The sequence below is a fragment of the Cyprinus carpio genome, unplaced genomic scaffold (assembly GCF_018340385.1).
Source record: "Cyprinus carpio isolate SPL01 unplaced genomic scaffold, ASM1834038v1 S000006628, whole genome shotgun sequence".
Lineage (NCBI taxonomy): Eukaryota > Metazoa > Chordata > Actinopteri > Cypriniformes > Cyprinidae > Cyprinus > Cyprinus carpio.
The window spans coordinates 385367-457455 of record NW_024879260.1 but is presented as its reverse complement, the minus strand read 5'-3'; the positions used below and the strand labels follow the sequence as shown (position 1 = coordinate 457455).

Sequence of the window (72089 nt, the reverse complement as noted above, 5' to 3'; positions counted from 1 at the left end):
GTCTCCCAGGTCATTCAGTCTGTGTGAGTGAGTGGTTAAGGTAAACCCTATGTTATTGGGGACAAAATGTCCCCACAAAAATGGCAATATCTGAAATCCTTTAATTTGTCTATGAGAAAAAAGAAAAAGAAAAAGAAAAAATATTTTTCATAGGGTAGGTTTAGGAATAGGGTTAGTGTAGGGGGATAGAATATACAGTTTGTACAAAACCCATTACCCCTGTGGAATGTCACCATAATGATAGGAATACATGTGTGTGTGTGTGTGTGTGTGTGTGTGTGTGGTGTGTGTGTGTGTGTGTGTGTGTGTGTGTGTGTGTGTGTGTACTTGTTTATGCTGCATTGTGGGGACCAAATGTCCCCACAAGGATAGTAAAACCTGAAACTTTTGACATTGTGAGGACCGGCCTGCGGCTTACATTACATTATGCCATGTGATGCTGTATATAGAGGCATTATGGTATAGACAGCACATTCCTATAACTCTACTTTCATCTGAATAGTTCAGCTACAGGACAGTTTCAGTCATATGGCGAAGTAAGGACATTTCCTGTATTGCCAGTAAACTCTGTTCTTGCACAAAACCTTATGGCCATGACATACCTTCATCACACCATTTGATAACACACTGGATAAATGCTTTTAGAAACATTAAGGATTTTATGTGAGATATGCATTTAGGTAATGTAAGTCTATTTTCTAACATGACAGTTATTGCCTGTACTGTAATTATTTCAGCAAAAAAGGTGATTTGAAACATGAATCTTGCATTGTTTGCTCTTGAATGAACTGATTGTTAAAAGCACTAAATTGAAATCTTACTGTTGTGTTTTGGTGATTAAACCAAATGTTCGCAATGCGTATCACAATGATCTTGTGTTCTGAAACAATGATTATGTGGAATGACTAGTGGTGTTAGTGTGATCAGTTTAAAATTTTGTACTAAGCGTTTTGAAAATGTACACCTTACTTATGAAAATAGTACCAAACCATCAAAAAAAACTGTAGTACACTCTGCTTAATATCTGCTAACACTTTTAACACTTTAATGGTCCTCCAAAAGGCATTCTGCTGCTATAAATAACTTTGCAAATGCATGTCATTCTAACAGTCTATTAACATTCTAACTAGAGTTAATTGACATGTAATTGCAAATTAATGAGAGTAAGTTGACAGGTAATTGCAAAGTTATTAATAGTTAGTAGTTAGTTGTCTAAAGCGGACTTTCAAAATAAAGTGTAACCACAATCTGACCTAATGTTGCCATAAATAGTTCAAATTATTTTATATTGTTTATTGACTTGGCACACAGTCAAGAGTATCTTCATGATTTCATTTTCTATTTTGTGTTTTCAAAATGGATCAAAATCGCTAGTTGCAGTCCATTGAGTGCTGATGTGAAATTAATTCTGATATGAAAATATCTGAATATCATTGGATTTACCAGTAAATGCTAATGAACTTTTAGGTCTGATAATAGTCAAGTCATTTCTGTGTAATGTTTTAACAGGTAGGGACAGGCTAGCTCTCATTATCTTTTCAATATCAAAGCTTTCCTGTGTTAATGCAGGTTTGCATAAAGCTGTCAGATCCTCAACTTTGACAGCTCAATTAGGTTTAGAAAATGAATGCAGGTGACGTTAATTATCAAGAGTTAACACACGTACACGCCTCCCTTCACAGGCTCATTATAATATAACACAATGGCCATTTTTCGCTCTAAGTTGAAGACAGTGAAAACACTGATAACTATGACATGAGATAATAAATGCATGTTTCATGCTTAAAAGCAATAAAACTGAATTTAATCTCGCCCTTGTCAAAAAAAAAAAAAAATTAGACATGTTTGGATGTGATGGTCTCAGAGACCAGTAAACATCCAGCATCGGCCCTCATACACACTTCTTGTTAATGAGTGCCACTCTTCGGGTAATGAGCTGGCTCTATCTCAGACAGCATAAATAGCGAGCTGGTGTGGGAAACTCGATTTGAGCGACAGGGTCACGCACCTTGCCTTTAGCTGAATTAAAAGAGGATCGCCAGTGACGATGCGCGATATTGCAATGCCCTTTTGCATATGTGAAGTGATATTAAAAGGGATCAGCTTCATCTAGTGAGACACAACAATCAATGTGAAGGGAACAGCATGGTTTTAATATCACAAATTACTCCCAGGGAGTGACCTCCTCACTTTGAGCTTGATTACAGAGCCTTAATTAGGAGGGATTCCCAAGTCTCTCCATCCCTCTGTCTCCTTTTTCTCTTTTTTTTTTTCGCTTACGTAGAGTTGCGGGGTTTAGTCACAAATTCAATATTTACCTTGCACTACTGTGCTTGTACTGAGTCAGGTGGGGGAATGAGTGAGAAAGGGGGTGGGGAGAGATGATAAATTAATAAAACCTGCTCTTCAGGATTCAGGTGCAAACCAATTTACAAGCTGGCATTTAAAGGACTTTAATTAATATTTTGTCACAGATGAAATTCAGTGTGTTTAAAAGCCTTCCTAATGAATATACACATAGTACTGACATGTTATTTTTACAGCAAACGAGGATGAAAGTCCATTTCCTGACCCGCATCAAAAGCTGAGGTGCTCAATAAGTGTAACAATTTTGCGATTTAATTATCCTAAATAATGGGACAGTGGATGCAGTCAGGATAGGTCACCCCAAAATTTTAATTTCTGTATGAATATACATAAAGGCTCCAAATGGAATGGGATGAAATAAATTGGATTGAATAGGATGGAATGGAATTGTTTTTGTTTGTTTGTTTGTTTGTTTTTTGGCCCAAATTCTGTTTTAATGATTTTATATATTTTTAAAAAAATAAGAAGAATTTAAAAAGAATGTCTAATAAATTGAAAGAGATATCTTTAACACTTCAATATTTTTTTAATTGTACCTTATGAAATGCTTTTTTCTTTTTCACAAATTGTCTTCTTTATTATTTATTTATTTATTTATTGGGAATCTGTTTTAGTATTTAATACACATTAATTTTTGGGAAAAAGTGCTGCACAACCGTTGAAATTACAACATGGATGAAAAATTGTGTGACATTGTTTGGTATTCTTAAAAAAAGATTTCTTATTAAACTGTATTAGTAGTAGTAGCAGTACTTTACTATATTCTGTAAAATAATTTATTATTTTCATTATGTATTACTGTCATAATTTAAGTTAAAGCAAACTTTCATTTTGGCGGGTTGCGAAGACCTTTGAGTTTCTGTGTAGGCTATCTGACGACAATTCTATCAAATGAAATGGTGAAGTGCTCATGATGTGAACTCTCAGAGCAGCTCTGGAGATGAAGTTCATGAGGTCCTCATATAGTGAGACAGCAAACAATGTGCACGATCAAGCGTAAACCTTGAAAAGACGGAGAAACCTGGGAATGGACAGAAATAGGCTGTTTGAGGACCTCAGAATCCTAAGAGTCTAGTACTGAGAGAGAAGATCAGAAAATCAGAAACATAATGTGGTGTCAATCCACGAGACGCTTAAGAACAAATAATAAGACCTTATACTAAAGCCAGAGAAGAGACGCCATTACAGGAGCAATACTTTTCTCTCTTTCAGTCAGGATAACTATGAATCACTTAGCCAGAACTTGCTTTCACAGCTCAGTCTGGTCAGTTTTGTAGACCTCAGAGTCTCCCCAACCCCTCAGCAGGTAAAAGGAAGTCCAACACAAACATATGACCTGCTAGAGGAACTGCTCTTTTGGCTTTTTTCACCTGCTGCAGCTCTCCAGGGTGAAAGGTCAACTGTCACAGGGGCCAGAGAGGTTCCCCTTGGGGCATGCAGCCTGGAGAACTTCTCTTGAAGCTGAGACACCTCTGCCTGGTTTTCACAGCGCTGCCCCAAACTGCCCTGGGGCATGAATGATATTCGGTATTTATGGGACTGCTGGGCTATCGCTGGACGTACAAACCGCAATCCCTGTCTCTGTCCCAAAGGAGAGTGCCTCATCATCCTCCTCTGAAAGAAAGCTGCTTGGGCCTGCCCTAAAATCCAGAGATTTATCAACATCCTGAAACTTTAGGATGTATCCACCCTAAATATTGATAGGTGATGGGGGAAAAAAGACCTTTCCTATATTGGGATCATTATTTAATAATAGCTGAAGCAACAGAGTGTGATATCTGCCACAGCTACTGTATAAGTCATGGAAAAACTGATGTGGTGGTTTATCTCATCCCACACATACAAGTATATTTTTTACAGTGAGGAACTTTATAAAAACAGATCTCCTGTTCTCCAAATATTCACCAGACTGCTCTGTCCATTCATTGCACCAAGTCGTAAAGGAGTAGCTTACCTAAAAATAAAACAATTCTGTCACCATTTAGGCATACTGACACCTAAAACCTTCTTATTGTTTCAAACATGTCCATCTTTCTTCTGTTAGAATGACTGAGGACTAGAGTTTTCAAGTGTTCAACCGTTAAAGAACATAAACATGATACCTATGTCTTGTGTGCTAATTTTTGCAGCCTTACAATAGTTTTGTGTGATACACAGGCCAAAAAGTTTTTATTTTATTTTATTTTATTATGTATGCACTAATATTCCATTACCATTTGGAACTTCTGCAACCAAATCACTAGTCAGTGAGAAGAACAAACCAGTCAAATTTCTGAATGAATCATTCTTTTGTGAAGCAGAAGCAGTTTAACTAATATATATATATATATATATATATATATATATATATATATATATATATATATATATAATATATATATATATAACTCAGAAAAAGAAATAAATGAATAAAATAAAAAATTAAATAATTAAATTAAATTAATGATTTGTCCAAGAATCAATAGTTACTTCTGAACGTGCCAGAAAATCAAGGATGGATGTCAAGATTTTCAGTAAACTTTTATTTTGGGCTATTCATTTAAAAGTATAATTTAAAAGGAAAATATAATACACACATTATACGGATTAATCTTTTGATACTTTTGTAACCATTTGTTTTAATGTCATGGAAATGAGCAACCAGAGCATTCTTCAAAATTTCTCCTTTTGCTATCCAAGGAAGGAAGGAAGTCAGTTGTAGCCATTTAAGAAAGTGTATTTTTATTTGTTTATATGTTTAAATAATATTTGTTTGTATTTTGTTTTGTTCAACTTGTTAATTAAGTAAGAAAATTGTAAACATCATAAGGGCGTGGTAAATTGGATGTCAGTACGGCGGAAGAAAGGGAGTGAGTCAGACATTGTTTTTGACCACTATATGGTTTTGTTTCTAGAATCCCTTTTTTGGAACGAGTTTCGTTTTGGTATTATTTGCATCTTAATTTTAATATATTTTTGTTGGTCAATTATCTACCTAGATAAACCAGAAGAAGGAATAAACGTTTCGTGGAATGAAGTGCATTCAAGACAAAGCCCACTACCATGCTTCCACGTCAAAGACATACAGGTTTGGATCAACAAGAGAGTTAATAAATGACATAATTTTCATTTTTGGGTGAACTTTTCCTTTAAGACCTTGCTTGAAGATGCTCAAAGATGGAACTACGTTAACTTCTGTTTTTACAACCCTCGCATGATTAATGGAGCGATTCTCCATCTACTTACTCAAAACTAAAACTGTTTGCTCAGTCCGCGCTTGGAAAAAAGGGAAACATATTAGCAAAAATAAATGTTGGTGAGTGCTAGAAGAGGCCGATTATGTATGTCTGGGGCAAATTGGTGGTAATGAGTCAAGAGACTGAGCTGGTTCACATATATTAAAAACAGCGATCATTAAGGCATTTGGGCTTAGATTAATCCTGTTAATGACATGCCGGTGCCACTGGGAATAAGTGAGCCGGCCCCAGATGTCGAGCTGTGGCTCAACTCAACACACAGCAAATCTCTGCCTCTCCCTCTTGCATACTCCGCACTCTCTCCATCTTTTCGCTCTCATGCAGCAGGGATGCTCCTGCACAGTACCACCACTTCAAATGCAAACGAGGGGACACCATCACAGCAGACTACTAATGAGAGCAATGCGAGAAAGAGAGAGAGAGAGGTGGCTGAGATGAATAAATTAAAAAAAAAGAAAAAGAAGAAGTGATCTGAACTGCAGATAAGAAGCTGCAGCGGGAACCCTGATGTCCCCAATTAGGAAAGATGTCACCCCCTGTCCACAGAGCTGTAATAAAACCCTCACTCTGTATTCTCCATCACACGGCTCCAACACTGTTAACATTTTAATGTCCTGGGCGTGCATGGTAACACTAATTACTTGGCCATTTGGCTGACTCCAGAATCCTCCAAATGGAAATCTGATCTCAGGCTTAAGACCGTTACATTAAAAAAAATAATAAGTCATATTTACTGATCTAGCCAGTATTCATACTTGTGATTCAACCGGTTCACTCTTCTTATTGACTGATAGGATCTCCAGCATAAAAGGAAATGACTGTGTGAATTTTAACAAGGACATGATCCCTGGATTGTTTCCCTTCTCTTCCCCCCATCCTGCCCATATAACCCCGCTGTTTGAGAGAGGCCATGGCACATTTCGATTTCATCACAGGTGTTTTAAATCTATGCAAATCCTCCCATTCCAATCTTAACAGGCAAATCCAATCATTTAAAGCAATCTCCAGAAGCCATTTCTGCCAACATTAAAATTTATGGTCACTTGGAGAAATTTTTGAACCGTATTGAAAAGGCATATCTGTGTCTGATAAAATCCCATCATCTGTAGCCATTCCTTCTGACTCCTGCTCGGGGATAAAACACCTTGTTCCGAGGACGCCCCTCAGTTGTGGCAGATTCAGATTTACACAGAAATGAATAAGCTTTGGTTTCACCCCCGCCGAATTAACGACACACATCTTTCGGATTCGGCGACCAGTGTATTGTTTTAGGGCCAGGTGAACCCCAAAAAGAAAGGGTAAACTCATTTTTTGTGCCTCTGAGTGCTGTGTACTGTTTGGTGGCGATAACACAAGAGGAAACCTTCGATAAAGGCAAGAAATTAGATTCTATCCCCACATGTGGAACCGGCAGCACCAGAAGCATGAGACAGAAAAGAAGAGGAGCGAATGTAATGGTTGTATTACCGTGCTCAGTCATGTATTATTAATGTTAACGTGATCAAGGCAGGTGGACGAGCCCAAAAGACATCGCTGCCTAATGAACACAGCCCTCTCTCTCTCAGTGGAACAGGCCCTGGCAGCTGTTACTGTTTCAGAGCAAGTTGTTAGCCTCTGACGAACACACATTTAATTTACAAATAATCTACAGCCACCCACAAATGACACTGTTCATATTAAAGGGCTGGACGTGTCCGCTCATAGGATAAGGTTGTATTTGCAAGGGGAAAAGGTCTAAACAGAGGCAAACTAAAGGCTGCTAAAGTCTTCTAAATTATTAGAACTTTTCTGGACCACAAGTTAGATTTGTTTAAGAGAATTGGTTTTCAATCTGGGGTCCCCAAGGAGGCTGTAAGAGGGTGCTATGGGGAAAAAACTATAAATCATTTTAAAATTACAATTATTTTGAATTAACAATAATTTCCAGATAACAGTTTTTAGACAACATATTGTACTCATAATATCACACTTACTAAACATTTTATTAAAATGTATACTTTTCAGGAAAGGGGGGGTTCTTCGCAGGAGCATCATCAAATGGCATCAAAAACCCGTTTTAGAGAATGCATCACCTAAACACTGTCCGTCATCTTCTAGAAGAGCGATAAATGTGAGCTCCAAGTTCGCTTTTATCCTGTTAAGAGTCGGAGGACGCTGGAACTTTGGAACGCTCAATTATTAATGTGTGGGCCGTACACTATTTATAAAGTATAAAAGGTAGCCATGAAAAACTGTGCAGCACAGCATCCTTTGTCAAGGCCTTGAACAAATGTTGAATAGAAGCCTGTGCACAATACCTGCAGTAACTTGCAGAGGCTTACATCATTAGTTGAGTACAGAGCAAACACACACACACACACACAGGAAGAAAGAGGAGAGTGTGTTCAAAATCAATCCCAGCCAGACTATATGCACTCAATATATGGCACAAATGATCCCTTAAAACCGTGCTGGACTTGCGGAGATTGGCCCTGTCGGTTCAGTTTTGCTTTTCTGCATGGTTGAAAGACAAAGGTCTGGCAGGGCTGTGTGTTTTTAGGTCACATACTGCCCCCTGGTGGAAGAAACGATGTTGGCGGTTATAAATCAGTGCCGTTGTCTCTCTGCTGGACTCAGTCAGGGTTGACCAGCGGTAATAAAAATAAATCTTTGCTTTTAAAAACAGGTGATATGTGTAAATGTTTTGTTTTATTGATAGAAGGGTTTGTGTTGAAGATGTGTTTTTTTGATAGAGGAGTTCTTGTTTTGTAGATATTTTATGCAACATGTGAATACACATCAGAATAAAATAATAAATAAATAGGTTACATTTAAGGTCATTTTTTTCAGAAAATGTGTAATTTGTGTCCCCATGACATATTTCTGATATAATTAACTGAACTTAATCACATTATTTTACAGGTTTAATTGTTTAGCATTAACAAAAAGAAATAAAAACATGAACTGTATTTTTAAATTTGCTGCAATGTCTTGATTTCTGATATTGTTCATCAGTGTTTTTACTGAAACAAAGCACAATAATTAAGGTAATGTACAATTATAGTATGTCATCAGGCATATGAGGTATTAACTTTATATTTTTTATATTTTAAGAATCTAACTTGACTCAACATATTATAGCAGGTTTAAGATTATGCTTTTTGATTATTGCAATAAATTGGTACTTTGCAAACATGTAATGCAAAAATAATATTGTGAGTGCCATGTGTTTTAGGCCTGGTGTAGGAAATAGACTCCTTGAATTACTTAGTTTAGAACAAATAAATAATAAATATTAAATGTCATTGTTACCTGGGATGAACCAAAGAGAACTGCAGTCAGTGCAGTTTGTCTTATTTTATTTACTTAAATCATTAATGGTAGTATTAAGTGCTGCTTAAACAATATGTCTGAATGTAAGTATTGTCCCTTTGTTATACAGAAAAAAGCTAAATGCAACACCAGTATTATCTGACCATGCATTAAAAAAGTATGAATGCAATTGAATGTAAAACTAAACAAGCTATGTGAACCAGGTGTGATTTTAGCAAAGACAGAACTGACATCTGGCCAGAATAATCAGTTAAAATACCACTCCTCAAAATACAAGTCACATTATGATTGAGTACAGTTTGGAGGTGAGGTAGTGATGGTGTGGAAATATTTTGCAGGTCTATACATAACAGGAGTCAACCAACGTATAATAAAGGATAAACTTTCATTTGAACATTAATTTTCTAAAAATATGGCAAGTTTGTAAATGAGCCACCATTGCGGACTTCATATCTTACAGAGGGATCAAATCTTTTCTGATTAGCTGAAATATGACTCATAATCCTCTAGCTACCAGTTTCTATCAAACATAGTCTATTGCATCAGGTATAAAACAAATCTATCCACGGTTGGTGTAATTACTGATCTCACTGAATTCAGGTCAAACTACAACAGTTGAACCGCTGAGATGTTTCTTGATTGCATTCATCGTCTGATCATACATTGTTAAAAACCAAAACCAATCCTCGGAATGATTCGCAGCCAAGTCTCAAACAGAGACAGAAGAATCAAACAGACCCCCTCATTCGCACAAACACAGGAGGAGAATCTTATTATCTGCTCTACAGACTTTCTGCCAACAAACGAAATGTCAGTTGATCCCTGTCATTACCTCCCAATAAATCAAATATGAAATGTTGCCATGTGTCTGTGATGTACTGATGGTGGATTTAAACAGGATTTAATTAAATTGTATGTTGTCCATCTGAGATTTTTACAAAGTGTCCATGTTTAGTTTTTTGCATGTTTTGTAGCAGCATGTATAGTCTCTCATGCATCAGGTTTCTGGATAATGCAATATTTCCAATAAACTGGGCTGTAAATAAAACAGACCAGTTTCTTCTACTCAGCTCAGCGTATTATTCGAAAGCCTCTTTGGTGCTTATGTATTGCAAAAGCTTAGAGTCACAATATCACACATCCTGTTTCTGTTGGACTAAGCAGATACAATAGATATCAGCAAGGCGGTGGAATATAAACACAAAAATTGACAGGCCTGCAAGGAAAAAATAATCTGACAGATACAAAAGCATTTTGATGTGCTAACCAAAAAGTTAACTTTCGCCAGCTGCAAGACCACTGTGAGTGTGTCCATGTTTGTTACACATGTCTGTGTGTGGTTGGTATGATGGCAGTGGTGAGGTCACTAGTTACTTATCATCGGTTTGTTGTACAGGCATTTTGATCATATAGATATGCTGTCCTGGGATGTCTGTGTCAGACCAACGGTAACAAAGCCCGTGCCACCATCCTGGCTGGAGAAAAATACTGAATATTTCATTACCTGCTCCAGAAGAGAGAGAGGGAAAAAAAAGGAAAAAAAAACACTCTAGGACCTGCCATTTCATTATAGATCTATAATACAGTCATGGCTAAATAAGCTGGATGATCAATGGCACTTTCTATAGGGCTCTCCAAAATATAAGCTGAAACTTTTTAAAAAGCATGTTCTTTTAAACAAATGGTTAGTGGGTAGGTGTTTAACAAGCAGAAATCATTAACCTTAGTAGGTCAAACTAAACAACTTTTCTGTCCCACTTTATATTCAGTGTCCTTCACTACTATGTACTTAAGAAAAAAGAAAAAAAAGTATAATATACAATGTTGTGAGGTGGGAAACAGGTAAGGTTAGGGACAGGTTAAGGGTGGGTTAAGGTGTAAGGGATGGATCAACAGTGTAATTATAAATGTAATTATAGATTTAATTATATGCAGATATTTTTAAAAAAATTATAAAAATAGTTAAATTATAAAAAAAAAGTATAATGTAAAAACATATGTACACAATAAGTATATTGTATGAATTATTAATTTAAATGTAAGTACATAGTAGTTAAGGCTACCTAATATAAAATGGGACCCAATTTTCTATGGGTTTGAAATTTTTGCAACCCTGAGTATAACAGTTTTTAAAATTAATTTGAAAAAAAAAAGCTTAAAACAGCTTACTGTACAGCTTCCACAATATCTTGGGTAACAGGGTTGAAGGTTGATGATTCCAGTATTGCAATCTGTGTAAAAATTGTTTAATTCAAGGCAATTTTTGCAAAAAAGGCAGAAAAGGACCAATTCTATAGACATTATGACATAGTATTGATTTTAATTGTTGGATAGATTTGACATTTGAAGGTGAAGACAAAGATGGGACAGGCCAAACTCTTCATTCTAGACTTACATTTGATGGATTTAAAACCAAAATTTTGATGCACTAAACTTCACTTTGAATTTAGTCGCTCTAGCAAGGTTTTCTCCACAGTTCTGCAATTCTGAGTGGCCCAGTTCCTTTGTCGAGGAAAGCCACAGCAGAGCATCTGTTTGAAGAAATCCACCTGATCAGCCAGGAGCTCCTAGTTGGTAATTGCCGTTCTTATCGTAACCGGAAAACGTAAAAGGTTTTCAAAACCCTGAAGGCCCGAAAGCGAGATGTTTAGCTCGGTGTGACTTCTGTGTGCAAACAGCAATCATGTCTCACGCCCTGCTCAGGGCTCTAGTTGTCACGTTGAGAGGGGCTGTCGCTGACAAAACCACGCAGGGGAGCGGCATCTGTGAAATCCCTCTCTACTCCTCCACCGTTCACTCCCTAATCAATATCAGGAGCAACAACACGCGGGAAGGCGAGGCCGAGAGAGGAAAACGAAAGCAAAGCAAACAACACATTTTCAGTGGGGGAAGAAAATTAGCGTGCAACGAGATTCTTCCATGCACCTGTCATCATCCGCTTCGGCTCTTAATGAGAGTGCTTCTATTCCTGATCACATCATATTTGTTTTATACAAGTCCCTTTGAACAGCTAGGAGATATTGAGCCTTCTTTGATCACGTCATCTTTCTGAATGCCAAATAAGAAATGAGTCTCTCTCTCTTTGTCCCATTCTCTGTCTCTGTCTTTCTTGCTTTGCTCTCTCCTCCCTCGCTGCGACTACTTTGTTTGTTTACTACACAAGACCCATTGCCAGAATTAGCTAGAGAGGAGAAAGAGTAAAATAATGATAGAAATAAAGATGAAAAAGAAAAATGAACAGAGAATGAGGGAGGGATAGAGCTCAGGAGCATTGCAGGAGCAGAAGCAAGGGGCGTGAAATTTTCTTCATTAATGTTTATGCACTTAACAAAGAGAGAGGGGTCTTGAAAAGAGGTATAACATTGCCACGAGACATCCCACTTATCAGGGATTTTTTTGAAGGCAGTCATATTCTAATGATGACCCTTGGCATGCTGTGGCACTTGGGACTGCCCCCTGTGTGATTAAGGCTGTTGAAAATTAATCCTTTTCTCATTTCAAACAGAATATCACCCAGCCCCTGATCACAGCATCAGGGCCCTCTTTCGTAGGGCCCGTTGAGAGAAAAGGCATTATAACAACCCCAGATCTTTTCAGCGGGTGCGTCCACGTGTCCCACTGGTCCTCTGCTCCCATCGCCGCTTCTGAAATGCTGTGACACTGTGACCGAGGGACGGGAGAGGTCTGAATGTTCTCTGGCTGTTTAAAGATTGAACCCATTGGTGTGTTATGGGCTTCTTTGATGTTTGCTAAGCACAATGCCTGGGTGCAGGAGAGTAAGGACAGTGAGAAAAAGTGGGAAAGAAAAGCAGAAAGCAAGACCGCAGTAAAAAGTACACACACAAATGGGGGAGCGAAATAGAGGTGAACGGAGGAATGGCTTTACCAAAAGGCAATCATCTTTCTCAAAGTCACAGTCCAAGGGAAAAGGCTAGAAAGAGGAGAGGAGGAGGGAATTGGAAAAAGCAGTGCAGCCACCCTGACAAAGGAAGATAAAAGCATAGAGGTTGAATCAGGGGCCATGACTGACTATGAAGAAGAGATTACTCTGCCAGAGACCACAAGTTCTGCTGCTGCTTCTTCCACCACAGAAAAACTTTCAACGCTCACTCTTGAAAAATAAATCCTTTTTCACTCTGATGTTGTGGAAAGACATGGGATAATTGTGTCCAAAGTCTCAGAATAGAGAGACCATTTAAAAAAAAAAAAAAATGTTGGCTTAAAGCATACCTCACCTTGAGTGACAGTATTCTTTGGATGTGAAGACCTTCATCGCTAGACCTGCGAGAACTGCTATAAATTCACCTTTTTTTCTGTGTTAATTGTGTTTCACCTTTGCCTTCACCTTGGGAAGCTAGTTTAAAACCAAGAAAAACTGCCCAATGGACCTGCCCCAGTCTTAGTCCCAGGGGCTGTACAATCCTATGTGCTGGCTTAACTGGTAAGATCCCTTTCTCACGTTGCATTTGGGAGGCATGTGGAAGCAAAGGGAATTTAGAGGATCCAGAAACATTTTAAATACAATTAAAATCTTTGATGGTTTAATCTGTTCACATCAAATGCAACAATGCCGCTGTTTGAATTTTTTTTTTTTTTTTTTTTTTTGATGACGCAACATAAAAACCGATGACTGTCAGCAAACAGCTCAATGCTGGTGAAATGCATTAATTAGAGCAAGCATCTGGGTTCATGTTTCCTGCCAGTGGTGTTTCAAAGTGTTTTTTAATTTCATGATGTGATAAATTGTCAGTTAAATTAATTGAATTGGCCATAACGAGTTGTACAGGCACTGTAGGTGTTCTGATGTCCAGTGAGACCTTGCTTAATGTTACACTATTTCATTTACATATTGTTTTTAATCAAATATTGCCATATAGGAAAACATGTTTGTTCAAAACATTAAAAAGGACACTAGTCTATAAAACTGCCTAACAAGCATTTTTGGATGGAACCTTTATGCATGTTCAACAATCGCATGATGATTAGTATTATCTGGGAATCTTTCTGACAGGACTCCATGGGGATTGATCTCCAACAAGAAAAACTCTCCTAAACCAACCCTCAATGCTGTGTGCCCTGTTCTGTAGTTTTCCAGATGGATGGGGTTTAAATTTACTGTCTACAAATTAGTACCAAAATCAAGAAGAGACAAGATATGTCAGTAAATATGCTGTGTTGGCCTATTAATCAAACTGTGCACACATTTTCCTAAACTCTAAGAAATGCACATACAAAACAATTCCCCCCCAAAAAAGTGTCAATTAAATGGCATGTAAAATGAATTACCAAAGTAGATTTTTCTAAGTCTAATAATATTATAAATGTTGGTAAATTTCCAGTTCACAAAGCTATGTACATATTTAAAGTTAAAAGAGCTATGTATATTTTAATGGTGTTCAAATCAAGAAAATTACTATATGTATATTAGATTACATAGAAACATAAACAATATACTATACTTGACTGGGCTACGAGTTGTCATATCAGACATACTGAAATATAAAAAGTTTTAGTTTTACTTCAAAATATTAGTCTTAAAATAAAGTCTCTACATTTTTATTACTTTGAAAGAAAAGAGTAATTAGTTTTGTTCCTTATTTGGATACTGACAGCATTCCCAAAGTGCTATGAACTCTAAAGCAAGAAAGTCAAAGAGCTATCTCTGCAGAGAGCTATCTCTTATTTAAACACTAATCTTCACTTCTTTAGTTTAGAGTAATCACACGACAGACTGTCTTGGTTTGAGATGTGGTGCTCCTGAGGTTTACCACTTGTTTTCTTTTTTTTCCCTTCTTTCACACATACCCATGCAGATTGTTTTCACTGATCTTAAAGTGGTGTAAATTGAATTCTAGTGCTTCATCTTATCAGTGGCCACACGTGTAAAGTGGTGCATGTACCCCATCTTGAGACATTACTTCTCTACTGTTTTTCCTGTAATATTTACTTAATATGCATCTTAGAAAAGGCAAGCACAATAATCACTGTCAAATCTACCCAAGTACCCATCCATCCTTAACTGAAATAAGGTCAAAGCAGTAGCACACATAAAATCATAAATATATTACTTTGCCAAAATATATCAAACTCTATTTCAATTCAGTAATAAAACCATGACCATCACAATAAAAGTACAAAGTCTTCATATCAATTGCATTTTTTTTTAAAATAAATCTAAACAAAAAGCATCTATACTGCTGATTTTCAACCACGTTATAATTTACTTTGACTATAAGCATGACATTAAAGTATTTCAACAATCCAATGACAAAGCTAGTAAGAATGGTAATATGTAACCTTTAGCAACAAATCTGTCAGCATGACCTGCCATGATATCTTCTAGTGATAGCATTTCTTTTTCATATTAAATTGTGTGTATGGTAGGATGTGAAGGTGCAATGTAACTGAAAGTTTGAATTGTGGGTGGGTTACCTTTTTCACATTAAGGTCATCTGCAGCATCAACAGCAAAAAGGCATCTTCAGAAAGGTCTGTGAAATGTTAGTCTTTCGTCTTGTCAAAGGTCTTGATCAGACAAGCCACTGGAAAGGACAGATGGTGGCTGCACTAGAGGGGGCGGTTTGGGTGCTGAGCTATGACAAGTCCTCTGAGCTGGAAGAATAGTGGGCCGCTGCACTTAGGTGAGTTAGGGATCAAATGACAGCAAAGATGTGAAACCAAAGGGAACGTGGCGTGGTTAGGCACCTTTACCCATTTAGAGACAGGTGAGTGGGAAAACAGCCTTTCAGTGTGGATGGAATGGAGGGTACAAGCAGGTCAGGAGGCAATCATCATTCTAACACCTTCCAGCTCAGCGTGTGGTACCTTTCATCAGACAGCCGCTCACTCTCCGAGCTGCAATGATGTCGCAGTGCACAGATGGAACAGAAGTCATGGATTCAACCACCAATGACAACAGACATGAACTCAGGGAAAATGTGTGAAGTAGGGCTGGGAAAATTAACTTGCTAATTACAGTGATTAGGATTAAGGACTGATTAAGAGGTTTAAAAAATTTACCTCATGTGGTTTACTTCATGTTTATACTTAAACTATTTAGATTTTACTAATAAGATTTATTTTGGGGATTTTCATTTATTTTCATCAATTCACAGCTAAAGTGTACATTCTAAAAAAAAATAAAAACACTGTCAAAGAACTGGCTAGATATTCACAAGATCCATCAATAACTACTGTTATAGCTAAAAAATAACAAACAAACAAAAAAAAAACATACAGTTCTTTAAACTTTTGGAATCACAGAATTAATTGTGGTTGATTTAGTACCACTGTTCTGTTAATAAAAAAAAAATGAAAATAAGCAACTTTGCAACTTTGTCCTAATTACAGTACAAATATTTGTTATAGGCAGTGTTGGGGAAAGTTACTTTTAAAAGTAATGCATTGCAATATTGCGTTACTCCCTAAAAAAAAGTAACTAATTACGTTTTTTAGTTACTTTTGGATTACTTTCGCATTACCTTTTTAAATATGAGCAGGGCTTGATTGTTTTTAATATAAGAATTTCTATTTATATCAAATGTAAAAGCCCTTTCACACCAAAAAGTGTAATGAATAAACCTCAGGCTGAAGGAAAAGTAAATTCACATCTGTACAGTAGAACACAGGAGAAGCAGATTCAACACTCTTCAGCAATAAAAAAACAAAAAAAACAATGAAGCACAATTGTTAGTTTATCTAAAGTCATTTATTGATTGAACTGAATCATCGAAGGTCAGCAGCAAAGACACTGGTTAATAAAATGGGATTATATACATTTGTGTTATTTAACATATTTAATTATTGCAGGTTTGCGTCATATTCTGAGTTTGCATTTCATTGTTTTAATTCATTTTGATGAATACTAAATCAGTTTTTTGCAAGTGGGATTAATTAATGCACATTCACATTTAGTCTAGAACTACATCATGTTCACACAGTGCACACCAAGCCTCTGTACTTCCGATTTCTCCCAATATGGGAACATTAAATTAAACATAAATTAAAAAGTAATGCGTTACTTTACTAGTTACTTGAAAAAAGTATTCTGATTACGTATCTCGCGTAGGTTTAAATTCTTGAAATAAGGTCTGTGTTTGACATAAGCTCAAGATAATCTGATGATGTGTAACATCAGTTGTGATTTTTTTTAAAAGCTTTTACTTTTCTTGCAGATGCTAACAAACAGTGTTGGGGGTAATGTAATCACATAACTTTTTTAGTAATGTGTAGTAACTAGTAAAGTAACAAATTAGGTTATTTTTTAATTTATAAGGAAATATCTGAGTTACTTTTTCAAATAAGAAATGCCCGTTACTTTGTTTCCCATATCTTGACTGACAGTACTCGTGTTGCCGTGTTTAGAAAAATGAAGAGTAAGTACAGAGGCATTGTGCGCTGTGTGAACATGATGCTTACTGTAGTTCTAGACTAAATATAAACATGTATTTACTCATCTAACCTGCACAAAAACAGATTCAGTATTCCGCAAAATGAATAAAAAGTCAAATGCAAACTCAGAATATTATACAAACCTGCAATAATTAAATATGTTTAATAAGACAAATATAATTTATGTATTTATTCCCATTTTATTAGCCTGTGTCTTTGCTAATGACCTTCTATGATCTAATTTAACCATAACCAAAAATTACACATTTGTGTTTAATTTTTGTTATAGCTGAATAATGTTGAACTTTTTTCTCCTGCTTCATATTCTTCATGCAATTTGTTGAAGCTGCGCCCTCTACTGTACAGACATGAATTTGCACTTCCTGAGATATATTAATTTCACTTTTATTGTGAAAGGGCTTTTACGTTTGTAAAAGAATAACTTTTTTATATTAAAAACAAACAAGCAAGCTCTGCCCACATTTAAAAAGTAACTCATAAATAATGTAACACATTACTTTCCATAAAAAGTAACTAACTTAATTAGTTACATTTTTAGGGAATAACACAATATGTAATGCATTACTTTTAAAAGTAACTTTCCATAAAAATTATATAAGTTGTTTAGTTACATTTTTAGGGAATAACACAATGTGTTATGCATTAATCACACTGAACACCAAGTGTGCCTCACACATCCTAAAAAGTGAAGCCAAATAATTTCTATCGCGACCTAGTGGCAGACTGCAGTAAAGAACATAAACCCCACCCTCTCCATGTAAACGAATGAGACATGAGCCAAACTTAAAAAATAAAAAAATAAAAACAATATACACTTCAATTCAAAATTTTACCAAAGATGGTTTCCGTTATTTTACTTAGTTCTTAGTTCTGTTAATTTTGCCTTTAGTTCAGGGGCAAAGTGATGGTGCCACTTAAGTCATATAACCATGGTGTAGTTTGTTTGTAGCCTACATATAGCTTTTCAATTCTGGCAACTGTATTTAGACTTTTAAATACATAAAAGTGTATTTTAATTTGTGAAGACTAACATGATGAACAAATTCATTGCATGCCATTATTGTACCCCTCTATAAGGTAATGTCCAAAATTATTTTCATTTGCTAGCCTGAACTCAGCAATTATTAAAAATATATAAATGAGCAATATCACATGAGTAGACGTGGGATGTGGCTGTATATCTGCACAGCTGTGATTTGGCCGTAGGTAGGAGGCCTCAGGCTGAGTGCCGTAGTTAATCACAGTGTGCCAATATACAGCCATATCTCACGTCTACAAGTGTGATATTGCATTTATACAATGGTTAGATGTTACGAGTGTGTAAATACTGTTTTCTGTATGAACTACTTCCTTCCGCCACAGATTCAAATCTAAAGTTGACAGTTTAATATCTGACCACAAGCCTTCATTACTAATTCGAAGATGTCACTTTAGAACTAGTAACGAAGGGAAGTTGAGTTGCTTTCATTAAAAGCTTATTGTATTACTGTATTAAAAGCGATGCATTATGTGTAGTTAGAGTATGAGAGAGAGATTGTCTGAGTGATCGTGATTACCTGCATCTGATATAGCATTCAATCTTAAGATCAATCTCATATTCACAATTAATATGAATGTCCGATAGGCTCATAGTATTTAAAAGTAAATTGATGCATCCCGTATCAAATCAATACGGGACACAATTTGTCCTGTATTTTGCAAAGGCCAACACATAGTTGAATCAACAAATAATTATTTTGCACTGCTTATAATACTAATAGCAATTATAATTAAATCAATTTCATAAGAAGTATTAGAGAAGCTCATTTTCGCGTGGTTGCATTTTGGCGTCTTTGTTTCCATAACGACAGAGTCTCCAGGGTCTAAGTCATCTAATTTTTTTCTTCAAGACTGGTAATAATTTTTTTAATTCAGCTATAAAAAGGTAGATTGGTCTTATTTGCATTGGAAAAGTAGGACTGATTTCCCCTTGGCAACTGCTAGTTGGTCAAACTACTTCTTAAGACACAGTCTTAACATGGTGGCTAAGTTTATGCAACTGGCCCCAGAATGCGCGCCGTTAAAGCCCTTTCACACAACCACAGCATGCAGTAAACCTGCGCGGTTTAAAAAGATCTAGAGCTCAAATCTGCCCTGTGAACACAGGGCTCTCCAGATGTAGGGCTGAATGGGAAAGTTATCAATGGATCTGTCCAGTAACTAATGATGAATGCGCAGTTTGCAGAGAAGCATTTCAGTTGCTCACAGTGGACTGTCTGTTAACATTAACTAGTTCACCCCAAAAAAAAAAAAAAAAAAATTCATTGTTTACACACCCACAAGTTGTTCCAAACATGTAATGAGTTTTCTTTCTTCTGTTGAACATAAAAGAAGATACTTTGAAGAATAGGTAACCAAACAGTTTCTGGTCCCCTCTACTATGGAAGTTACTAAGGACCAGCAGCTGTTTAGTTACACACATTCTTTAAAGTATCTTGTTTTGTGTTCAACAGAAGAAAGAACTTTATGCAGGTTTAGAGCAACCTGGGTAAACTATGACAGAATTTTCATTTCTGGGTGAACAACACCTTTAAAGTGACAGACATAATTATTATATTTTTATACATTATTAGACAGATGAATTAACAGATTATAATTAATATTAGACCTTATTTATTAATGTATCATTTATATTAATAATAAATATATACATAATAAATAATCATATGTCATATACAGTTTGGCATTTTAAAAAGTTTTTAAAAATTCTAAATTATTTAGATAAAAATGGGACAAATAATTACATAATAATGTAGTCATATCTTAAGCAAATGAATAAATATATATATATATATATAAATTCTGTGCAAGCTTTTGGCGTGCTGATGGGAGCGATCTGCAGCATCTTTGCTTTGATCATCGTACTGAATATGATCTAGATGCAGTATTTTATAAAAATGTGATTTTCTCAGCTTTTTGCTCAAAATGTAGCTTTTTTATAAAATGTACCTATATCCAAGTGTTGATAAAAAAATAATGCTTTAATTTTTTTTAAGTAAAGGTAGAGGGTCTGTTCTTTATTTTCGATTTATTGCATGTTCAGATATTCATACAACAAAATATTCTGGGGACCATGAAATTTTTGTGAAAATCATCAAAAATGCGGGCAGTGGCTGGCAATAAAAATAAAAAAAAAAACGCTGGTGGGGAAAGAGTTAATAATCATTTTTTAATATAATTTTTTTTTTCAATATTTCAATAATGTAATAATAATAGTGAAGCAGTTCAAATTCAACTAAAATCAAACTGCACTAGATTCATAAAAACTGGGACATACAATAGAATATGACCTGGAATGGAACAGAAAATGACCAATTAGTAAGGAATCCCTACAGAGAAGCCCCCGTGTTTAACAGAGCTAATGAAAAACAGAAGTCAGACTAATGTCACTGCTGACCCCAGCTGAGCCTCTGACAGGGCCTGTGCTAGGGCGAGAGGGTGGACGGACCTCGACAGTGCTAAGCAGTCTCTATTGCATGAACATTAACCCTACGCTGTCCTCCCCTCCAGCACACATCTGGCACAGAACTGGACTGGTACCAACTCTCAGTGGGCAATGCCCTTCTTTACCAAGGCATGCTGAGACAGATTGGGTATGAGTGTGTCAGTGCCAAGTTGCTATATTTACAGAGGTAGAGAGCTGAATGCCATCTACACTCAACGTCATTTTTTATTATACACAAGGAAATTTACAATCAGCACACCCTCTCTAGCAATAAAATACATTTCAATTGCAGATTAATTTTAAACAAACAACATAAAATAAGCAGCTTGATGAAAAACATTAGTGGTCATGGCTAAGGGTCATCACTCAGGGTTTTTAAACGTATTAAATTAATTATTTTAATAGGTTAATACATCATGCTGTTCCAAAACTGGAACACAAAAGTTTTATCATGTACACACTGCTTATTCCCATAAAATGAAAGTAAACATACATAATCATATCTTTGTCCCTAGTAAAAAAGTAATATATTTAAAATAAATGTATTTCATACTAAGTATAGTTTAAATCTGTTCACATATTTACTGACATATTCCTCGAAAAGCACAGATAATAAAATTCGGATTAAACTTTATTTGAAGTAGTGCTTGTGCACAATGCACATTTCCTAATATTAGGCCTAAAATGTGTTTTAATGTCACTATTGATGAGGATTGTATGGTTTTTGAATAATATCAGTATTTAAATGCAAGATATTTACAGTAAAGTACCTAAAGTATAACCTTGGAATAGTTTCACTTCTGCACAATCAAACATACTATGGTATATCTTTGGTTGAACTTCAGCACTACTTCTACACAATTAAGGTCACAAAATGAGTTGTTCCAGTGTGGTAGACTTTAAGTATACCAGTTTAGTATAGCAAAAGTACACTAAAAAGCAGTTGTGAAACGTGTATGAGATATGATACCAAAGGTAGAGGGGATTTTAAACAAATAACGATTTAATTTGAATTCCTCTCATAAAATTATCATATGGCTTTAGTTTGTATCATATTTAACTTTAGTTCATCTACAAATGCTATTGAAATTGTTTAATTATTGTATGATGTTTAGATCATTTAAAGTTTATTCAGCTGACAAGAAAATTAACAAATCCTTTAAAGCATACTACTACATACTACAAAAGACAATGTGTACAAAAGAGTAATGAATCACTCAAAAGTAGGTAAAAATTCCCATTAATTTTTAGATATCTTTCAGTCTTTGCCATAATGCCTTGCTATAGCTTGAGTGTGTCTTGCTTCGGATTTCCCTGACACACTGGCATTCTGACTGATTAGCTTTTTTCATTTTATTTTTTATTTTTTTACAAACAAGAAATGGTGTGGGTATTATTGTTTACATTCAGAATGGACAGACAAATTTGCATTTGTGAGATGATCGGGATCAGTGGTTTGTCACATTTTATAGAATTGCATTGCTTAAAAAATTATGTGAATTGAATACAAAGCACTACACAAAACCATGCAGCACCAGAAGTTGCTTTAATGATAAGTTGTGTTTAAAGGGATATTTCACCCAAAAATTAAAATTCTGTCATTAATCGCTCACCCTTTTATCGCTCCAAACCTGTAAGTACTTTGTTCATCTTTGGAACACAAATGAAGATATTTTTGATAAAATCAGAGCCCATTTTTACCACACTTTCTGACGTCCCTGACTACAGATCAATCTTCAATACCTCACATACACCCATTTATCAAAACAGTCTAATTATTTAATTGAAATATTCAGAAATATGCTAAATAATATTTATGGCTTAATATAATGTGTTCATAACTCTCAGTACATTTGACGCCTTCCACCCAACCAGACAACACTGCTCCTATAACCATTTTTTAATACAAAAGTGAGTAGTCATTGTCCAAGTCTGGCATTAATTTTCATCGTGTATCAGATAAAAGGGAACATTCTTGTCAAATTTTTCTAATTTTGTGTGTTCACAGAAGAAAGTCAAACCAAAATGGTTTTGGAACATTTGAGGGGGAGTAATTATGATGAACGAATGCTCATTTTTTTGAAAACTATGCCTTGATTATATGAATTATATATTTGTAGAGCATCATATGGATTGTTCATATTGTGTTTTAAGGAAACAACAAATGTGGTATAACCTTTATTTTAAGATACGTCTCATCACTTGTTACACCTGCTTTCCTATTAATAATAACAATAAATTATGCATAATTAAATTAACCCTAAACCAAACCCTAATCCTAACCCTAGACCCTACAGTAAGTACTTGTATTTTAATTAAATATTACTCCAGTACTGAAATGTATATATTCTTCACTGTAACAAGGACACATTGAATAAAGTGTAATCCAACAAATCTTTATGAAATTAGGCATAAAAGTGTAGGCTTGAAAAATAGTTGAAATGAATAAATGGGCATCCATCAGTCAGCAAACATGCATCATGGCGTTCCAGGTTGATATGCTTTTGACACTGAAGAGCTGAAGCCATGATAGTATTAATGAGGTCCTCACAGGATCACAGATCAACACGCACAGCAAGAGGACTGAGCTACCCTCTAACAGGGCCTTGTGGCAAGGTTTTGTTAAACCTGACATTTTTTAACATGGGCTATGGGGAACTTTTATCCTCTCCATGTCATAGGCACTATCACATCTGAACCTTGGGGCATAGATTGTGATTGTTATTCCTGATGAAGAGATTTAAATAAACAGTGTAGAAATGCACACTATACCGTGTCTGTATGGGAAACAAATTCTAATATAAAAATTTGCTCCTAGAACTCTGGAAACTGAAAATCTTTCTAACAGATAAAGATCCAGTTTATAGATGTGAGACAGACAACACATCTCTGGAAAACTTTACATTTCTGATTCTGCACTTATGAGATGACAAAATAGAAGACTAAATAAATATTGTATAAAATTAATTTATTGTATAATGTGAGCAATCAAATTAATTACGGGTTTCTGGACTGTTAGAAGTCAGTGGTAACCATGAATTTTTTAGTACTACCACCTTCTACCAAAGCATTTGCCCATGAAAATAGGGTTGTCCTGGAGGTCTTGGATGAATATTTTATGGGTGAGCAGAGAAGATGACAAAAGACAGAAATTGAATGATCAGGGGGACATCAGCATTGAGCTTGCTGGCACAAAGCAGAGAGGCCCCTCACCTCCAATCTTTTTCAGTGACATCATCTTTGTCTTATTGGCTGTAATTACCTTTAGTTTGTCACAGGCCCAGTCTTCACATTATCAGGACAGGGAACAGAAGGGAGAGCAGACCATAGGCCGGTCAGACAAGGAGGTGCTCAGGATGTCACCTTACACAGGGTTTGCTTCTAATGTTGAAGTCTAAACCCATGCTGTTCATGATTGGGAGAGGAAACATCTGGAAACATGGCTGTAATGACAAAGGACTCTTCACCTTGCTTTTTTTTAATAAAAACAATATAGCTAACATCATTATCGTACTGCTGAAGGGTGATATATATATATATATAGATATATTATATATAAAAACTCCAAAATATTATTAAGCTGTCTTAGTGTATTATATGTATTATGTAAAATGTATTAGTGCTCCTGTAGCTCAAGTGTGGTAGAGCATTGCGTTAACAACCGCAAGGTTTGGGGGTTTGATTCCCTGGGAAACGATGATCAGGTAAAAATTGATAGCCTGAATGCACTGTAGTCGCTTTGGATAAAAGCGTCTGCTAAAATGCATAATTTTAATTTAAGCAAAAAGCGTCCTTGCTCCATCCATTCTATTCGCCAAGACCTCTGCCTCAACTACAAGTTAACCGACAAACGAGTTGTCCAGATTGAGGGATAGATTTATTAATTGTATAATGTAGTTAATTTAATTGTCAGTGCATTACAAACACAGTATTTATTCATTTAAAAAATCTTCCTTGTGTTCCATTTAAAGTATATTAGAACTTAATAGAGTTTTTAGACATATTTCAGTATGTTATGATGAGCACGTCAGCTGGTGTCCTTGGGTGCCTAAATCAGATTACATTTCTTCACTCATTTTTTCATTCTGGGCTAAGGCCAGAGCAATTCAGAAGAAAAAACATCTGGCACAAAGGACGACACCACAACAGTATTCCCACCTGGGATCTCCAGGCTACCAATCCATTAGGGACGCCTTTCAGTCCCCAACCACCAGCAGTTTAAATTACCAAACACCTGCCAGAGCTTGCAAACAATAACACCAATAGTTCAGCGACGTTTACATTCCCTTGACAATGCACAATTCGCTCATTAGCCAATTGTTTAGTGATGAAACACTTCTCCTCCAGCATTGTGATTCAGTCTTCATTCCAGTGTTGTAAAAGCCAACACAAGTAATAGTAGCTGTTTTAGTCACAAACCAAAGCACTGTATGGAACTGGTCTTTTTTCTGTTCAGATGTCAAACCATTTAACATGTTTTGGCACTTAAATATGGGTTGAGATCACATTTGAAGAATCAGACTGAACGGTAAGGTGAGTAAACATGCCTTGGCAAAACTAGGGCCAGGTTTTAGAATAGTATGGTCCTGTTAAAAGCATCATTAATTAATGTAACAGGTCGAAAATGCAGTACTATAGGGGCCAGGGGTTTTCAAATTGGACTCCCCAGAAGGCCTCAGGGGTTCTTGGGTTTGTGTTTAAAAGTATTTTTAGGGCTGTCTAAGTGTAACCATACAACTGCTTTGGAATAATATTCCAATTGTAAAAAGCACTTATACAGATAAAAAAACTGGAATTGAATGATCCTTCTTTCTTTTTTTTTTTTAATCTAATATTGGGGAGGCAAAAATACACTAATTTTAAGATAATTTATAGAAGAATTATAAATTATAAATATAGAGAATTATAGAATTTAAAAAGAATTTTAATAATTTGTTTTATTATGTATAATTTTGCTTTATTATTAAACAAATAATTATTTCATTTTGCTAATATAATATGGGAGATCTTTGAATAAAAAAATAGCATTTGAAAACTGGTGTTACAGGCTATCTCTTTTTTGAAATAATATTACTGAACACTTTGACTTTTAGGATGATGTGATGGCACCAAACACCATTATTGCAATGGATACAAATCTGCTATTGCATCAGGCATATGAGCTCTTACAACATAACTCCATAGTTATGGCAAGGCAAGAAATGATTGACTTAGGAAGTAGAATGCTATTGGGGGCCACAATCCTGACAGAATACCCTGCCACAATCAGAATAAGTACAGCACTGAATCCCCAGACATGAGTGGGAACTTCCTTTGAAATTTAGAACTTCTCAGTTACATATGTAATCCCTTGTCCCTGAGGTAGGGAACAGAGACGTCACATCGTGACCAACAAATTGGGATCTCGCGTGAGAGCACTATCATCTTTGGGTGTAAAACTAAACAAGCTAATGCACATTGGCATGCGATAATTGCATCCAGCTGCTGCTCGTCCGTCACGACACGAGCATAAGTAGGCAGCAGGTACAATGCATATTCAGATTGAGGAGCTGAGCCAGTGACCCAGAGCCCCGCGGTGGTACAGCAACTGTGGGAACATGATGTCTCCGTTCCCTCCTTCAGGGAACCAGGGTTACACACGTAAATGAGATGTTCCCTTTCAGTCGGTCACTCCGAGTCACGTCGGTGACCAACACATTGGGATCCCTAACAAAGCACCACTATTGCTGCCCCTTCCAGCGCCCCTAGTAAGCCACCTGGTCCCGCCGTAGTAAATGTTGCGGAAGATAGGACAGGGCTTATGTGGAGAAAGTCTATTACTGTTGTTTCACTAGACCCATACAGTAAGACTTATTGGAAAGTGTGGACAACACTGGATATACACTGGCCACTGCAGAATCCACATCCTGCCCACAGGGAGGTGTCATGTGGAGATTACACATATGGACTTGGCATTAAGGGCTGTACAACATATGGAATGTCTCTACGGCAACAACCGCAAGGATGGCAGAGCGGAGTCTGCCAAGGGAAAAACATGGGCTCACCAAGAGGGAAACCATACCGTGGAAGAATACACAAATGTGATCACAATGGGGATCATAACATATAGCTCACATAGCTCACATAGCTTAGCGCAGGGGTCATCCAACAGTCGTACTTACAAGTGTTAGGCCTGACGCTGGGCGCTCTGACATGTCCGGCTGCCGAGGGTGATGGAGGAACTCCACAGGGTTCACCTTGTGGGGAACTGAACTGAAGAGCAGAATAAGCGCACGTATCTGGTCCGTAGAGGGGAATGGCGCAGCAAGCGAGACACCGAGCAGTTCCTCTACTGGCTGCTTGAGGCAAGTACACGAGAGGACACTGGCTCAACACAAAGGCTATAAAACCTGGCAAACGTGTTTGGTGTCGGCCAGCCCGCAGCTATACATATATCTGTCAGCGAGGTGCCTTGCGCCAGTGCCCAGGAAGAAGCAACACTCCTTGTCGAGTGTGCTCTCAACCTAAGGGGGCAAGGCACGCCTTGGGTTTGATATGCCAAGATGATGGCATCCACTATCCAGTAGGCCAGCCTCTGCTTGGAGACAGCCTTTCCTTTCTGCAGGCCTCCATAACAGATGAAGTGTTCCTCTGTGGTCTTAAAGCTCTGCATACGGTCCACTATATGTATAAAGCGAGAACGGGACATAGCAAAGCTATGGTTGGGTCTGCCTCCTCCGAGGGCAACACTTGCAGGTTCACCACCTGATCCCTGAAAGGCATGGTGGGAACCTTGGGCACATATACAGTCTCAGAAAAAAACTGAGAGTTAGCCAGCCCTGAATTCCAGGCACGATTCGTTGACCGAAAATGCATCCAGATTCCCTGTACACATCCTACACTCTTGATGGAAGCCAGAGCAGTTAAGAGCACGTCTTTATCGACAGAGTTCTCAGCCCTGCAGACTGCAACGTCTCAAAAGGGGACCTTTGCAAAGCCGTAAGCACCAGAGGGAGATCCCAAGAGGGTACGGGGTTAGGGCGAGGAGGATTTAGTCTCATCGCATCCCTCAGGAACCTGATGATCAGGCCGTACTTTCCCAAAGACTCACTGTCTACATGATCGTGATGTGCGGCAATTGCGGCAACATATACTTTTAGGGTGGAGGGAGACAGCCTTCGCTCTAACCCTTCCGGGAGGAAGGTAAGCACAGTTTTGATCGGGCATCTCCAGGGGTCTTTCCGGTGAGAAGAGCACCATTCAACTACCCTTCCGGGAGGAAGGAAAGAGAGGGGCTCTTGCCAAAGTGATGGTGTCTACCACTGCCTGGGGTAGATCACCTAGGACCTCCATGTCCAGTCTAGGGACCACCCTTGGAGGTTCCACAGATCTGGATGCGGGTGCCAGAGGGTGCCCCGGTTTCTGAGAAAGTAGATCTTTCCTCAGAGGAATTTCCTTTGAAAATGCATTTCTGCATCATCATTTTGAACAGTAGCTTATGAAGGGCCTGGTACAAAACTCGCAGGTCCAAGATTGGTCGTAACCCACTGCCTTTATTGGATACAATGAAGTAAGGGCTGTAAAACCCTGACCTCATATTGGCTGGAGGGACCGGCTCTATCGTGTCCTTTGCCAGCAGGACTATGATTTTTGTAGAGGTCAAATAAGGTAGAGGTCAACCGATGTATCGGTTTTGGCGTTATTTGGCAGAACTATTTATTATTAAAACTTATTTTTTTAAAGTGTTTGCAAACCAAATATTATTGCACTTTTGTTCATATAGCAGTACTTTTAAATGAAAAAAGTGCACAATACACTACTTTTGAATGCTTTATTGAATTTTGTGCATAACAATGTGATTAATCGCGATTAATCACAGACAATCATGTGATTAATCACATTAAACAGTATAATCGTTGGCCAGCACAAATTTTTACATTTTGAAGTTGCTTTTGTTAACATCAATGAACTATGAAATAACTTTAATGATCAATATATAATTAATAATTTGTGTATGGATGGATACAGCTACAGCCACAGGGCTTCCTGGTCGTGCAAACATCAATACTGCATTATTTTTGTCACGCTGAACAACAATAATTACTGTATTTGTATTATTGTAAGGGGTAAGTTAAGGGCTGGGTAGGTGTAGACAATAATAAAACAGAATGTGATAGGTATAAAAATTTATTTATTGTTATTTTTATAGAATTTTTGCATCACTTCTGGTCATGGCTGTCATATTATAATAAAGGCAAAAAATGGACAAAAAATAAAATAATTAAAATAACAATATAACAATAACAATAAATCTAAGATGTGATAAACTTTGATCATCTTGTTTATTTTTTATATTTTTTATAATATAATATAATATAATATAATATAATATAATATAATATAATATAATATAATATAATATAATATAATAATAATATAATATAATAATACATGCTGTCATTGGATAAGGGATGGTCTGAACTGGGACTGAATTCTGCCATCTTAACTCACTTCTTTGGATCTTTGGATAAGAATATAACACAATCCAAGAAAAGGCAAGATTTTGTGTGTGTGTGTGTGTGTGTGTGTGGTGTGTGTGTGTGTGTGTGTGTGTGTGTGAAATATTATTTAAATATTATATGTATTTAATAATTAAAAAAAAAAAAAAGAGTTAAAGTTAATATGCAAATGTTTATTCAGGCAGATAAAATTGTTAACTTCAAAGTGTTGTGAGAATGTGTGTGTCCAATGGAAATTAATCAGCTACAACATTCAGTAATGAACACGCACTAAAGCCAGACTGCTCTACTGCAGCTCACAATGAAGAGAGTCATCAGCCAGAGCCAGAGCTTTATACTGCACACCCGGTCATCAGTCAGTCAAAGATAACGCACTAACCACGAACACACTGTCTTCTTTCCTTCTCTTCCTACCCTTCACCTCTTTGCTCTCCCTCTTGTTCTGTCTGGCTCTCAATCTTTTCACATCAGCAACACTTAGCTTCCAGGCCTCACTAAGGCATGAGAACTTGCTCGTATACTTTACTGATAATAAATTTATGAACCAAACCTTGGAGGGAGGAGTATTAAACGAGCGAACGAACCGCCGCAGTTCACTTTACCAAGCCAGCATATCCTTTTCATCAACAAAAATAACTCTTCAAAGGCAGTAAAAGCATGCTTAGAAAGTAAAGGGCCATTTGAGCAAGTATAGAGAGAATTGTAGAGGTGGGGGTGGGACAGATATGATCCAGTATGAACCACCCCCCCCCCCCCCCAACCCAACTCTCATCTAAAAGCTAAACCCAGCCTTGAAAAAAAACATACAGGGCCTTTAATAATTCAGTCTTTGGAGAGATTGAGTAGCTTCTTTAGCGTAAAAATCTGCAATCTCCTGACATAAGATCAGTCCCCATGGGGGCCTTCTTGCTGAGTCTCATGCAGTCTCCTTGAGTTCTCACATCACAACTGAGCACTGCGTTCCAAGCCAGAATTCTGCACTTCCAGCATTCCCAAGATTACCTTACAAATCAATAATTATTGTTATAAACATTGACACATTTCACAAATAAATGAGTAGCAACAAATTCAGTGAAAAAGTTTAATTATTAGCAATTACCGAAGTTGACTGCCAACTTAACTGTTGTGCCCCACCAATACTAGGCTGTAAATATTTTACAAATTTGCACCCTAAACACATTTATATTTTATCAGGTTTCTCAAGCAGTTTATTCTCAAAGCAAAGTGTTGGGCTGCATAATTATTTCAGTTTAGCATGTTTTTTTTGACCTATTACTTACATAAATACAAGAATTTGAGTTATTGCTCCTCAGAGGGCTAATTTAAGCTAAGGCATGCATTAATTAATATAACCTAGATGGAAAAAAGATATCCCTAAATAAGCTCTTGGTGAACATCCAGGATGATTGCCTTCTTCAAAGGAAATTGGGACAATTATTGCATGAAAGGTGGTTCATATTTTATGCTCTCAGAATCGCTCCCATCAAATCGGCAGGTAGCCTGCCTTTACACAAATCTCAGGAGAACATGTTTCACATCTATCAGTAACCACAAATAATTACATTTCATCGAAAGGTCAGAAGATGCATGCAAAACACAGAGGGCCACATTAAATCAGACATCAATTCAAGGACACAGGACAAACAACTCATATGTGTTATTGAAAAAAGTCAAATCTATGCTGATAATAACTAATATCCACACATCCATTCATTACTTTTAACCCATTCTTGTTCATCATTACATATTTCAGTGCCAACTGCCAGTGGAGGGTTTTTCTGCCAGACCTTGTTTTCTCTTTTTTTCTGTAACAAATGCATTGTGTGCTCATGCTAACCCAATCCATCACTCCTATCCCGACCATGAAAAAAGCACTTTCTTGGGGTGTGTTTTTTATTTTTGCCAGCACTGCTGTTCCTACAGCACTCGAGAGACCACACTGATGGACACTCTGGTCAACGCAGGCAAGGTGCTGAGGGATGGAGGAATACACTACCTACGTGCATCTCCTCCAACCCCCCCACACCAACACTCCCTCCCCCAGCCCACATCTTTCTCTGTAGACCACTTCCATATCCCTTGTGTCTCAGTAGACTGACTCATCCTTATGATAACCTGTGCACTATTAAATCCCCCAATGGGCCACAAGTCTGTCAGCATGCTAGTGTGACAAACAAGAGGAATGCTTTCAAGAGAACAGAGGCGTTGAGGTGTTTATGAGTGAGCAATCAAGAAAAAAAAAAAACACTCTAACCTACCAGAATTTAGAATGACAGTTCAAAATACAAAGAGGGGGCAATTACATAAGACTGTTTTTTTTTTATAAATAGTATGACATAAATAGCCTGAAATTACAACCTGAAATACCCTTAACTTGCCATAAAAATGGCAAAAAATAAATCTGATATTTTAAGAGATTAATTGACCTTGACACACTGTAATGAGGTGCAGGTTTTTTTTCTGCATTTAGACATCATTAATTGGATTTGTAAACAATGAAGCTGTTTTGTAATATATATATATATATATATATATATATATATATATAAGAAATATTTCAAAGGAATAATAAAAAAAAAAGATTTTTTTTTATTTTATTAATTGATAAAGTTTTTTTTCTTTCATTATCATATTGGCCAGCCTTAATTTCTTGTTATATAAAAAGTGCATTAAAGTCAATATATTTTTAAAGAAAGATGTAAAAAAAAAAAAAAACAATGTGGGAATATGTCTAGATTAATTGGAGGTGTTAGGAAATACGTTTAAAGCAAGTCTATGATTACTTTACAATTATGCGGGTAATTGCTCATAAAAACATTATTCCACTGGCACCGCATTAAGAGGAGATGCCATTTCAACATCTCTTTAAAGCTTTCTTTTGTGTAAACTTTCAGTAATCTGGGGAGATGTGTGACTATGTATTTGCAACAATTATGCTCTATTAAATCTATTCAAATTAGAGTCTGTTCCAGGTTCCCCCGACAAAGTGAAATTTGATTTCTAAAACGTTCTCTCGTCTTTGCTGCACAAAGAAGCCGTTGGGGATCGAGGGAGCGATCGCTGGAGAGGGAAGTGGGCTGGAAGGCAAATCTAGGTGATGTGTATGTTCTTAGAGTGCCCCTGGGTCTATCTTGGGTAGGCTGGATCTAACAAAAAGATCTGTAAGGAGGAAAAAAAATCCTCCACTCTGCTCAAGCATGGGAAATTAAGCCCAGATAAAGATTCTTACTTAAAACACACTCTCAACTCTTTCTCTCCTCTCTTTTTCTACATCTTTTCTCCCAACAGTCGCAGGAGAAATTACCAATTGTTTCATTACATAAACTCCCAGAAGCACCTGCCGTTAAGACCTGTAGGTTCTGGCGCTGTCCCAGGCTGGCCTCCCTCGGGTATTTGTTCAAAGGGAAACTCTGTTGAGCCTCCCGGGGATGTTTAACTGATTGCAACAACGAGTATTTAGAGTATTAACTTCTGTGGGAATTCAACAAGTTTGCTTCTGTCAGAAGCTGAATTTAACTGTCAGGTACCTTTACTTTCAAAGGGTCCTGACAGGATGCAATGACTACTCTTGGCAGGTGTTTTTTTATTTCTTCTAACAAACATGCAATTGCCATTGGTGATGTGAGATGGAGAATTGTAAGTCAGGAATTCTCAGTTTATCTCAGTCAATTTGATGATAAAGCAATGATTGTCTTAGATTCCAGCAGCAATGGAAATGTAATGCCATGTTTGACTCTTCATATCAACACCTAGATCGGGAGAAGATGAGGGATTTTTACGAGAGGGAGAAGGATGAGTTATTAAATATTTTCAGTTGTGAAATATTAATATCATTTAGGGTTTCACATACAGATGTAATTAATTTCATTTATGAAATAGATTCAGTTGAATTGATTAAAAAACTATATTGTGCTTGTTTGATGTTTGGATTTAGTGATCATCTGGATAAATGGATAGAATTCCCTCCTGCTATGCTGGTGTGACATATGATGGAATATAACAAGAGCTTTACAAAAGAGAACAGTTATGTGTCAGTTGACATCAAATGGCAAAAGCCTTGACTGACACTGAAATAAATCTTTGACTGCTGAATACTGCAACGCTATACTATAGCGCCCTCTGTCTTTTGCTACTAGTACAAAATATTTTCAGCTAAGAAAGACCCATATATATTACAAGTCACATTTTGAGATCAATAAAAATATTCTCTTTATAGCAGCTCCAGCTTTCTGACCTCACACAATCATCAAAGGATATCAAAACACATGCAGACCCACCACTTTGTATCACTGAGAGTGGAGCGCTGCATGCATGAAAACTGTTATTAGTTTGGAAGTTCCATAATTCAATAAGTTTACATTCTGAATAATTTATGTCGAAAAATGTGAAAGTTTAAGAAGCCATACTGCACAAATAAAAGTTACTGCTGGGGAAAAAATGCATTTCTGCATGGTGCCCTGCTGGTGTGTAATTTGCGGTGAGCTGTTCTGGCCTTTTCCAGCCCTGTTTGGGCCAATGATTTTCTCTTGTCTATGTGCAGCGCTGACCTTCTGAAAGGCAGCTGTGTGGTTAAAGCAGTCAATTTTCAAGGCCCTTGCAGCTTGAATCAAAACTCCATTATAGATTTTACCTCCGGGGGAACTGGGGGCCTTGCAAGGTTTTTCACAATTTTACCTGTGGAAGAAACCTAAAAGGACGGGCCGCTCTCCAGAGGGCTGCTTAGGGTTGATGGGGGATTGTGAGGGACTGAGAGTGCCAGGTGTGTACCCCGGGATACCAGCCTCATCTTCATGTGACAAGCAGGGGGGCAGCGCAGAGCGAAAATGGAGCTTTAAAAACATTCGGATGGCACTGAACCCTTGACATGACAAGGCCAGCACCTCAGGGAGAGAATGAGAACAGAGCTCAGAATCTGAGAGCAGCTACGAGGGGTTTAAAACACCTCCTAGCAGGAGAAAAAGAAGGGAGAGCGAGAGAGACGGCGAAGAATGAGCAAGGAACAGACGGTGGGAAAGATGGAGGCCTCCGAAGAATACAAGTAACAGTTATTAAAACAACCAACAGTTCTCTTCCCTTGAACCATGTGTACTAACAAACCAGGCGGGGGCCAAAGTCTCAGCCAGATCCTATCAGGACATCTGTCACTTTGTGGTGACAACCTCCTTTAATAAGTGACTGGGCCTTAGGGGGAGGGTTCCTCCACTCTGAGCAATGGCGAGGCCACTGCAGCCATCAAAGTCATCTGCAGCGGATGCCCTTTTTAAAACAACTTGTCCCAATTACAGCCAATAAGCACCAATCGGTACCCAGGCAGAGGCATGTGACATCAAAGATGCCAAGCGAAAATGCCCGCATGAGGTTCGTGTGGCAATTAGAGGACTTAAGCAGCATTTCATCACCAAATGTTTTCAAAATAAGTCTTAATTTAGGGGGAGTGAGTAAGAAGAAAGACACTGAGAGAGAGAGAGCTAGTGAGGGAGCAAGGGAGGGGGGGATGCCCTAAAAGAAATCATTAAAGCATAATTACTGCTCATCATCTGTGGCAAGTGCTTACAAAAGTGCCAGTTCTGGATTTGTGCTCTTTTCCCTTGGGCAAACACACACACACACACATAAATATACACACAGACACAAATAAAAATCCAAGGCCATACCCTAGATAAAAGTTTTACAATCAATCTCTCACTGGGTTTAATGCCCAATTAAAATTAGAGCTTCGGCATCTAGAACAGAAAAAACACTGCCCTCGACTCAAAGGCAACACTTAACATCTTTATATACCAAAAGTAGCTCTTTTTGGTCTTGTCTAATGGAATATCAACAAGCATTTATTGTACAATCTGTCACTTGTCTCCATACACATTTAGTGTAGAAACAATTTTCACTCATAACATTCCAGTATATTTCACAAACATTTACAAATAAAAGGTAAGTGACACATTGAATTTAATTTTAAAATAGAAAAACTTAAATGTGACCCTGGACCACAAAACCAGTCATAAGGGAAAATGTTTGTTCATTATTATTATTATTATTTGAGATTTATACATCATCTGAAAGCTGAATAAATAAGCTTTCTATTGATGTATGGTTTGTTAGTTTGATATGGTTTGATACAACAATATTTGGCTGAGATACAACTATTTGAAAATCTGGAATCTGAGGGTGCAAAAACATTAAAATATTGAGAAAATCACCTTTAAAGTTCTTAGCTATGCATATTACTAATCAAAAAATTAAGTTTGGTATATTCACAGTAGAAAATTTACAAAATATATTTATGGAACATGATCTTTACTTAATATCCTAATGATTTTTGGCATAAAAGAAAAATCAATAATTTTGACCCATGCAACGCTTGAGGCTATTGGTACAAATATACCCATGCTACTTAAGACTGGTTTTGTGGTCCAGGGTCACAAATAGTATTTCCTTGTAAAACACATGACAATAATGTTTGGTTATATATTTAAAGCTCTGAAAAATTATTTCTATAGTGCAGTTAAAGCACATGCTAATGTTAGTTTTGTGGTTTTGCTTTTATTTCAATTTTTTCTGTAAGGCAAATGTGTATCCATTGTTAAATTGTGTCATTTAAGACCTAATAATGAGTCACGTTTTCAGTGGTGAACAGTCATTAAAGTAATAAGGTTTTGTCACTTTTATATATATAAATACTACTGTACCCACCTGACACTGAGTCAATGTCTCATTAGAGGGTTAGCAATGTCAAAAACAGACACTTGATGTCTCTATTCTATAAACATGGTGTCTATCTCCAGCAGACACAGTGAATTTTAAACTGACTATTGAAGCATAATGCAAAGAAACAAATGATTCTTCTTATAAAGTAACCTGTGAACTCAGTATAATGGGATTGCCATACCAGGCCTCTCTGTCAGATCTGATAAGCGTCAGGCAGAGGCCCCTTAAAACATTGGAACAGACGAAAAGATTTCAGACAACTAGTATCATGACCTTCACGGGCAGACCATGTATAAATTGAGGGCACTATTAGGGAAGCCTCTGTGCAGCAGTTGCGAGGCTACATAAGGGCCAGGGTGGCATTGACCCACTCAGATTGACACCTTGTCCACCCAACATATTTATGTAAAAAAAATCGGGGTGTGTGATATATATCGTAATTTTTGTGTAGTTTGACATTATCGAGTATATCTTAAAAAAACCTAACAAAACACACCTACATAGTGCACGCATACATTACATGATGTAGTGGGTTAGACTAGTGCGCGTATGCGTTTAGAGTGAGTTCTTTCACTGCATAATTCAGTTTTTTAAAATGCATTAAGAATTATCACAAAATTCAATATATGGGGGCAGAAAATTTATAATTTCATATATATTTTATTTCTCCTAAAATCAGCATGATTACAAATGTGATATTGATATTTACAACAGTTTTGATAAACAAGTTAATTTAAAGACTTTACGTTTTAGACAGCATATTGCCTGTTTTTGCTCTATTTCGACAAAAAATTGTTGCAAACACAGCTACAGCATTGTTTTGCGTCTCTGAGCAACATGTTAGTGTTTCCTTCCTGAACGAATAAACCTTTAAATGATTCGGTTCAGTCGCAATGATTCACTTATTAACAGTGGCTTGCTGCCACCTACTGGTGGTTTTAATTTCACATTTAAAGTATCTTTTCATTTTTAAAATAATTTCAAACAGTAGTTTTTTAACGTTTTATGTTTAAAATATCAAAACATTATTTATGCATTTGTCCCACTGAGCTGCATTAAACAGTATGTAAAATGCATCTAATGCAGCTTCTGTGTTTCCGCTGCATTGCAAAGATACATTTTGTCAATACTGATTTCATTTGCTTGCTAACAGCCCAAATGTCTTATTATTCTAATTGACTGATTAAATGTAAAAAATTGGACTCAAAGGGTGATACACACTTATAAAAAAAAAAAAGAAAAAAGAAAGCCCATTAAGGGTAAAAATCAATTTAAACGTATTGGAAAAAAATAATTTCTACCACTGCTGTGAACTGATCACCACACAGAATATGATGAATATCAAAAACTTTAGGAGTCAGCTGTCCACGGTAGTCCTTAAGGTACCAGCACATTAACACACTCACCAAAATTAATTGTCTATATTTAATTGTCTTGTCTAATTATCTAATTGTTTATTGATAAAATCCTAGAAAATATCGAGATATCATAGTCAATATCGCACAACCCTAGTAAAGAATTCATAAGATCCCGGTGGATGAGTGTCGATCTTCCAGTTGTGCGCTTCTACTCCACTAAAAATGCAACCCAGCACTAGGTAAAATGTGGACAAACCTAGCTATTGGGTTGTTTTGACCCAGTGGTTGGGTTACTTCCCAGAAGGTTGGGTTAAACATTTAACCCAACCGCTGGGTCAAAACAATCCAATAGCTGAGTTTGTCCATATTTCACTCAGCACTGGGTTGTATTTAACCCAGCATTTAGAGTGCATGGCAAACGGCAAATGCAAGAGATGTTATGGTTTGCTAATATTTGGTGAAGCTACAAACCAAAATGCAGCCCAAAAGTTGCATGTATAGCCTATACTGTTCGCATGTATCTGATATTGTTTGATGTCCTGAAACAGTTATGCTTGTTTTCTGCTAGTTGAGACATTTTCAAAGATATATGAACAGTCTATCTGTTATATACAATGCTTAACATAACATTTTCTAGTCTTATTTTTATTTTAAATTTTGGCATATATTTTCAGCTCATATTTTTGGCTTTACTTTTTCAGCCAAAAGCCAAAGGCACTGAGGTCCAACCTATTTCACCAAGGTCCACTCACTTGAAATATTCTGGCCTCGCCACTGTTGTGCAGATATAGGCTATAAGACAATGACCAAAAAATAGAAGAGTAGCAAGAAAAACAATATATTGAAACTATATATGAGTTTTGGGGTTTAATTGGTCATTGTATTAGTTTTAACTAATGGACTGGAAACCCTGATTAACGGTATGGAAACAGCAAAATAATCAGGAATTTATAGTGTGTCACAGAACGAGAGAGAGGGAGGTGATAAAGAGAGAGAGAGAGATACTATTTACTCACCTTGTGGTGATGATGATTGTTTTTGGTGTTGTAATGATTGGGTTACATGCTGTAAAGAGTAGGATTTGTACTTTTGAGTTCTTGTGGGTGATCCTAAGTTTTCTCAATGTCATAACAAGCTTTTGTGTGGAAAGCAGACCTTAATCTTAGTGGTAATTCACACAAAAGCTTTTCCTCTCATTCTTGCTTTTCAGACAGAAAATCCGTTTGATGTTTACATAAGCTAAGCTTAAAGCATGCCTGAAACCATAAAAGGAAAAAAGGCGGAAAATGTTCTCAAACCTCATTGGTTATTGCAGATATAGTCATTGCTTTTAAGTTTAAACCTTATACTGTAAAGGCTGAAAACTACTGGCCTAATTGGTTCCTTATACACTTATAAAAGAACAAAATATGAACTTTAATCAAACTGAATTGCAATCGTGCTATTTTGTTATTGCACGCAACATTTATGATGGGAAGTCAATTCCTTATATACAGTGTGTTAATAGTCCTACTGATATAGCCTCATGTTTCCAAACCAATTTGATTTCATCCCATACATATATTTCCTTTTAAATTTGCTCAGAGCTGTTATTATCGGTTTCCTCCAGTAGAGGGACTTCCAGTGAAGCTGGTGCCAGTATTCTTCTCACAGAACAGTCATACATACAGTTCTAATGGGTTAAAATGAATAATTAAAGCTGTTAAATATATTCTCACAGCAAGCACATCTAGTTTAAAGTGAAAATTTAATGGTCAACACACCATCTCATCTCAAAGCAAACAGTGAAAAGGCAAATTTCCAATCCCCAATATTAAAGGGAACAAAATGTAACATCTGCATATAAATATAAAGCTGTAAAGTTTAACGTTCAGAACAGTGACTAAATATTGTTAGTACAAGTAGATACTCAAACACAGTACAACATGGCCCTAGTAGACAGAATTCATCTCAGGCTGCACTGTGAATACAACAATAAAAAAAGGAGGAAAATGCCTACACTTTATCAGAAGAAAACTAGCCTACACTTGTGTGGATCAATGTGAAGGCCTTTTGTGTTGCAAGGTCACGTGAATGACATTTGAAGTTATAGAACAAGAAAGTACAGTAGAAAGAGTCCTTTCCTTTTGCTTCTTTTTCTCCATTTAATACTCCTTTGTCCATTATTATGAGTCACTATTTTCTTCGTCTTCCTCTTCAGATTTCTCAGGATCCTGAGAATCAGAACTTGTGTCACTGGCATCGATTGCAAATGGGTCCTCTCCCTATAAAACAAAAAGATATCCCATTAAATAATTTTTTTTAAAAACTTATTTTCTACATGTGTTCCAATATGCCACAAATGTCATTACCTTCATGTACTTCTCATAGCGCACCTTCACATTATCATTATTTATTATTGCTTTAGCTGTGACCACGCTGTCTCTTTTTAACTGCTCCGTATAAGCCTTTGAGGGGGGGGGAACAAGACATACAAGCAAAATGAGAAAAAGGCCATATGTAAGATGAAAACGACGGTTCATGATATTTAGAGAAGTGAGGAGAGAGTCATGTTACAACTTTGCTCTTGATGTGAGTGAGTGAATGAAGATGTTGCTGTACAGAGCTGAAAACCACAGGAATGTGAATGTCACATGCAGCACAGTAAACCACCTCCATCCTTCTCATGTAGTCCTCTTCTGTCACACCTTTAAGAACAAGAAGTTTAAGTAGTCTCAGTATTTGTCTTTGCAGCATGCAAGATGATAAAACCCTCAAAGCATCAAGTGTTAAAAAAAATACTTGTACATCAGTGTATTGATTCATCATATTATGCATATTTATGTGATGTTGGCTTATGCAGAATCATACCTTCCATTATCTTTGCCCATTCATCTTTGCTTCGTCCACAGGAAAACTTAAGTTTGTGTAGGGTAGAGGCAGTTTTATGAAACTTGTGAACCATGCAATCCTGTGCAATATTAGAATGGGGTAAATGCAAATGAACAAATAGAATAAAATCCAGACTAAAGCATCAAGAAAAAAAAAAAAATATTTAAAAAGGCTTACATGCAAAAAAAACTGATGACCTTGTCATCCAATTTGGCTTGCCGTCGTATATAGTCAAGAGTCTCTGTGTGATACGTGCTTCCAAAGTGTTTTCTCAATGTCTTTTGTCTTCAAATGTGTGGAATTTACAAAAAGCACATGTAAAAGCCCACCTAAAAATTTTGTACAAATTTAAATTCTTTGGCCTTTTTACATTTCACAAGTTAACATTTCTCTGCTTCTAAAAGGAATACAGCAGAAGTTATCATCAAGTTCTGCCCTTAAATATATTATATACAGTAGATTTAAATAATAAAATGAATATCCAGCAAATCAATCTAGACAAGCGATTGTATCAGTTGAAATTTCAGTGTTCACCTGTGCTTATCTCCATATTTTTCATGATTCTTCTCTCGTCGTCGTCGTCCCTTCTGCGTTTTCTCTCTGGCTCGAACTTTCTTACCAAGCTCTGCACTCAAATAATAAAACCATGCTTACAATGAATTATGCTGTGAGATACAACTTTTTTTTCTTTTTTTCCAATTTAATAAACAATAGAATATAAAAGCCATACCATGCTCTTTATTTATTTCCTTTGGGTTTTCGGAAGAAATACAACTGTCCTGTAGAAAAGACAAGCTCTAGTATCACAGGACTGATTTTGAAAGGCATCTTTGATTGTGAAAGGGTTGACTTTCTTACCTTTGAAAATGTGTTTGGTCCTAAATAAAAGAAACAAAATAAGTCAACATTTTTGAAAAATCAAGTAAAGAAAGTGCAACAATTTAACAATTTTAAATCATGTTTGGTCTATCAAAGCAGCGCATCACGTACCCACAATGCTGATTATGCTGGGAGTTGCTCTTACTATCCTCTTTTTTTTAAAACCTTCTTGCAAGGAGTACTGGTTCCATGCATCTTCCTCTTGGTCCCTCGAAAACACCAAAGCAGCTGATTTTGAGTAGTATCTCTCTATGCAAATAGACGGTTCTGACTAGAGCACTGTGGAAGAGATAGATAGATGAAAAGTCATTGCTTTTTGCTCAATAAATAAACTAGACACCAGACGTACCCCTACATCTTGTCCTTTGGCCTCAGGTACAACAGCACCTCTTCCGCTGTAGTTTCTTTGCACGTATGGGTGCATGTCTCTGCCCCGTGAGCCAATCGGCGTTGGCCGAGAGTGTGAAGGAGAGTACAGGGTGGAGGAATCGGAGAGGTTGGATGTTGAGTACTGACTCTCTCTGCCGCTGTCCAAAAACGGAGACCTGGACCTTTGGGAAGACATGACTAGGGGCCTGTCCCAGTTTGACCAAAGACGTCTGCTCCCCAAGTGGATGAACAGGTGTCACTGTAATCTTTATTAGAATTATCAAAAACGCTTTCAGCATCTTCAGTGTTCAAGGACCCAAGTCCGAAAGATTCATAGGCACCATATCTGATGAAAAATTAATAGTAGCACTTCACAGTTAGACTGAATATTTTTTTCATTAACGTATATAACTTATATAATATAATTTATATAATTAAAAATACATATTTAAAAATCTTAATTTTATTTTTTTTATTTATATACGTTTTTTTTTTAGTGTTACCAAACAAATTTCTTTTAAAATATATATATTTTTTCATTTTATATAGGAGAGCCGTTCCTGTTGCCTCCTCAAAAAAAGCACAGGGAAGATCCTCTGACAATTCTTACCTGTCAGAGCCTTTGGTCTCCCAAGGACTCAGAGGATGCAAACGATCCAAATAATGGCTGACTGGTAGCATTTCCCTGGCCATTTGACAAGTGAAAGTGATTATTTGAGAATGCTATGAGAATGTACCTCATTCAGAAACAACAAGTACAAACAGAAGAATATAACATTGTAGCTATATAAGAGTGAGGATTAAATTACCTGAATTGTCAGCTGATGATGGGAACATTTCATCCTTATACTAAGTCCTTAAAAACAGATTGTATTATGTCATAATTAAAGCCTTGATTAAACCAAAGTCCCATTAAGGTATTCTATAGTCTTTGATTAAATCAGGCAGGGTAAACTTCTATAAAGGTTAATAGGAGACAATTTATTTTACAAAAAAATGTCATGCCATAAATGGGAGATGAAATAATATAATAGGGTTTGTCATAAAACACTTGTAGACAGCACAAACAGTGACACATAAGCGAATGGGCCTCTCCAGTGTTCATTTTGCCCTTGTGTTTGGAAACTCTATTCAAGATTTACTTGTCAGATTGAAACAGATCACCTTGATGAATTTACATCCATTTTGCACCATCAATTCTTACTTTTATTTAACCAAAATGTGTGTTTTGTGGAGTGGGAAATGTTACATTATCTGGCATCGTCATTTAAAACCTTTTATTTCTTTTTATTTTATTTTAGTATTAGTAGTATTATGCACATTTATGCAAACCAAAAAACATAACATTTAGCGATTAAACTAAACAAAAGTCTAAATGCCTTTGCAAGGAATTGTAAACACTGAACTCAGTCCTCATTATTTTTCCGTTTCACCGATTCTTTTTCGACAAAGTGACGTTATTTCTAAAAGCAACATAAAGGAAGTCCTCACTTACCACATAAACGAGAGACAATCAGTCCTACCGCGTTTAATTAAAGCAGGGGTCATTTCCCGCTAGAAACAAACTAAACAACGGGGTCAGGAAACTTTAGAGCTGGTTTGCGACAACAATTCTGCTACTTCATAACCATTTCCTAATGAAAGTTGTCTTCCTCCAGAGGGCGCTAGTGTTTCACAAACCAAACTTACACTGAGCCCCCATTCAAATATTTGTGGTTTTGAAGAAGGCATTTGTACTATAAAATAGGCATATATAATCGGATTGATACAGCCTTACAATGAAATTAATCTAAACTAAATGATTAAATACACGACTTTTCCAGTAATCACAAACAGCTGTGTTTGGTCTGTCCTAATCAGCGCTGTGAAAGGTTACTGGTACCACGTGACAATGACGCATCTTTTTTTAGCATCAGCATCTTCAGTTGAACAGTTAACACCTGTCAGAGAGTAGCAATATCCTTTATACAATAAATATTCACATTGAATAGTTCAATGAGAATTATTATGCTAATTTATGGTACATAACGACTTAGAGACAACTAAACTTCACACGTTTTTGGGGTATCAGATTGTCATTCATTGATTCATTTAGAGCAGCAAAATAATATTTGTAACACTTTCAAGACGTTATATTGTACTTCACTAAACCTAAACCACTGTGAAAGGATTCCACTGAACTAGCAGGACATTTCGTGGCGAAAATTGTTTCGGTATATCCACTAATATTTTGAATCTATTTGATTTATTTAAAGGGTCTTATTTTGAAAAAAAAAATATATATACTAGTATATCTCTGTACATATTAAAAATTATATTGCACTATTACTCTCTTAAATTATTTTACTTCCTCAATATTTAGGTTAGCTTTTAGTTCCTTATGCTGTATTGCAGGGAGACATACAAAATGTGCAAAGCAGGGGTCCCTAAGACAGAATTAAGAACCACTACTGTAAAGAAAAATGTAACATTTCAAACAACACAGACACCGATATATATTTTCAATGTATTTATTATATTAAAAATCGCAAGTTTAACATCCTTTCAAACAAAACGTGATTAGGAGCAAAGCAGACTAAATTCATTCTCCTTTCCATCAAAACCAGAAAGGCTAAACCATGAAGGGATGCAGCATCAGACTACATTCAAGGCTGAAGAGCAATACACCTTAAAGTAGCTTGCTGAAACATAAAACACATTTCCTTTATTCTGGAAATAAGTACTCAGTCGGAATGAACAATACATGTTTTATGTACCTGAATAACACAATGTATTTTTTATTTTTTTATTTTTTTTAAATGGTGGAATCATTTCAAATCAGGTACATCCTAGTAAAACTATTAGTATAGAAATGGAACATAAATTAATAAATGAACAAACAAACGCTCATTCCAAACATCAAACAGAACCAACAAATAGTTTCATTGTACAAAACCTATATAGTAATCTAATTTAAAGTCACTCAAAACATTGAAACCCATCTTTAGATTCATATGTGGTTATAATTATTGTATTGTCACACATGTATCAAAAAATTATTTTCAAGCCTCATCTGACGCGGGGTGGCACGACATCAAGATTCTTGAGGGGTCACAAATATACCAGTTACAGGTCAGACCCTGCAGCATTTCAGTAGGACAAATATAACACAGTGTGGGAAGTATAATCAATGAAATGCAAATAGGTCAAAAACAAAAATTTGTTCAAAATTAAATTGCTTTTAATAAACGAAAAAAAAAAATCAAAAATACAATGGACATTATCCAAATTATTCAATTACTGTTAAACCCTGCAATCCATGTACACACCAGGTAAATTAAACACCATCCAATCTATTGAAAATTTTCATAAACAATTGAATGCTTTGAAGCAAACACCACTTAATCTGTCAATAATTAATTAAAGTGGCTAAATATTATGGATACCCTTTACTTTTCAAGAGTACAGTTGCACTTCCTCTTCATACAAATGACTGGCTTAAAATAAAATAAAGAAATGGTTAGGGTGAAACAGTGAAACCATTTATGCTATTATAGCATGCTACCTTAAAAGGGATAGTTTACCAAATTTCAATTCTGTCTTATTTTACTTAAAATAGTTTTATTTTGGATCTGTATTTTTTTCTTTTTTAGAATAATGAAGCCAAGATGTCGTAGACCATAAAAAAGATGGACAATGGATCTCTCTTTTAAAAGTCTAAAAGCCAACTTTCATTCTTTCATACAGGTTGTCTAGATGTCTGGAATGACATTAGGATAAGTAAATGATAATATTCTTTATTTTTTTATTCAACTATAAACAACAATTATTAAATCTTGACCATGTTTTATTCATTTATGACAGACTTGTTACTTTGTCAAGAAAAATGAAACAACAAATGTTCAGGTTAGGGACATCTAACACGTTATTCCAGCACTGGCATGAATATCGATACTTAACATCTGGCAAGTCAATTTTTTTTGTGCGTTTGCCTCAAACGCTGACTGCATGGGCATGCACAGCGCAGACAGAGCAAGGTAACTTAAAACAGTGATACACAATGCAAGCATTTTCATTACTTTTACTAGCCAGTAAGGGCTAACAGTAAAACAGATGGTAATCATACACAGTTACAGGCTAACATATGATGTTAGAATATATATATATATATCAGGGCAATTTTCCAATACATGTCTACTGGAGGTTTTGAGCATTAAGGACCATGCAGTGTATACACATTACAGGTCTGTCCCATCATATGGTGTTATATACAAAACATGCACAAGTCAAATGAGGTCAACATAACTTATGCATTACTTCTGTAACCCACATGAAAAGATGATGTTAAAAGAAAAAGGCTATTTTATTCCCAAAACTTAAAACTTGCACAGACTAAAGGTATCTTGTGCATCGCACTGCATCAACAAACACTTGTTTATTCAGTTCCAAGTATTTTGGTTAATAGACATTGAATAGGTGGACAGTTCCATTAAAAAAGTAACGGAGGTATAAAATGTACTGTTTGATTGAATCTTGTACAGATATAACTTTGTATCAACGCTAACATTCAGTTTCTTAAACACTTCAGAGCACAACTTAAATTACTTTAGTGCACTTTTATCTAAACCCAATTCCGGGGAGACTTTTCACTTTTTACTTTTACCACTTATAGTCGAGTACAGTTGTTGTGATTAACTTTATAATAAAATGTCAGTTGTTCTGGGTTCTCCCAAACAAATACAATCATTAATGGCACCACAATACACAATGCATGTGATGCAGACTGTGCGGATAACAGCTGGTGAAAAATGTTAGCATGAATGCGACTGAAATGAACAGAAAACAAAAGTGATCTGTATTATACTGTCACTGTAACATGGGCAAATGATAAAAAACAAACAAAAACTTTTTAAAAGAACAAAAAACCCATGCAGACAGGCATAATAATCTCAAAACATTTGAATAATTATCAAGAATTCTGTGCACTGAGCATAGGTTCAGATTCACAAACGTTTATATTGGCTTTCCGGCAATTTGTTTTGGCCTGTGCAAAAAAATGACATTGAATGTTAACATAAGTTTTGATACTGGACTCATTCCTTACACATAGAACATCCATTCATGCCCACAGTCCACAGTTTTAATAAAAGAAAAACAAACAAACAAACAGAAGTAGTGAGCACTGCCTTTTGCACACTCTGATTCCGTTCACTCAGAAAACCATCTTGCCAGGTTTTTTTCTGATCCACACTCACACTCCGTTAGCAAAATTAGCACTGGTTTCCTGACTTATGCTCTCTCTTGACCTCTAGGGGCAGTGTATCAAAAAGGTGGTCTTCCACAATGAGGCCATTTCGGCGCAAGAGTCGGCACTGGCCAAGCTGCGCGGGCAGGCGATCCAGGCAGTTCCCCTTCAGCTCAAGATGAGTCAGCTGCAGCGACTGCCCGATTTTCTCTGGCAGTGACGAGATGCAATTGTGCCCAAGGGATAGGCTACGCAACTTTGTGCATTTGAACAGCTGCTTGGGTACCACTTCCACCTTGTTTCCTGTGATGGCAAAGTGCTGTAGATTCTGGAGAAACCCCACCTCTGGAGGAATCACTACGATGGAGTTGTGGCTAACATCCAGGTATCTCAGTTTTAGAAGATTGAACAGAGTGATAGGCAAGGTCTCTAGTTTGTTATGTGACAGATAGAGGAAACTCTAGCCGTTTTTCTAGGTTTTTTACGAGACTAATGGAATGGAAATGATTTTATTATGCCACAGTTTGAGGCAGTTAAGCCGTTTGAGGTGCTGGAAGCTGATGACCTCTTCAATGGTACGGATATTGTTTGATTTCAAGTCCAACTCCTGCAGGTTGGTCAAACTAAAAATTGCATGCGGTATCCGCTCCAGTTCACAATTGTGCAGCTCCAGTTCAGCAAGATTGATCATCTTTTTTAAACTGTTCAACACGAAGAGTTTAGTACCATCATTGTGAACCACAAGTTTGATCAGATGGGGTGATAAGTCCGTAATATTAGTCGGAATCTTGGTAAGGTTGCTCTTCAGATGTAGGATCTTTAGATGCCTCAAGTCCCTGAGGGACTCTAATCCTATCATTTTGTTATTCTCGGAGTTCAAGTTTCCCACCAAGTAGAGCTCTCTCAAGTTCTTCAACATGTAAACCCAAGTGGGTATCTCTCCTACGTCCGTAAACTTGACATGAAGGCACCGGAGGTGATCGCGGAGGAAACTGAATGCAGTCTGTTCGACTTTGGCGGGGCAGTGGTAAAAGTGCAACTCGTGAAGGTTGATCATCTGGGAGATTTTCGCTGTGATACGTGCCTCTGGGATGAGTTCTAGTTTCAGGACCTCTAAATCAGTGAGGTCAAAGACCGCATCAGGAACACCCGAGAGCATAAAAAGATGCAGTTCAAGCTTGTCCTGCGCATTGCGAGTCACGTGTTGGCGTAGTTTCTCAAAGGTCCACTCGTGGTTTAAGCTGATTTCCCGCAGTTTGTTCTCACTTACCTCTGAGAGAAAGACACCGAAACGTTTCGAGTACAATTGGTCATACTGGTCCACCATGTGTAGAAGGAAAGCAAAGTCATTCTTCACATCTGGGATATCACTAAAACTGCTTTCTTCTCGAACTTTCTCAAAAGAGTACTCTTTAAGAGGCCGTCTAAACAGCCAAAAGAGAGTGTAAATGCAAACCAAGCCATAAACAAAAATGAGAACAATGTAGCTAACGAGAAGTTTTTTCAACATAAAAGCCATGTTATGGGTGCATTTAAATTTTGTGTATCCAGTTAAATGCTTAATTTCAGGCTCACAATCATGGTCGAATTTAATGGACGTGACAAAGGTCATGGTGTAGCACAGAATCAGAATGAATTTGACAGTTTTTATTATAGTTTGAGCTACATAGAATTTGTAGATCATGTCGCTGTCTTCAACATGTGTGCGGAACTTCCTCACTTTCTCAAAAAGTGCTTTAGCTTGCTCTCCATCTTTCTTATCAAGTATAGTCATACTTGGAACCCTCAATGACTGGCTTCTTCTGCAGAAAACTTAATGCTAGATTTTGCGAGCATGGGTGTGGACTTGATTTGGACTTCCTTCCTCACTGCTGGTTGAAAGGTGCTTTGGTAATGTAGAGGCTCCAGTCAATCTCTGCTTATTCTCTTCAGAGTCTTCACAGGCTGTCTCAGACAATGCCTTGGTCGTCCAAGGGGACTCAAAACACTTGCCCAAAATAGACACAAAATGCTCAATTTTGGAACTGGTCTTTGGATACTTGAACCAAAAGTTACTGCTTACCATGAGAACAATAGTGTGAATGAGAGCTAGATATGGAAAGTATTTTGAATACCATGGGAGGGCAACATGGTAGCACATCTGATTAACAAAGACATACTGCTGAAAAAAATCCAGATTTGTTCGTAAACCCGTAGGCTGAGGTTGCTTGACAGAAGACGACTGTGGGAAGTGTTGGACAACACTGTCGGTTTGTTTTTTTGCTTGCTAAAGGTGCAGCCGCCAAGGTCACATGGCCTCCTCCTTTCCCTGAGCCAAGAGCTTTCTCTGGTGGCCTTTCTGTGGCCACAGGGTTTTGGTCCTCCCAACGATTCCAGAACAGGAAGGCAAACCACCTGATCTTTGGTTAACTGCATGGTCCCGGCAAATATGGCCAGCATTAGCATGACCACACCCAGGTAATCCATAAAGACGTCCCACCATGGTTTCAGTATCCGATAAGTTGGCTGGATGTCATTTAGAGAGGCAACTTCTGTGAGGGTAAACATTCCTACATGAAGACATAAAAACAAAAACAAGTATTTAGTATATAGTATTATCAATGACAAATAAGAGTGTCTGAGAAAAGGACAAATCTTAAAAAAAAAAAAAAAAAACCTTTTTACTCTCTATTAATGTTGATTTCATATAACTTTGAAAAACTAATTAATCCAACTAAAACTTATCTTTTTCAATTTAGTATCTTTAATTTTCAATTTAATAAGTGTTGTAGTATTATCATGAAGTGTACACATGTGAAAAACTGTGTATATTTATTATGTATATATACATACACACACGCATGTATATATTTCAGAAAAAAAATATAAAGAATAATAATATTTTTATATATTTATTTATTTATATACTGTATGTGTGTGTATTTATAAATAGTTATAAATATACACAGAACACACACATATATTATGCAGACAAAAACTTTTATTTTGTGAATGCGATTAATCACAATTAATCAATTGACAGCCAAATATATTTATGTGTGTGTGTGTGTGTGTGTGTGTGTGTGTGTGTGTGTGTATGTGTGTGTGCTTATTTTAAAAATGCATAAGAAATGTTATTCTTACAATGACTTATAGGTGCAGTAGGAGATCTTGGAAAATGTTAACTTTAGCCTGATATCACTGAAAGCGTACGTCCCACCCTCAGTGACATCCAAAGCCATGCCCCCTGAGCGCATGAACGCACACACAGTCCAGATGACCAGAGACAACATTACTACAATCACGTGTTATTAACCGATGAGAAAACTTTATAATACAGTTAGTAAAAGTACTACAATACCAGGAAGGAAGGTCAGGTTGTTGATGTTTGCCTGCCATTCAATCTGTCTGCAAAGCGTACGTGAACATGCTAATGACTAGGCCTGAGCGATAAAATGGTATAGATATTTACCGACAGTGCACCTTCTTTGATAACGATATAAAAAATGTTTGATATAGTGCACGATACAGGCACGTGCTATGAGTGACACAGACAGCACACACAAACACGAACATAAGTGCTGTGCCTGCCTGTGATGAGGAAATTGTGAATAAAAAAAATTATATTAGTCGAAATTTAAAATAATCATTTGCATTTGAATGCAAAAATAGTACATCGAATGCTAGCTGTGCGTCAGGAAGCGTCATCAGTGGAGCACGAGATGCGGTGATGATGATGTAAGTGATGTTGTAGTTTAATGTTTTGTTAGTCTAGCCCATGAGACACGCAGTTGCTGAAAAGTGAAAGTGACGTGACATACAGCCAAGTATGGTGACCCATACTCGTAATTCATGCTCTGCATTTAACCCATCCAAAGTGCACACACACAGCAGTGAACACACACACACCATGAACACACACCCGGAGCAGTGGGCAGCCATTTATACTGCGGCCGGCCCAGAGAGCAGTTGGGGGTTCGGTGCCTTGCTCAAGGGCACCTCAGTTTTGGTATTGAAGGTGGAGAGAGCGCTGTACATTCACTCCCCCCACCTACAATTCCTGCCAGCCTGAGACTCAAACTCGCAACCCTTGGGTTGCAAGTCCAACACTCTAACCGTTAGGACTCCATGGACTGCGTTATTCATTCAAAATTATTAGAGAAATATAGTAGCTCAATGCATAGAAAATTTTGATTAGATTAAAACCTAAACCAAGCCATTCACACAAAACACATATTCAGCGCATTTTCTAGATGGACAAATGTGACTGCTGCATTCGCGTGTCACACATGAAAAGTTAAAACAGCTTAAACTTTTAGAAAACACATCACAAATTTGTGGAGGTTTATTCCTTTTCACTGTGTCTCATATGTTTTTAATGGCAATCTGTGTGATGGGCGATTCAGGTCTTTGTATTAAGCAATGCATAAATACGTGATACTGTTTTGCTCATAATTGTTTATGCATTTTATGAAATTACTTTTGATTTATATGAGTTCATTTAGACGCAATGCACGTTTTTTTTTTTTTTTTTTTTTTAATAAACAGTTATTATTTCCTTGCGTCGACACATTTAATGTGCTGCATTATTTTGCTCATTGAGCCCTCCTGTGGCCTTGGAAAACAAGCCAAAATTTTAACCTAATTAATCTGCATATAAAACATTAGAAATCGGATATTTGTTTAATTTTTATATTGTGTTTGACTGTTAATACAAAAACAAAAAAAAGTGTGTTGTTTGTATCAATAAATTTGAGTTGATTGAAAAAAATACAGTGGTTAAATGTAAACTTTTTTTCTATTACTCTGTTTTAAAAAATGTTACAAAAAATGTCAATAGACGAATTATCGATACCGAATGTTATGAAACATTTTATTGTTGATACATTTTTTAGCTATATCGCCCAGCCCTAATAATGATGTATCCTGTCTGCGCGAACAGGGTGCACAGAGATATGCCAAATACATATGTTGACAGGCAAGTAGGAAAGCCAAACAAAACGCTCGGAATGAACATTTCTTGGTCCTACGGCTTCCACAGAATATATAAATACAGATAAATATATTTAGATCACTTAATTTAATGATTGCTATCGGGATGTGAAGAGACTTTTAACCATCATAACAAAAATGTTTCTGAAGAGAATAACCTATCGCACCTTTGAATACACATCATCAAATAAAAAAAACTTTTCATTTTTGCTTGTTCTTCAAACTAATAAACAAATCAAATGCCTCAATATTAAACTCCCTGCTACATTCTCATATTCCATTAAATCAATGTACAGTACAAATGCAAGGAATGGCCTAATACACCACTAAAGATAACAAATGGTCCCACTGCATGGGGAGACAATCCTAGTGTCTCTGTCCTGTATCACTTTTCACAGCACAGAGCTTGATCATTGCTCAGGCACTAAAGCACTGCATTAGACTTTCTTATTAGATTATCAGCCGTAGTTGGGCCCCTACTGTACTGCATGAAGACAATAGTCCTGCAGTGGGTGAGCCTCGCCAAAGACAATGTTGTCTTTTAATATCAAGTTGCAAGTCTCTGCTCTAATATTCAGGCATTTTGCAGGGGTACTATTGACGTGTAGAGCTCAACTTTCACATTGCTAAGACTTACCAATAAACATCCACTAGACAAAATTGAATGACCTTCTCACTGTCAAGAAACAATTGACTGAATGTCATAATGATTAATTAACTTGTATTTCACTTGGCTAATCCAGCTGTTATTTATATAAATCATAAATGTTTTGAGTAACATGTATCCATTATTCTCCTTGAAGCAATGTGTTATCAGATTACATGTACTATGACTTAATACTTTTAATTTTTCCATGAGGCCTTTTGCACATAATTTACTGCCTCTAGGATCTACTTATAAAACAAAGTCTAGACTTGCTTCACAAGACAATCACATTCCATCCAAGTCACAAGTACTTTCTTGTGCTTCACCTGTCCTGCAGACCTTTTGGTAAAATCTTACACTGCCTTTGATGTTAACATGTCAACTGTAAAGATGGTGTAAAAATCTAAGAAGCATAATGAAAATGTTTAAGTAAAAAATATATAAAACTTTTGTATTTCGGGTAATAAATGTAAAATAATAAAAAATTATATATATATATATATATATATATATAATATATATATATATATATAATATATATATATATATATATATATATATATATATATATATATATATATATAGTGTGTGTGTGTGTGTAACATCTTTAAAGACTAGCGTATGTGCAGAAGTCCTTTCTCTGCATTAATTAGTCTCTAATTTAGTGCAATTACACAACAGCTTATTTAGCCAAGTCAGATTGTTGTAAACAACAATTACTACTTTCTTAGTGTGTTGCCATGGGGTTAGAAAAGCAGATGTGTTTTCTCAAAAGGCACATAATTATGTACAGATGCATATTAAATGACAGCAAAGAGATTCGTTCAAAAACCTAGATTCTGGCTGCATATTCCAACAGGGTGATCTATTATTGGTAGATCTGTAAATTTTACAAGTATGAATATGAGTATGTAGAGCTCATCACTTCTTTGATGGTACTTTACAGTGAAAAAAGAAAAATCATTCCTTTAAAGTAAAAATTAATACAAGCCTATCAAATGAAGTGGAAACTGAGCACACAACCACCAGCAAGGATGTGTATTTCCTTTAAAGATTTTAATGCTCAAAGACTGGTAAAGTAGGACTCAACAAGACATCAGAGAATGTCTGACAATTGCTTTTCCCACTGCTTACCCAAAATAATTTGCAAGACATCAGTTCCTAAGATCTACAGCTAGAAGGTTACACACACTAACCCTATAAGAGCTGAGATGTTAAGCAGGCTTGTTTGCAAATGTTTTTGAAGAGTCTACAATAGGCATTTTCTATTCCACTGCAAGCTATAAATAAACAAATAAATAAAGTATATGATTTGATATGATAGGATATGACATAGCACAGACTCTCAGGCTAATGTGCCTTTCATTATACATGCATTTATAGCATTCAATTGCAGGAAACACTTATACAAACAAACAACTCCTGGTAATTACCTTATCACTGGTATAGATCCAAAGAGTATTTGTTCATTTCCTCAACTACTCTCATCATTCAACATGCTCCACACAGCAGTGCACTTTACATGCATATGATGAACTGACATCCTCTCAGTGAGTGAGTACCAATTGGTGTTTTAACACTTTCTCTGAATGCAGTAACAGCCCCCACCAAATAATACTAAAAGGTCTGTCCACAGCTCACTTCTTTATACTTTTTATATGCTGTTTCTGTAGCATTCTATGTGTTATGTATTTACATCTAATTTGCCTTTAGTAGAAAGAGGTACAAGGTATTAAATACTATAAAAATCAAACAAAAATTCATAAGTTGACTTAGCAAAGACTAAAGTCTCCGTGGCACTTACAAACATATGGTTGCATTGTTTTAGTAGTCTGACATATATCAACCACTGTCCATCTTGTTTATCCAAATGATAGGATGTTGGAGTGTTTAAAAAAAACCTGTTTGGAAAGGATTTGCCATTTTATCTAAAGCTGTTAGTTACACAAAAAAATAATCAGTTCACTTTTAAAGACAAATTTGAGGTAAACAATTATGAAACTGAATTACCTGCTGTTTCCTAAAAAAGGGCAAAAACAATTACAAATTTTAAACTGCTTATTTGGAAATAGGATCTTAAAATGCCCCTGAAAATATATGCCATTATTGTTTTTACGGTTCCTAATATTGTTTTTTTTGAGAGTCTCCTAAATTAGGATTACTGGCATGCAAGGTCAAAAGGCGCTTTTGTTTTCTAAAAAATATGCATTTAATATATAACCTAATTTTCCAGTGATTCTCAAACAATTCATTCAAAGCAGTTCTATGATTCAGTCTCTCTAAAACCCTCCTTTCTGTGAGCCTGCTCTGCTCTGATTGGTCAGATGGCCCAGTCTGTTGTGACTGGTCTACCGCGTACAGCACGTCGGAAACGATACGCCTACTTCAATAGTTCTGTATTTTGAACGCTCAAAAGATAATTAAACATCTATTATTTATCATACTTACAAGTTTCGATTCAGTGGAGCAGCTGGTCCAAATAATGAGGTTTCATGATCCATCTTTCAACAGCAAGCATTTAGTGAATCCCACGTTGAACTCCCCGAGATTAGAGAAGCAGGTGTCAATAGAATGATGTGTTTGTGGGCGGGGTCAAGTTGTTCGTGGCCGGCCAACATAGAATATATGCGGGAATTATGCAAATGTGTTACCCCGTGACGTGTAGCCGTCACGGAAGTGGGGTTTGAATTACTAACGACTCGTTTAGGCTGTAGAGAGTCGATTCTTTATTTTGGGATACAATAACTTTATTTATCGTGCACTTTCAGCTTTACAACTTTGATGATCATTTACATTCACATACAGCCACATTACACACTGCATGATAAGGCAATATTGGAAATGGCATAATAGGGGCACTTTAATAATTTCTTATTTCAAAACATTTTTTGAAAATATAACATTGAGAGAATAGCTGGGATTCTGACAAATAAATCAGAGTTGCATAATTAATTCTGGTCTTTCACTATGGCGATGAGAAACCTCAGTTTTTAACCTCACCTGGGTAACACAACCTTAACCCACAAAAAACACAATTATCATTACAGCTGGCCTTATTTAACCTCAGTCTGGGCTTTTACCCCATAACTAGGTCACGGCTGCATCTGTTATTCTCATTTGCTGTGTCTCAAACAGAAAATTTAAATGACAATGCTGGGTAACCAATCATGTCTCTTCGTGTTACAGATTTCAGTGTTGGGGCAACCATTTGTGTCCCAGGTATATGTACAGTTTTATGTCAATGAGTTAAAATAAAGCGTTATTGTAATAATGTATGAATTCATGTATATGTGTATGTGGATGTGTGTGTGTGTGTGTGTGTGTGTAATAAAGCGTTATTGTAATAATGAATTAGAAGATTTAAAGGCTGAAACTGAACATCTGTTCATATGTGCCAAGTCAAGTGAAATCAAAATCAGTAAAATCAAGAATAATATTAATGTCAACCAAAAATTTTAAATATCTTCTGATTATAAACAGGCCAATCCAATATTACCAAATATGTCTCAAAAATGACAGCAAAAGAAACTGGTAAATTCAAACCTAAATACACACTTTTTTAAATTAACACTTTAATTTGAAAGCACTGGCTGTCTCAAGTACAACATAGTCCTGCTGGATAAAATTTTGATGGTGGGCAACAGTGCACAATATTATGAAACAAGTTATGTAATATGCATTACCCAGAAATTGGATAAATTGGTAACTTCTTACAAGAGACATGACATTCACATCACTAGTTATACATTAGCTTGTGCAACTGTTTGTACAGTCTATATAGTTTGTACATTCTCCTTCAAAAAGCGCCCAAACCATCTCGCTTTGACTGCTCTGAACTACTCTGACTGTATTCATAAACGCATGCTCAAGACAAGATAGCTAACGTTACTCGACTATTTGTAATATTTCAGAAATGGATGCATAGCATAACGTATATACTTACTGTCTCATATAAACGTCATCAAAACGTCATCCATGCAGCACTTTAATTCCTGAGAATCTGAAAACACACTTTATTCCACTTGTCCTGGCCGTAATGGGGGACACTGTTGTAGTCAAAATATGCGGTCCACTCGCGTGAGAGACGTCCTTTTTGAGCGCATTTCACGCCATTGTGTTTCTATACCGGGTCACGACATCTATACAACAATGGTCTGCTTACCAATAACGCGTAAACTGCGAGCAGAACGCGATTTACAGGAACGGACTGGAATATTGCCTATGCACGCAATCCGGTGTCTTGTCATGTCTTCGCGTTTCTGTGCAAATTAACGCCGCTCAGGCAGGAAACCGTTGGAGGTCTGAAGACATTGTTGTGTTAAAGTGGAAAAAGTGTCGGTACGAAAGGACAACTTACTAATCATTTACCCGAGAGGGCTTTATGCACATGTAAAGGGTCCCTGCTCGTCTCATTATTATGGTACATTCAGTGCCGCGCGCACAGCGGCAGAGTCAACCAGTCTGCACCAGTTCTCTGGGCTGCATATCCGCCACCTTAAACCCCCACAAACACACATTTACAGGCTCATACATACCTCAAACCAAAGCTGTCATTTTAAAAACGTCAAAGCTTCCACGATGTCCATACGTATGAAATGATGAATGAGAAATGTCTGCAATAAACAGAAATGTACTGTCAAATAGAGGAAGTGCATGTGGGCGGGGCTAAAGTTTACGGGAGGATTTACGCGCGAAACACCTGACCGGTGTTCAGAAGTTACTAAGCAACCAAACCCCGTTTGTTACACTTGAACTATTTAAGTCACTTTCCAGGAATAGGGTAGGCTACTACATTTAATTATGTTTAGTAGAGAGGAAATCTATCATGATTTTTGTGCCAGATTCCAATAATTGACATTGTATATAGTTCAAATTGGCATCAGTAATTATCTTACATATTAAATATGCATATTTCAAAAAAAAAATGTTGGCTGAGCTCTATCTTATATTTATGCCCCCGGATTCACAGACAAGGCTTAAGCTTGTCCCAGACTAAAATGCATGTTTAAGCTGTCGCTGTTGAAAATATCTTGCTCTGACATATCTTAAAATATGTCAGTGCCATCGTTCTGTGTCAAGATGCACATCTGTAATGTTTTCTTCTAAGGCATTTTTGTAAAAGTTGCTTAAATATCTTAATTTAACTAAGGCCTAGGCCTGGCTTAAGCTAAGACCCGTTTGTGAAACCGGGCCATGGTAAACCAGCTAAATGTTAAACCTTGCATAGGCGAGTAATACTTAACATATACAATTATACTGTTATAAAAATCAAAACAATACGCAAATACAAGTGTAGTTATTACTAGACACGATAAAACAACAGGGGGATGGGGAAGAAACTGACCTTATGTTATGCATATTCATGCATGCTTTTGCAAGCTTGCTGTCTTGTTTATATGTAAATGAAATCCTTTATGTTTTACAAGCGGACCATATGGTTGCAAATAAGATTAAACAGACTTTGCCTACCCCACCCCACCCCACCGGACAACCAGGTTCTGTGGGTTTTGCTTGTATTTATTTGTGTTGGTCATTGGTGTGGTTATTTTATGTGACTAGCCACCTGCACACACAGAGGGAGACAAAGGACAGGACATCAGAAAAACACAAAAGTCTCAGAGTTTGACTGAAACAAAGTGTGACAAGGTGAATCCCACATTCCAATTTGTGCCGCAGGCAAATTCTGGGTACATGAGGACATTTCTTGGCACTTGAACTCTTTAGCTATAATAGGCCAGTCTGAAGAAAATACTGTGAAAGACTAGCTTAGCTTTAGCTTTGGTGATGTTGTCTTCAAAATGGCAATTTAAATCTGTTTCTATAGATTGTATGAGAAAGGCTGTGGAACAGCAGTGAATATATACGGATTTATTTTGCATTCAGATATAAGGATTTCTCTAATTACAACCTTGAAAGTGTCCTTTTGCCTCTATCCACAGCTCCACTCTGACAGCTGCTGCACCTTGCCTTTTCATGGTTGAACAGAGAGCAGTCTTCTCCTCGGGGCAAATTTTCAAGATCACACTGTCCTGGGTCATCAGGTTGTCAGGTTTATAAAGGCCTGAGGTCTGGTACACAACTTTTCCTTGCTTCTTGATTTGTTCTGAATGCAACACGAATCACAGACCTGCAAAAACCTTTCACAGACAACAGATCAATGAATTTACTCATGCTATCCAGTAGCAACAAGGTTTTTTATTATTATTATTATTTTATTATTATTATTTGCATTCAGCATTTGTTAATATAAATATAAACAGTTAATAATAATAATTGGTGCACCCCATGGAGTACCGATGTGGTCCCTCTAGGGGTTCTGGACCCCCTGTTAAAGCTCTTATTTGTAACGAGTCAGTCATCCTATATTTGGTACATGGAATCTTTTATAATAAGTGATGACAAGGGATCAGATGAGAGTTAAACATCTCCATCTTGTTGACAAAATAGTGTAGTACGCAATTTTAGGGTGAAAGTACTTGCCAGCCTTGGATCTGTACATGGTGTTGTGTTTCAGGATGGTAATTAAACAAGATATGTTCTATATAAAGGCATTCACTGTCCACTTTAGTCGAAGTTAGAAGACATGCCACTATACACTGCAAAACTGTAACAAAATATTAGTATTCATCTTATTTGAAGTTTTGTACAGGTAGAGGTAGAGGAGATTTTCTCCTTCCCTGATAAAATTCCCAAATTTTACCTTCAGATGTAACAAAATTTGTATTAAATAAACACATGCAAGGCAGGCACTTTCACATGCCTTTGAAAGAGGCTGAAGCTATAGTATTTTCCTTCTGTTTTTTACTGTAGACCAGACCACGATTCAGCTATCAGTAGCCATATCCATCACAGCTGATCATGTGACTGAAAAAAACAAACACTCTCTGATCCCTACTTGGCTCTGGAACATGAGAAAGATGGGAGACAAACAGCCACATACCTCCATCAGACAGAGGATTGCTCCGGCAGACATTTAAACTCTTTCACATGAATGATATTTGGCCTATAAGTGATTTACACAGCATCAGTATCATTCTCTTAATGACCGTATGAAAAGAAAGTAAATTTGAATGGGATGCATTTTTGTGCATTTGCTTGAAAAACAAATATTTAACTAAAAAAAAAAAAAAAAAAAAAAAACGTTGAGGCATGCAATACAAATTAAAGTATCCGCTTAAGGCATGTTACACAAAGTAAATATGTAAATTATGTACTTGCATGTGAATTTTTGGGTCCGTTTAATTTTCAATATTATTTTAACAGATATGACCCAGACATATTTAAATAATCTTCACCATTATAAATCATCCCTCAAAAATAAGTAAATAAAAAAAATTAAACCTTATTTGCAGTTGCATTTTTAATGTCAGCAATGTGTCAGACTTTCTAGTGTAGGCATGCATTTAGGAAGTCAGCAAATTATCCCTAAACATTGCATAGACTCAAATCTCTCTTGCATTGACTTCACAATACTGCCATCTGGGTGACGACTCTCCCTTGAGAATTACAAAACATCAACTGAACTCAACACAAGGGACAAAAATGCATTTTATTTATGCTGTTTTACAAATCAAAAACACTTTGGTAGAATGAAAATGATACAAAACTGAAAAATAAGGCATAGGTGGCACTATATTATATCAGCACTTTTATCAAATGGCAAAACGATTCAATATCCTTCATTTTACATGCATATTTAAAAGAAAAATGTCCACACTGACTGAAGCTTTGATATTCACATCACTATAACCTTTATCATGCAGACCAGACCAGGAACTGACCTTCAAAATTACAAGAGGACTACATGCAAAACACACAAAGGTCTGGTGATCTAAACAGCTCAAGTATTCAGTTTTAACCTTCTTAAAGCGACTAAAGATGTGTATTACCATTGTCTAGGAATTCATAAATGAAACACTGATTCAATGACACTTGTTTATGGTGCCAAAAAAAGGCCACATCCTGATCTTAGTACATCAGATGAGTCACATCCCACAAGGCAAGATCAGATCAGAGACGATGTAATTACCATGTACATGACCTCGAGACAAGACGCACACTTGTAACCTATCGCCAGCTGGGAGAAAATACTATGGAAAGTTAAAGTCTACCTGATTTATCTTAGTGCACCTTGAGAGATTTTTTTTTTGTTTTTTTGCATATTAATAGATATTAAAGAATCCATTCTTAAAATGCATTTGTATATATGCTTAGAGTTTTTGTTTCTGTCAAAGGTTTTCTTTCAGTTTACATAAAAATAGAAATAGTGTACAATGCTAGACTAAATGACAAATACTGTTGGCTAATATTATTAATAAATTTAAATGACTATTTTATAGTACATTGTTGGTTTATAAGAAAAATGTTAATGGCTAAGTAAAGGTAAGAGAAATGCCTTCTACATCTGCCTTCTGTCTTAGAACGGAGTCTAAGTACTGTTTAAACTAAGCAAACCACAGCAGAAAAATGCTTAGAAATGCTTCAGACATTTGAAGTTGGTACAGCTAGTACATAAGAGGTATACTGAAATGTGGTTACCTTTATCTGCAGGATCTACTACCAAACAGCAGTCAAAACTTGTTTAACATTAAAACAGAAATGCAAAAAAACATGTAAAGTCTACCTGAGAACACAGGCATACAGAACCTACTCTCCAAAAAGCTTTAGAATTATTAGAGTAAATATGCAGGAAGAAACAATAAACAAATACTACTAGTATAAATGATTACTTGAAGTATTTTTACTATCATTTATACTTCAAATCCTTGCAAAGTTCTATATACACAGAAAAAGTAAAATAAAAGGAATGTTAAAGTTTCCAGTGCAAATTTCTAATAGTTCCAGTGCAAAACATGTTGTACAGTACTTGACCTGCAAAAGCTTAATGGATTATGAGAGCAAATGTCAGTAAAAGCATACAATGAAATTTCTGTCACACAAACTGTCTCTAAATTAATCCCTGTCATAAGTTGTCTACTTTTATGATTTACAGGTTTAAAAATTATATATATCTTAGAAAATTAAGATAAAGAGTCTTAAAATGTATACATTTCATATGGCTTTTTCATAATATACAATGTAAGGCATTAAAATGTGTTCATCCCTATATTTTTCTAACTCTTGCTTTTTAGCATTAAAATGCCATTAAGCACAAGTCTAGCTTTAAACATGAAATTGCAAGTACTCACCCATATAGATCAAAAATACATACTACAAGACAGAACACCTGGAAGCCTTGCCTGTTAAGGAGTCAGATTACAATATTTGGCATTAAAGCAAAGCAGTCATCACTCTGCTTGCATTTGTTCCCTGATGTCTGAAGGCAGCGTCTCAAACAGCGCGTCTTCTACGACAAGTCCGCTGCGTTTTAAGGCGCGACAAGAGCCGAGTTCAGCTGGTAAGAACTCAAAGTGATTACCCTTTAACTCCAAGTGAGTCAGTACTCCAAGGAAAGAAATCTTTGGTGAGAGGACAGACAGCATGTTTCTGCCAAGCTTCAGAGTCTTCAGCTTCTTACAGAAGAAGAGCTCATCAGGAATATTTTCGATTTTGTTACAACTAACAGAGAAGTTCTGAAGGCTTTGGAGAACACCTATCTCCGGTGGGATAAAACGGATGTCGTTGTTGGAAAGATCAAGGTAGCGTAGTTTGTTGCACAGGAATAAGTGTGAAGGTAGGATCTCGATCTTGTTATGGCTGAAGTAGAGGCGCTCCAAGCTGCTGAGCTTTTTGATGTGTTCGGGTATAAAAGCGATGCCATTGTGCCAAAGCTTCAGACAGGTCAGCTTACGGAGGTGCTGGAAGCTGACAATCTCTTCAATGGTGCGTAGATTGTTCTCTTTCAGACGTCTGCAGATTACTCAGGCTGAAAATGGCGTGGGGTATGCGTTCTAGGTCACAGTGCACCAACTCAAGTTCTGTTAGGTTCACCATTTTTTTCAGGTTGTTTAGCATGACCAGTTTGGTGCCATCATTGCAAATACAGAGTCGCTGTAGATGGCTGGCCACATCCACAATGGACTGAGGGATCTTTGTGAAGTTGCTCTTGAGTGTCAGTGTCTTCAGCGCTTTAAGCTCTCGTAGAGAGTCCAGGGTTACGTTCTTTGATGCATCAGAATTCAAAGAGCCAATCAGATGGAGCTCTTCCAAGTTCCGCAACACATACATCCACTGCGGAAGTTCACGGGCATCGTCAAACTTCACTCGCAGCACCTTCAAATTCTCCTTGAGGAATGCGGTGGCTGCAATGTGGATCTTGAGCGAGCACTGGTAAAGCGAAAGCTCCTGGAGATCCTCAAGTTGGGCAATGGCTGCTGGTATGGTTACATTATTAATAATCTCAAGCTTCAAAGACTGCAGCTCTGTCACCTCAAAGATGGTATCTGGGAGACCAGACAGCATGAAGAGTTGAAGTTCTAGCCTGTTATTGCTGTTGGTCTGCAGCTTCTGCCGAAGCTTGTCGGCTGTCCACTCGTGGTTGAGGTTGAGCTGTTTCAGCTTGTTTTCGCTCACCTCTGAGAGAAACACTGCAAATCTCTTGGAATATAGGGGATCATACTGGTCGATCATGTGCAACATGAAAGCAAAGTCATTCTTTACATCTGGGATGTCGTCAATTCCGGTCTCTTGCCTGACATATTCAAAAGAGTATTCCTTGAGAGAGATATAGAACAGCCAGTAGGATGTATAAAGGCATGTAAGTCCATAAACTCCAACAAAACACAAATAACAGTAGGAGAGCTTAGAGAACAAGTGGGCCATAGTGTGATTGCAACAGAAGTACCGGTAACCCGTCATGTCCTGCATGTTCTCAGTACAGGTAACACTAAACCTAACCTTTGACACCAGAGCACTGTTGTACGCAATTATAAGGATAAACTTGAGCACTTTTACAACAGTCTGACGGACATACATCATATATAATATATCACCCTCCTCCACATGCAGGCGAAATTTTTTGACCTTCTCAAACAAGGCCTTGGCTTGCTCTCCTTCCTTCTTGTCAAGGACACTTGGTGCTGGCTTGTCAACAACGATCTTTTCAGGAATGGATCTTAAAGATTGAGTCTTCTCCAGGTTGCCCTCGCCAATTGGAGTATCAAGGTTTGACCTACTGGCACTGTTCTTCTTGCTGTCTTTCTCCTCAGGATTCTCCCCAGATACTTCTGACAGTGCCCTCGTAGTCCATGGAGAGTCAAAGCACTTGCCCAGGATGGATATGAAGTGCTCAATTTTAGAGCTGGAGCCAGGAAACTTGAACCAGAAATTGCTGCACACCATGAAAATGACAGTATGAATCAGAACCAGGTAAGGGAAGTACTTAGCATACCAATGCAGCGCCTTTTCATAGCACATTTGGTTTATGTAATTATACTGCTGAATATCCAAGTTTGTCTTCAGTCCTTTCAACTCATGGACAGGCACTGTCGATTCCTGATTTGTGGAAGGAGGTGGGCACATCAGCTCTGTCTGGTTTGGCGAGAATGTCCTTTGAGGAAGGCATATGATTTTGTCTTGCATCACCTAAAGGACAGAAGAGTCAATATCAACACAATTAAAACAAGACATACTTCAAGAAATTTGCATTAAAGTAGTTGGGCAACCCTCTACTTCAAGAAATTTGCATAAATGTAGTTGGGCAACCCTCTACATTGCGAGTAAATCACTCGCATATGCGACTAAATCTTCACTGTGGGCGACTAAATGATGTCTAATATTAGCCAATGGCTAATAAATTCTTACATTTCACTCACCAATGTGTGAGTTGGAGGTTGAGTATAAGTTCAGCACAGGCATATTTTCATTCACCAAACACTCTGACTGAGCGCTTCAGAGTTTCACTCTCCATCAAGCGATCTGTGATATTTTTCAGTTCATCTCAAAGGATGTGCAATGCACCTGTCTTTGTGGATTCGGTGTACCGTAAACTCTAGTGTGAAGGCGCACAACACGCCATCGCTTTCTCTCACTCGCGCAATGTGAGAGATGCTGAGGGGGGGAGAGAGAGAGAGAGAGCAAGCGCGAGAGATTTGACGCACTACATGTAAGCGATATTCTTTGTTGTATTTTCCTGTCAAATAACAGCGTTCCTTTGAAATTCTTCAGCTTTTTAAGAACTGGCGGGTTTTCCTGTAGTGGGCGGAACACATGCGCAAACGACAATCTCATTTGCTGGTGCTCACCTATTATCATTCCTGTTTTGATTTCAGCAAATCAGTTCGAGTGAACCCACACAACCTGATTAATCTTCATGAATCCAGCAGCTTGTTAATCCTTGGTGCATTTTAGATTGTTCTTATTAGTAGAATTTGTATAATAGTAATAATAGTAATAATAATATCTTATCAGTATTATTGTTAGTTTTTTTCATTTTTTTTAACAAGAACACTGAATGACCAAAAAAAGCACCACCACCAGTCCTAAATTCAGTTAAAATAACTAATTTGAATTCATACATTGGTTATCAAATTTAAATTCTAATTACTAAACTTCTATTATTAAATAATACTTGATTTTCATATTATAATGCTTGACTGCCTGATGTTAAGAGTGTACTTTCAGATATTTAAAAAGCTGTGCCATTTTACAAATATTTCATATATACACATCTTATCATATATATACATCTATACACACACACACATACATATATACACACATACATACATATACATACACATGAAAGACAGCAGATGAGGCCATTTTATGTACTGAATTACAATTCCACACCACCTATAGATTGCTGGGAACAGTGTAACAGTATCCAACAAGGAGCATCTCTTTTAAGATAACTATTTCGGTACTCTGACATCAGTGCTGTGACTCAGACAGGAAATGAGAAACCATTATACTGGCCATTTGAATTCAAAAGAGAGAAGAATTACCTTTGGGTTAGCAAGAAAAGGTGTTCAATGGCTACTCAATTTTGACTTAAATATTTTTTTTAAATACACAACAGGCAGAAAAAAAAACGTTCACTAGAACTAAAAAGCAGTAAACAAATGCATTTTGTATTCGATTCAAGATGTGTGCCCTCCCCCCTTTTCCTGCAAAACAGTTTTAGTTTGTATGGTAATTACCATGTGGTTTCTGTCTGGGAAGGTAATGAGAAACAACAAAAAAAAAATCAGCTAAAAAGAGAGAGAAAAGATTGTGAGAGCTCTACACAGCACTATAGTGTGGTACAAACACAACAAGCTGACTGCTGAGTAAAGCCTGCTAATAAAGCATCAGCAGCTCTGAACACGGCATCTCTGCAGTAAAATGGATGTAAGGCGCAGCAGCCCCAAGGGGCTAATAAAATGTGCATTATGCACTACATGGCCACTAGAAGTACCCCTAGTCATGGTCATTTAGCAAAGAGGAGGCTATTTATTCCCCCCTCAGAACCACAGGATTTTTTACCATGACGTTGGTAAAAGCATTAATTAGGTCAATTAATAATGCCTTCACTGGGATCATCACAAACATCCAATTGCAATTCACAAATTGCAATGCTTCATGCAACTGTGCCATTCTTTAATGCACACCTCCAGGGACAGTGGGGGGTAATTCCACCCTAACAATGGGTTCCTGTTAATGTTTGTTGAGACTAAAAATAATTAGGATCATCTAGGAATTAAAACTGAAGGCCAAGCATGCTGCTTTAAGCTCCACCCACTAGTTTATGAGGCTGAGAAGCTTGACCACAGGAGTCAATTTGTGTTTATAGAGGGGCCACCATGAGGGGAAGGAGTAATCTTTTCGTGTGGGGTGACTGGAATGTAGTTTTTAGTTGTTGTTTTTTCCGTTAGCAAACTCCCACTTCTAAATGCAGTATGCACTGCCCAACAGTGGGCTGTTCATGCACAGAGGAAATCCATCTATGGTGTTAAATCATTCATTATTCCATTGCTGTTGGCCATGGAAGACTGTATGTCTTAGTACTGCTTAAGATGTTAGCTTCTCAGCTCTAAAAAATAATGAAATGTTCTTTTGGTATGTGTTTAAGGAGAACAATTGTAATATTTACCTGCAGAGTGCATCCAAAAACACCTATCATGAGCATAACCACAGAGAGGTAGTCTGTGAACACATCCCACCATGGCTTCAGAACCCGGAACGCTGGCTGCTGTTCCGTGAACTGCCGGAATTCGGTCACTGGAATCATACTCCTGTAAAGGGACAATGAAGAATTAGAAATTGGAAGAAACACAATAAATGCTTACAAAAACAGCTCATATGCTAGCCTAGAGTTATTTCATAGTTCTTCATGAAAAATATTCAGTACTATAACTAAAACTATTGAAACTATTGGATTTACATATTTAATTATTTGAAAAAAAAAAAAAATTAAATGAGTTAATTCATAATAATAATTGTAAATAATCATCTGTAGATTACAACACAGCATTTCTTTTTTTTATTAATTTTTATTAAAAAAACATTTCTTTAAAAAGGTCAAGTGAAAGAGCAAGTATTACAATGAAGACAAAAGAAACATTTCACAATCATCACAATTTTGATTTCATTCTTGCATTCAAATGCAGTTATTTTTCCCAGAACTTTGCAGTGTATTTATGAAAAATAATGGAGCATGAAAAATACAAGTTTTATTCAAATTGCGAATCGCTTCAGTTCACCACTCTCGTAAAAAAAAAAAAAAAAAGCATACATAATCAAAGAAGCTTCCCAAACAATGTATCTCTGATCTACACAGTGTTTACACTTTGTTGGTTATATTGAAAGGATTCACAAGTGTGTAAAACTAGAATTGAACTTTACTGAATTCTGATACTGAGCAGATGCTTAACCACCTTTGTTTGGGCACTGTGTTCATGAGCTCAACTGTCATGCCTGTGATTGGCTACAATGCTTGATATAAAAAATAAAAATAAAAAAAAAAACACTGTAAACAAAACCTTTTGATGCTCTTCACAGGCCAAGCACACAACTAGTCTGCTGTACGCATGGGAGCATTTATTTAAAAGTGGTGTTGTTGTTTTTTTTTTATTTTTTTAGTAACTTGTTATATCTGTTTTTTTGACAATACTACGACTAAATATAAACTCATGGATGTTTAAAAGAAATAAGCTATATTGAATGACAGTCTTCCAGCATTATATGTACAAAATAAGTTTTTGTAGCTCAACTGGAAGAGCATGATGGAAAGGACATGGGTTTATTTCCCAGGGAATGCATGGCCTGATAAAATGTAGGCCTATATCCCACATTCTCTGGACTAAAAGCCTAATCCACGAACATAGATGTATTTATTGTTCTAATAATTTTTAATAGCCAAAGAATTATAACCTCAATAAAGGAACATTTGTTTACACAGGAACAAGACATTTGTATTTGGATATTTATATTTGCATTTCACTGTGGTGAAAAATCACACCTCTAACAATCCAACCATATATATCATCTGGTTATTATTATTATTATTATTATTACTACATGGCTGTCTGGAATAGTTGTTGATTCTTGATTAACCTGCTACATTCATCAATAAAATATTTCTGAATAATGACCATTGTCCAGGGGACCAGGGCAACATTGTCTACCTGGCTGCTCATTCATTAGCTAAATATTCTTTCCTTTTACGTTCTCTACAACTAAACAACTGAAATAAATTCAAAACCATGCATCTGTTTATTTGGCAATCATCAAGGTAATTAAATTAAAATAAAATTGTGCAAAACAAAAATCCTAGTGTAATTAAATGTGGAAAAATATGTAAAAATATAAGTAAAAATATCTTGAGTTGCAATTAGAAAATGACCTATGAATCCTATGAAACCTATGAAAGTCACTGGATAAGCATTTGGATCACCTTAAGTATTCAAGACAACACTGCCATGAAGACCAGAATATTATGCCCTTACATTCTAATGATTCCTAATGTAGGCAGTCTGTCAGGCTTCCTTTAATCTCTATTGAGCTGCACATCTTCCATCAAATTATACACAAAGCATATTCCACCAATCTTATTAATTATTGAGATTACCGCTGCATATGCTTCACTTTGCAGCAGTCAGCCACTCCAAAAAGAGGTTTATACTGTGTGTAAGTATATATATATATATATATATATCTATATATATATATATATATATAATATATATATATATATTTATATATATATATATATATATATATATATATCTATATATATATATATCTACACTATATATATATATATATATATATATATTATCTATCTATCATCTATCTATATCTATATCTATCTATCTATCTATCTATCTATCTATATATATATCTATATATATATATATATATATATATATATCTATATATAGATATATATATATATAGATATATATATATATATATAGATATATATATCTATCTAGATATATATATATATATATATATATATATATAGATATATCTATATATATATATATATATATATCTATATATAGATATATATATATATATATATATATATATATATCTAAATATATATATATAATATATATATATATATATAATATATATATATCTATATTATATTATACGATATATATATATATATATATACACACATATATATATAAACCTATAAAAGGCCTGCACAGATGGAGAGCATTGACACAACAAAGTAGTAAAACACAGAATGCTGTGAGGAAGGGGAGAGGTACTAAACCACTACTAACAAGTAGACTTACTAAGGTACCTTTCAAAAAATGCAGACAAGTATCCAGTTGTAGTCCTGCACCTAATGCAACACACCTGAAATCCATTTTAAGTCAAACAGCCTAAATTGCTCTCTCTGATCAAAACATCAGATAAACGAAAACATCCCCTATTTACTTTACATGCAAGGTCAACCCGAAGAAATAACACTTCACAGCCTGCAAATACATTAGTCTTCCAAAATAAAAGTTTTTGTTTAGATAATATGTGTGTATTGTGTTTATTTATTAAGTATTTAAATACACACACATACAGCATATATTTTAAAAATATTTACATGTATATTTATAGTCATATGATTTATATCATATATAAATATATTTAATATATAAACAACATATTTTTCTTAAATATATACATGCATGTGTGCGTGTGTATTTATATATACATAATAAATATACAAAGTAAACACATATATTATGCAAACAAAAACTTTTATTGTGGATGTGATTAATCGCGATTAATCGTTTGACAGCACTAGTCTAAATGTGAATACACTAAAATAAAATATAAATAACCAATCTTGTACATATAAGTGTACAAGACTAGTAACTTAATCATCACAATCTGGTCAGCAAATCAGCTGATCATAAATCCTCAAGTGGTGTACTTTCTGGAAATGTTAACTGTTCAAGGGTGCTTACAGCAGAGTAAACATAATCGGTCTTATTCAGGTTAAAATATACTCCAGTATCCACATACAGTTTGTACTTTTATAAATATTTCTGCAGAAAAGAGACAGCATCAAAGCTTGCATATTTAGATGCAATCTGTCTGTTATCTATGCATAGAATGAGAAGACACAACCATTATAAAAAAAAGGAACCCTGGGTAATAGACCTTCGCTGTATATGCAACATGCTTCAACAGGCAGCCTTCTTCAGGCAGTGCAAAATATTTGGACATTTGTGAACAGCTGCAGCAGTTCAAGTATCTGGAACTCCTGAGTCCTGGCTGAGTTTGTTACAAGACATATTCCTGACGCGAGTTTAAAACTTGTAAAATGCACATAAATTACACTTCCAGGAGTATAACCAAATTATCAAAAATGAATAAATGTTAAAAAACACAATTTCTTGACATTTATTATAGATAAATGCTGCACTATATCCAATGTTCAGACGCTACAAGACGTAAACTAATAAAATGTTGGCAGACTGAATGGAAAAATCCAACGAGTTCTGATAGACAAGAAATAAGCAGTGCAGAAATGCATGGGGGTCTATGCATTGCTGCAGATCTGCTATTTAAACTAATAGCTTTAGGCTAAGTGTCCGACTAAACTCAGCATGGTAGAGTTCTGTAGCTACCATCTCCTGGAGCAGTTCTTCCTGCCAGGAAATGGGGTGATTCTCAAATATAGTCGTGGAAAAAAACGTTGCACGTCTGAATCACATCCAGTCAGCAGGGTGAAGAGCAGCTCACTTTCAGAAGCCTAACATTCGCACGGACGAAATGTTTTGTAATGTTACGTGGAGGCAATTTCCTCTACTGCTAATTACGGAAATCGAAAAAACAACAACAACATTAATTTCCACTCACGGGACACAAAAAATAAAAATAAAAAAAGAAAACAATTCACGTTTAACGTTACTCGTTCGATTTTTATTTCATTTTAAACCCGCACATTTGGTAAGTTAAGTATTTTAAATAAAGGCCTGTCTATCTAATCACTACAGGGATGCATTAGTAAATAATGTAAAATAAATATAAGATAAAATCATTAAAAAAAACATTTAAAAACTTTACTGAGGCAAAATTTTAATTGATTTTCTATTAACTATATCAACACTGTCCCCTGGTCCTCAATTTTCTTTTGTCTGAAGCATGTGCTTTGGTAAACTGGCTCCACAATAACTGTACCACGTTTTTCTCACTGAGGGCGTTTGAAAAGTTAAACGCTGTCCCGAGCGCGTTTCAGTGTTTTAGCGACTATCCCATTCATTACGTCATGAAAATGAAATTACCCAACATAAACATCTGCGATGTTAACGTCTGGCTTCAAACACCGATAATGCGAATGAAACGGTCCCGGTTTTGGCTCACCTTTAGATGGATTGAAGGCGCGTTCTCCGTCTACGGCTGAAGATTCTAGCGGGGACTGTAGCATGTCCTTGTGGCTGCGGTTCTCAATCAGATCTGTCCTCCAGCTGCTATTGGCTGCGCTACCTTGGGCGGGTCTTCAGTGTGACAATAGCGTTTCCAGAATCGCCGTTCTCACTTTCCGTTTAGATTTTACGCGTTATTATGTCGTGTTACATCTGTCCATGACCCATAAGCACCTCATTGTTACAGCAACTCTCAAAGGCATATCCTCCACATCCCCACCATTTTAACTAAGCAAATAAAGCCATTTCCTCTGCGTCAAGCTAAAGTTAATTATGGTTTTTAACAGTTTTTAGAATCCTTGTTTAACCTTAAAAATATGAGAGAATGAACTGGGAATAAATGTATCAGCAAGCCAGTGGTTTATTGTAAACCACTGTAATTCACACAGGGTTGACTAGCCTATGGGCTATTATTAGGCTATTAAATAACCCATACAATTACATAGAGAGTAAACTACCAAACAATAATTCAAGAAATGTAACACAACATTTTAAAACATGAATAATGTAACGTGTGTATTTTAAGTACTTTGTGTTTTTAGTATTTAAAAAAATAGGAATGGAAACTAACGCCAGTGAGCCACAAAAGCTATTCATTACTGTCATCCTCCTCCACACCAGCCATAGCAGACATTAACTTGAGTTATGTCATCCAACTGTCTCCACAGCTTCTGTACTAGATCATATGTTTACAGCGTGTCTGATTGGTTGCACCATCTGAGGCGCCTCAGGCTTGCTTGCATGCTCCCTCTTTGTTCTACGGAAACCCTCTTTGACATTGGGTGGCAGAAACTTTAAAAGGTCTTCCTCAACTAAAAGACTATTCAGCTGTTGTGAAACTATCATGAAATAATCAATATAAAGCACAGAGTTCTAAATAGAAAAATATACAATACATGACTAAAATTTGTTTTTAAAGGTGTATGGTAAAATTGTCATTGTTTTGTTG

The 72089-nt window shown here is 36.4% G+C and overlaps 1 protein-coding gene, 3 long non-coding RNA genes and 1 pseudogene across 4 annotated transcripts; all 5 read right to left on the bottom strand.

Moving 5' to 3' along the window:
• Window positions 1–39101: 39101 nt before the first annotated feature.
• On the bottom strand, window positions 39102–39823 carry LOC122134182. The gene is made up of 2 exons (XR_006159630.1): window positions 39723–39823; window positions 39102–39635 (listed from the first exon to the last, which is right to left on the bottom strand). It is a non-coding gene; the product is annotated as an uncharacterized LOC122134182 (long non-coding RNA).
• Window positions 39824–39926: 103 nt separating this feature from the next.
• LOC109091226 lies at window positions 39927–40486 on the bottom strand. Its single transcript, XR_006159631.1, has 3 exons — window positions 40440–40486; window positions 40222–40321; window positions 39927–40058 (listed from the first exon to the last, which is right to left on the bottom strand). It is a non-coding gene; the product is annotated as an uncharacterized LOC109091226 (long non-coding RNA).
• Window positions 40487–42097: 1611 nt separating this feature from the next.
• On the bottom strand, window positions 42098–43339 carry LOC122144267. The gene is made up of 3 exons (XR_006159632.1): window positions 42986–43339; window positions 42300–42346; window positions 42098–42175 (listed from the first exon to the last, which is right to left on the bottom strand). It is a non-coding gene; the product is annotated as an uncharacterized LOC122144267 (long non-coding RNA).
• A 3131-nt stretch (window positions 43340–46470) lies between these two features.
• On the bottom strand, window positions 46471–56297 carry LOC122144268 (annotated as a pseudogene).
• Window positions 56298–61159: 4862 nt separating this feature from the next.
• On the bottom strand, window positions 61160–71342 carry LOC109091764 (volume-regulated anion channel subunit LRRC8C-like). Its single transcript, XM_019105549.2, is given in 4 exon segments — window positions 61160–62177; window positions 62179–63854; window positions 66343–66484; window positions 71079–71342. Coding segments are annotated over 3 exon segments (2373 nt in total). The 5' UTR covers window positions 66481–66484; window positions 71079–71342; the 3' UTR covers window positions 61160–61618.
• Between the last annotated feature and the right edge of the window lie 747 nt (window positions 71343–72089).